At 41.4% G+C, this 72,089-nt stretch overlaps 2 protein-coding genes across 9 annotated transcripts; both read right to left on the bottom strand.

The window, feature by feature from the left end:
- Positions 1 to 16,236: 16,236 nt before the first annotated feature.
- LOC147634958 (uncharacterized) lies at positions 16,237 to 18,044 on the bottom strand. The gene is made up of 2 exons (XM_086803444.1): positions 17,193 to 18,044; positions 16,237 to 17,102 (listed from the first exon to the last, which is right to left on the bottom strand). Exons 1-2 carry the CDS (start codon positions 17,692 to 17,694, stop codon positions 16,822 to 16,824), a joined length of 783 nt encoding a protein of 260 aa, XP_086659570.1. The 5' UTR covers positions 17,695 to 18,044; the 3' UTR covers positions 16,237 to 16,821.
- Positions 18,045 to 59,700: 41,656 nt separating this feature from the next.
- LOC147634957 (uncharacterized) lies at positions 59,701 to 66,462 on the bottom strand. 8 transcript variants are annotated; one of them, XM_086803436.1, is made up of 7 exons: positions 66,273 to 66,462; positions 62,740 to 63,477; positions 62,209 to 62,602; positions 61,220 to 61,476; positions 61,044 to 61,142; positions 60,321 to 60,472; positions 59,701 to 60,195 (listed from the first exon to the last, which is right to left on the bottom strand). In XM_086803436.1, exons 4-7 carry the CDS (start codon positions 61,383 to 61,385, stop codon positions 59,812 to 59,814), a joined length of 801 nt encoding a protein of 266 aa, XP_086659562.1. In that variant the 5' UTR covers positions 61,386 to 61,476; positions 62,209 to 62,602; positions 62,740 to 63,477; positions 66,273 to 66,462; the 3' UTR covers positions 59,701 to 59,811. The 8 variants fall into 8 exon arrangements, with proteins under 8 accessions (XP_086659562.1, XP_086659564.1, XP_086659565.1 ...); XM_086803438.1 differs by having other exon boundaries at positions 62,237 to 62,602; XM_086803439.1 differs by having other exon boundaries at positions 62,277 to 62,602.
- Between the last annotated feature and the right edge of the window lie 5,627 nt (positions 66,463 to 72,089).

Below are 72,089 nucleotides of genomic sequence, written 5' to 3'. Positions count from 1 at the left end.
ATGACACATATGTAAGGAAGGGGAGTTCTTTAAAGGAGGTGCATATTTCACATAAGATGAAGAGTTGAAAATGTACAAGGTTTATTAGTAAAAAAACTATGAGCAATATTAAAATGATTCCATTATGACACATATGTAAGGAAGGGGAGTTCTTTAAAGGAGGTGCATATTTCACATAAGATGAAGAGCTGAAAATGTACAAGGTTTATTAGTAAAAAAAACTATGAGCAATATTAAAATGATTCCATTATGACACATATGTAAGGAAAGGGAGTTCTTTAAAGGAGGTGCATATTTCACATGCTTGAATGAGTTTTAAACTCATAAAAATTGAGATATTTCATCTCTCCTCTCTCCTCATTTAAGTCTAGTTCCAAAAAGTTAGATTAACTGACCTAAAAATGGTCAAATATTGACCAAACTGATTTAGAAAATTCTAGAATCAGTTTGTTTGGTTAGGAGCTCAATTTTTCCTATAAATAGAAGCCTCCCCCTTGTTGAAAAAGATATAGTGTTTATGCATCGTTACTCTACTCCACCTAAGCCAAGAACTGTGAATTCATTAATAATTCACTAGTTTTGGAGCTTCCCTCTTTCTTCAATCCCCATTGGTGGCTCCATCAACATACTTAACCAATTGATTGGTTGGGGGCCTCTACCGTGAACAAAGAATCAAGCTATTTGTAAGGTAATTAGTGAATATTGATCTTTTCTATAATTTCTCAATGTTTCTCTCTTCTCAACCCCTCTCAAGCTTGAGAAGCTTAACTGGTATGGTTTTTTTAAATGCTATTGAAGTTAATTGGTGAATAGTAGTGAAGAGTTACATAATTTAATAAATGCTATTGAAGTTAACTTCCATTTATGTTTAAATTCTAATGGTTTTTATGTAATTTCTCTCTCTCACTCAAGAAATGGTCATATTCATGACCGTTCTCAATCCAAATCAAGCTTTTCATAAAGCTTTTCCTTAACCCAAGATTAAGCTATGCTTGAGGCCAAATTAATGGCTTTTTTCTATGCTTTTAGTTTATATTGATGATTCAATCCATTATGGATTAATAATCCAATTAGAGATCATTTTAATTATTTCCTTAATGATAAGCATTATCCCTTAGAAAAATTGAGATTTATCAGTCATAGCAGCGGAGCTATGGCAAAATTTTTATAAAAATTATACATAAAATAATTTCATTCAAAGCATAAAAAGAGGACTTCCTACCATATTCTAGGAATTATCATCCTAGATTAATTGAAAGAAATTCATTATAATCATGGAGAAATTGAATTTTAATATCATGCATAAAGGATAAGTTTTTATATCAAAAGTGTTATTTTTACCATTTTTATTTCATGCATAGAAGTATACATAATGGATAAATTTTTATATCAAAAGTGTTATTTTTACCATTTTTATTTTCATGCATAGAAGTATGCATAGTGGATAAATTTTTATATCAAAAGTGTTATTTTTATCATTTTTATTTTCATGCATAGAAGTATGCATAAAGGATAAATTTTTATATCAAAAGTGTTATTTTTATCATTTTTAATTTTCATGCATAGAAGTATGCATAAAGGAAAAAATTTTATATCAAAAGTGTTACTTTTATCATTTTTAATTTTCATGCATAGAAGTATGCATAAAGGAAAAAATTTTATATCAAAAGTGTTACTTTTATCATTTTTAATTTTCATGCATAGAAGTATGCATAAAGGAAAATTTTTTATCAAAAGTGTTACTTTTATCATTTTTAATTTTCATGCATAGAAGTATGCATAAAGGAAAATTTTTATATCAAAAGTGTTACTTTTATCATTTTTAATTTTCATGCATAGAAGTATGCATAAAGGAAAAATTTTTATATCAAAAGTGTTACTTTTATCATTTTAATTTTCATGCATAGAAGTATGCATAAAGGAAAAATTTTTATATCAAAAGTGTTACTTTTATCATTTTTAATTTTCATGCATAGAAGTATGCATAAAGGAAAAATTTTTATATCAAAAGTGTTACTTTTATCATATTGGATTTCATACATAGAGGTATGCATAAAAGTTGATTATTTTATTATAAAAGTGTGACTTTTATCATAATTGAATTTCATGCATAGAGGTATGCATAAAAGTTGATTATTTTATTGTAAGAGTGTTACTTTTATCATATTGGATTTCATGCATATAGGTATGCATAAAAGATATTCTTTTTATACTAAAAGTGTGATTTTCCTCATAAATGGATTTTATGCTTAACTTAGATGCATAAGAGAAATTCTTTTATTCTAAAAGTGTAATTTCCTACCAAATTGAATTTATGCATAAGAAGATGCATAAAAGATTGATTTTAATTTCGAAAGTGTTAGTCTCCTTTAAGGGAATTTATGTATAAATAAATGTATAGAGAAATCTTATATCAAATATAAGAATTCTCTTTTTTTTTTTAAAGATATGAAATGTGATAAGATGTGATAAGAGGTGTATGAGATGTGATAAGAATTGATAAGATGCGTATGGAAAGTGATAGGATGTGATAAGAGGTGTATGAGATGTGATAAGAATTGATAAGATGCGTATGGAAAGTGATAGGATGTGATAAGAGGTGTATGAGATGTGATAAGAATTGATAAGATGCGTATGGAAAGTGATAGGATGTGATAAGAGGTGTATGAGATGTAAAAAGATGTGATAAGATGTGTATGAGATGTGATAAGATTTGATAAGATGCGTATGGAAAGTGATAGGATGTGATAAGAGGTGTATGAGATGTAAAAAGATGTGATAAGATGTGTATGAGATGTGATAGAATGTGTTAAGATGAGTTAGGATGTGTTAAGATGTATATGGGATGTGTTAGGACGAGAATGGATGTAATATGGTTGTATGAATGTGATGTGGATGTATACATGTAGATGTATATGTATGAATGTGAATGTTGATGTGGATGTGGATGTATGGATGTAGATACGGATGTGTATGTATGTATGTGGATGTGTATGTATGAATGAGGATGTGAAAATGGATGTATGTATGTAGATGTGGATGTATGAATGTATGTATGTAGATGTGGATGTATGTATGTAGATGTGAATGAAGAGGTGGATGTGGATGTATGGATGTAGATACGGATGTGGATGTATGTATGTGAATGTGGATGTATGAATGAGGATGTGAAAATGGATGTATACATGTGAATGTGGATGTATGAATATGAATGTGGATGTGTGGATGTGGAAATGGAGGTATGGATGTATGAATGTAGATGTGGATGTATGCATGTAGATGCGTATGTATGAATGTGAAATTGGATGTATGATGTGGACGTACAAACATGGATATGTATGTAGAATAATGAATATGAAGATGTATGTGAGATAATGTAGTCTATATGAGTGAATGGATGAGAACGAGTACACACTGAATGGAATGTGGAATAAGTAATGTGGTCCGAGAGTGGATAATATGGAAAGACAAGAGTTCGTTATAGAAACTGTATTTTGTGACTGTTTGTAAATGACTGTTTTATGTCAAGAATGCTGGAGAAGCATTTTGACCGTCTTGAGGATTGTCATGAAGACTGAACTGATAAAGTTGCAACTGCTGACGGAGAGTCAATGGAGGACGTCTCGCGTAGCAAGGTCGATCGAGGTCTTGACCAGCCTCGGCTCGATTTAAATGGTGAGCTTCCGGTACGGTGGATGAGGGACCAAGGAAGCGGCCTATGAGTGAAGCGCTAGGTCACCTGCGAAGGATCCTAGAGGGTGCTGACCATACGGTGCTCGGGCTCTGGGTCACCGAAGATACCCACACGTGCGTCGTGGAAGATATTGGAACAAGGAGTAAGAGTTGTTTTCTGAAACTGGGCATGGATCTGGTTGATTGACCTTGCTGGTCCTCAACAGATGAGTCCATGGCTCTTTTATATGGATCTGTGGGTTGATCTTGCTGATCTTCCACGGAGATTCCATTCTATTATATGAATATATTGCCGGTTACTATGAGCTAGGAACTATGGAAAAGGCCCCTGAGAGAACAGGTGGTGAGCGTTCTGGTTGCCAATGATGCCATAAGTACACCAATGAAAGAATGACTGGAAATAAGGATTCAACCAGAGACTTTGAGGATTGTCATCAGTGACATAATGGTTTTATTAAAGGATTGTTTTAAAGCTAGTTGATGCTAAGAAAAAGATAATTTCATATTGGGTGTGTAAGTGGTATGACTAGTTTTATGTTTGCATGAACTTCCGGCTAGGGGGCCTTGGAACTCTTTTCCTTGGTACCCGGGACAAAACCTAACCAAATTTCAAATTGGATCCCATCACTACAGTGGTTGGGTGGTTGGCTAACCCATGGGATCGGATGGGGTTAGGCTGGACTGATGTATCCTTAAATCGAGATTTTAATTTCTGTTATTACGATAGATAAAGTAAATCCCGGATAGTAATTGTTCTATGGATAAGAATCAACGGCTGTGCCTCTTGATGGGGAAAAAAGCGTTGATCCCAATGATCCAAGTGCAAGTTTCTTCCTTGATCCGACCGAGTATCTTTATAGGTGCAGTCGGATCAGCGTGATCGATAATGATCTTGACTACGTTAGAGTACAAAGTTATCTGGTGGAATCGCCCGTGCTTTCCGGGTAAAGGGAGTTTTTCCGGTTTCGATTTTGGACAAACCGACAAATTAGTCTCTTGTCTGGATATCCGTGGGCGAGGCCCCGAGTGTGAGACCCCTACCCGCGCACGATGTGCTACTTCCGCTGCTAGTATCGCAAATCTGTTGCGTGGTGGAGACTGGGATCTCACAGTTGGTATCAAAGCAGCTTTTGAAAGCTAATAAAGATAATTAAATTCTTATCTGAAATTGGTAATAAGAATTCAGAAACAGCATTTTCATAATGTATTTTCATTCCATAAGCTTCTTTAATGAAGAAATTTTAATCAAAGAAATTATTTTTATAGATGGAAGTTCCACATTTATCTGGTATTCCCGACCTCACCCAGTCTCAAGATATGATTGCATTTGCCCTCGAGCATCTCATCTCTTCCGCTTCAAATCAAACAAGCCGAGCAAGACTCGCATGCCATTTCGCGGATTTATATTTTCCTACCCCAGCGGAGAGAATACAACATAAGTGGTTTGCAGGGCAATATGTCCACGCCCATTGCAACCGCCGTACAGTGCTGTGGCAGAATCTCTCATTGACTATGATCCTGTTAAAGCTGAAAATGGTGCGTGGTGTCATTCTATATCAATCGACACCTCGAAATTTCAGACTTTCATGTCGAATTTATAGACTCCTTAGTCGATTTATCCCTAAGGAGAAAATAATAACTCCCTTCGCAGTTAGAGAACTTATGTAACAGGGCATGACTATGGCCCAGTACCGTCGTCTTATGCGTCTCTCGAGGAGATTTTGAATTTTGGAGCCGAGCCACTCTATGTAATTATTGCAACTTGTACATAAATATACAAATGTTTTTTTTTACGGACGATCGGATAAAGAAAAATCTATTTATCAGACTTAAGTCATAGATCTCCAATAAGATCAACTGAGGAGCCAATTATGTCAAAAGTTTATCAAGACGCACAAAAAGGTTGTAATTGTTTGATATAATTCATACAAATTGTTAATTCAAATTGAAATTCGTAAATTAGTAATTGGGTCTTCAATTGGAAGTACCGCAATTGTATGGAACCCTGACTTGCTTGAGACCTAGACATGATGGTATTTACCTTATAGTTTCGAGTATCATGACTATCCGTATATACCGAGGGTATAACTGCAGCTCTTTACCGACAGTATATACGAGTAAATCTAAGACTTGAAATTATAAGCGTTAATGCTATCCAGATGATGATTTTGAATGTGGTTGATATGATTTTTAATTCTGTTTGGGAACTGATGAATTGATTTGGATTCTGATTGAAAAATGATGATCCCTGAAAATGGGTTGAAATGTAATAAGCTAAGCGAAACCACAATGTGGATGATTGGGACGAGTCCCTGTAATGATAAATGATGAAAATGATTCAGCAAATCACTATGAGATTAGTGGATTGTGCTGTCAAATTGCTACTGTTAATACTTGAGACGGTAGATCAAGTTAAGGGATGACAAATTGAGAACTTGCTTAACTTAAATTCCGTGGAGGAATGTTCAGAAGGAAATTTTTCGGTCTAATGGACCATTATCGTGTTAAAGATATGAATGATATGATCTGAATGAATTGTTATTTAATGATGAGTTCTATATAAGGGATATTTATCCCCATATTCTGTTGGGTTGACCGGAATATAAGGAACCCCAGAATAAATTGGATCTTAAGCAAAAGAGTTGTCCTCTATTTGCGAGATGAGAACATCTTGCACCTTTTAAGTGGGGTAGAATGTAAGATTCCTCCCCCAGCCTTAGAGGTATACAGGAGTAAGAATCTCCCTTCTGATCTTATAATTATTCTCTCTCTAAAATAAAAGAAAGATTCTGTTTAAAAAAGGAAGAACCTTTTTCCTGAATACTTCTCAAGAGTCCCACCTGTTTTAAGGATTCAGAACAATGAGTTCAGAAGTGAGAATCGATGTTTTGGATATCAAGGTTTTGGTCTCGAGTACGGCCCAAAAGAAGTTCTTTATCTCTTGGGAAGTATAAGAAGTTATCTCCCAGATATTGTGGACCAAAGAAAGTAGGTGATTTAGCTTACGAACTTCTTTTATCTCCTCATCTCAAAGTTCTGAATGCCTTCTATAGAAAAATGTGCCAAACCCAAATCATGGAAAGACGGTAAAACTTCAGTGGCAAGTTACCGTTGGCTTCTAAGTTACGCTAGCTCCTTCGTCACAAGAGGAGAAAACCTTGCGTAGAGAGGCAAGAACCCCTTTATTTGAGAGATTTTCATACTCTACATTACGAGAAAACTTGGAGCTATTAAACTTGCAAACAACTTTGGATAGAGTGATACAAGTGTCACGTCTTCTTAGGTAAGATCCAATTAATATATTCTCTTGAATATAAAATGTCTCTTGTTTTATATACTCTCCTTGTAGATATTTTGACATATGATTTCTTATGTTATGTTGTAGGCTTCTCAAGAGGATTCTTCCCCCTCAAAATCTACTGCCTAGACTCACGAGATGGATCTCGTAAATTGCTCTCTATGCTAGGTATGGATTATAAAAAAATACATGCATGTCCCAATGATTACATGCTATTTAGACGGGCTAATAAAGATTCAACAAAATTTCTACAATGTGGAGAGAGTCTTTGTAGAGATAATTTGTAATAAGGAGACAATTCCCTGAACGATGTTGAGACACTTATCATTCCTCACCTCCAACACATGTTTAAATATAAGGGGATTTTATAACTCATAATAGGGCATGCAACTCATTTCTCAATCAATGGCATCATGAGGATCGTAGCTGATTCACCGATGTGGCAACATGTGGAGCATCAATGGCCAGAGTTTAAAGATGAGCTCTATCACTTACGTCTTGGCTTATGCATGGATGGTGTTAACCCATTTGGCTTCAATTCCACATCATGGTATACTTGGCCTATTGTATTGGTAAATTACAACCTCTTCCATGAGTGGCAATCAAGAAAGGTCATATCATGCTTGCTCTCCTTGTATACCAGGTAAGTAAAAGGTAGTGAACCTGGATTTATAACTTAAGCCTTTGATTGAGGATCTTAAGACACTATGGCGAGGAATCAAAGTGCATGATATCTCAAGGCCAATAAATAGGCGTGATATGGAGGTGGGAAGCCCTTGCCGATTTCGTGGGGTCTTGCCTCACTGCACTCGAGAGCACAAAACAGCTTAAACCGAGAGGTTAATCTACCATAACCTAGCTCCCCACACAAGTGCATAAACAAGATGTGTCACTCACCTCATTGATTTCTTGTGCTCGGATTCTCATAGGAAATGGTGTTGCCATACAACCACACTCTAAGCTCCACTTCAACACCGCCACCGCACTCCAATAGAAGCTCAAACCTCCTCTCTCACTCAATCACATACACTCACTCTCTCACACACATGCAAGCAAGCACACAAGAGCTCAAAAAAGCAAGAGGCAAGCAAGAAAACAATAGCATAGGAGAGCAGAGAAGAAGAGCACTCTCTTGAATTAACATAAAACAATAAATGGTGCATATACACAATGACCCTTATCTTGGCCCATAGCCTGCACGCCTTGGGTAGCCATACTTACAAAATAGGTCCATGGCTATCCACGGTCGCCTAGGCTTATGCAAGAACTTAATCTAAGAATACAATATCCATTATTAATCTCATGGCACACCTTTCATAGACAAGCGGGCGATTGCATACGTAAAATATACAATAACGTTAATGAGGGTTAACATGCCCCTTCTTGAAGAAGATTCTATCCTTAGAATATATCAATGAAGATTTATCAAGGCTATTGTTGGATGCATGCAATGTTGGAGGTCTTGGAAGGTTTGCAAGGCAACATGGTACCATGAATAAGGTGCATTTAAGCATAGTGCAAACACCAATCGTGCAGTGAGGAATGATATTTACAACTGCTCAAATTTTCTAGTTAAGACAAGGGGAATAGTTTGGTTGGTCCAAATTCAATCAAAACTAAGAGGGAGCAAACTATCACTTGGTAAAAAGATCTCTAGCTATTATCTAGCCTTCTAAATGGAATTGCTAAGTGATTATTACTATAAGCGTTTGATTTGATTCTAAAAATATAAAAGTAGGGCACCACCTTGCAGAGACCCAAGCAATGGTCTAGAGACCTCATACAAGAGTATCTAAGAATTGCTAAGTACCTTCACAGTGATGATTTTTTTTAAAGGGCCCTTTATTGATATAATTTTAGCCATAAGGTCCCATCCCATGGAAATCAAGGCTACGGTCTCAAGGATCCATCACTAAGATCCAAATTCCTACCTAGATCGCACATGACGATGGTTATCTTCTTATGGGTTTTTTATTTTTTGTTGCTTTTTTTTTCCTTTGTTTTTTTTTTCTAAATAAACTAGTGCCACCTTCATAATTCACCTAGAAGGCTCTATTCTAACTAAAGAGGGCATACTAAGAAAGGTGGAGTACTTGGCATACTCTAAGGTCGATCTCAAAAAAGATTGAACTAGGACCAAAGCCCAAATGTTACCAAGCATTTTTTGTTGTTTTTTTTTTCTAAATAAACTAGTGTCACTTTCATAATTCACCTAGAAGTCTCTATTCTAACTAAAGAGGGCATACTAAGAAAGGTGGAAACTTGCCATACTCTGTTCGATCTAAGGGAAGATTGAACTAGGACCAAAGCCTAAATGTTACCAAGTAATAACTAGAAAATTGATAGACCAGATACCTAGCAATGCATGCAAGAACTCAAACAAATAGTAAATGGAGAATCACAAATAGTAAAAAAAAAGGTGAGGATGGGTTAGAATACACTCAAAAATGAGGAAAATCATGTCTATCGAGGTTGCACATCCACTGCATGTAATTTTGGATCTGGTCTACATGACTGCACCTCAATAATCAATAACTTATAAATCATACTCACCTAGCAAGCTCATCGTTAGATAACCATAGTTCGTAAGCATGCTCTAATTCCTCATCATTAGGTTGATTTTCCCCCTCACTTGGGTGTGCTTCATATATATATATGCATCCTCTGGTCTACTAGGTAATGGTCTGAGTGCATCCTCACTATGATAGGGCATGGGTACTATAGATAAGTTAGCTAAGTAGCTACTTAGAGCTAAGCTATCTAGGAAATCATCACCTATAGCCGAGAAGGAACAAGGAAGTGGAAACATATATGCCATAACTGATGGTGTAAGTCCGTACGTTATTGCCCTCCTCCACTACTCTACAAGTTGTTCCTGTGCAGTTCTATCTTGTTGTGGTCCTCCCACTGGGTAACAGACACTCTCATAATCGTGTCAGTGTGGTGTCTCTCCTTCCATGGACTGCGAGTCATGTCTTGTAGTAGCGCCTAAAATAAGTCCTACACTGCCAAAATAAGTATGATGTTGCGTACAACATCTGATGCCTATAGGTAATGCATGGTGCAAGGGGATGGAACTATAGGTAGAACATGTCCGCAAAGGTGGCTCCACAACATCTCTCCCCTAGTGGTGCATAAAAATAGCATGAGTTTGGAAAGGGGGAACATTTAGCTGCCCTTGGTGATAGTACCACTCTTGGCAATCTGGGTCCTATTTGTGATGATGATGGGTCCTGATTGTGTACTTGTCACCACAATCTTTTTGGGGTAGTCCTTAATCCAATTATGTATGCCACAATGGTTACAACTAGCTGGCATGTTTGAGGGAACTACTTGGATAAGATGGGGAAACGTGAGAGGGCGGCATTCCGAAACTCAATTGGGACCTTGATAGTGGTAGCAGTGAAGAGGTATTCTTCTAGCTGTGGCATTAATGTCCTAGCCCCTGCCCATGGCCCAGCAAGTTGGTGAGTTGGCTTGACGCCCCCTATACTATCCACTACATAATAGTCAGGATGAAGTTTTGTGGGGCCCTCAAAGAGGTGGGGATTGGGTTTGACATCTACCTCGTGCTCTTGGTAATCGATAGGCTCCTTGAAGCTTACTTGATTAAGAAGGTGATTCTTGAGGGAGGAGGTTGAGTTCCCAAAATTGGTGGCAGTAATGACACATTTTGTGCATTATAAGTCCCCCTTGCAATAGGTTGTTGTGTCATTTTTTCAGCATTGGGTTGAGATGTAGGCATGGAGCCGGTAAAGCCAACTGTTGAGGCCTAGAAGCATTAGCAAGGGGTTGCAAATGCGTGTGGCACTATGAAGCCTCATGACCATAACGTTCGCAAAAAGTACAATTACCATTATAGCATGCCCTTAGGTTTGTCAAATGTCCTTGTCAGCAGATTGAGAACCATTGAAGCTCTGTCATTGGTACATATGTACATTTTCAAGGGATCTATTGGTCTTCACTCCCTCTTGAGTGCTTTCATGAAACCCATGAATTCATCTCTGATAAAGTGTTACCTTTAGCAAGGGGTTTAAATGTGGAAGTGCTATGGCCCATGACTCCGGAAGCAATAGATTTAGAATACAATTCTTTAGCTCCTTTGACCATGATGTTATCCTTTATTTGGATGGCATTGGTTGTGACTTCATCCGATGTAGTAATCCCTCTAATGACTAAGTATTATAGATCGCTTCATGCCCGTGGATGAATCTATCCAAACATTGACTATTCAAACAACATTCATGTGGAAGGCAACGAGAGTTCAAATGCTTGAGATAGCTAATAAAATATCTAACCGACTCCTCCTCTTCTCTCTCGACTTTGTGTAGCTGGGAAGCTACACCCCATAAGATTCCTTCACGCACAAATTGCTTCTAAGAGCAGTGAATTTCAAGCGTTCCTTGACCCTGAGAATTCTATACCAATCCCCAGCCTTCTCGTCTAATGTTAAACTAAAGGCATTGGTCTTGGAAACCTCATTTTACTCTCCTAAGGCCTCATACCCTTGATCAAATACTTCTAAATGTATCCTAGGATCACCATCTCTAGTGAACTTATACGTTAGGTTGGTTATTAGACCACCATCTCTCACAACAGGTGCTATACTTTCCACTACCACTCTTCCCAGTGCTGCCTGTGCAAAAGCAATTGGGTCTGTGGGTAGAGCTAGTGTTAGCATAACTAGAGAAATGATAGGAGTAGGTGGAGATGCAACACATGGCACTGCATGAGGATGCATTGGTCTAAACCTTGATGGGGGTAGATGTGTGACATAAGGCATGTGCCCTACTAGCGCCCCAATAGGTTCTCTAATCATGTGGGCATGAGGTGCAGTTGGTCTCACACGCAGGAGTTGGTAGCACACTCACTTTGGGAAGGGGATGTTTCATGGGTGCACTAGAATGAGATGTGACCCCTCTAGGAATGGTAATACTAGATAGGGGGATCCATGTGTGAAGTGGTGGTGGCTACCATGGTAACCATGGGCATATGGCTCAAAGGCAATTCTACATCAGTTCGTAGGTGTCATATTTGGTGTGATGCCATCCGAATGAGGCATTGTACTAGTATTATCTTGGGCGGGGGCAGCTCTAGGATCTAAGAAAGCGAAGCCCATACTAGTTTGCCCTTGAGTCCCTATAGCATAGCCTTGTGGGTTAGAAGATGTGGTTTGGTCCATGGCATAGCCATGTGATACTACTACAAACATAGGATCCACTAGGATCACAAGAGGTGTTACCATTTTGCTCTTTGTGGGCATTCTTGCCTTGGATGTCCCAACTTGTGCCATGGGTCCTTAGATCCTCTCATGTTCAATGACCCTATATATACAATCACAGATATCTTGCAATTGTTCCTCCTCTGTTGTGGGCCCGAATATGGATTGGACAATCCCTTCTCAACTAACACCATACTCTTAGCTAGTGGCGAAATCCATAAGAGTCTCTGTGGATGTGTCATACTCCCAATCATTTGTGAGAAGATGTTAATCCATGATTTACATGCCTAGATCCTTGCACAGGCATCTGCAAAATTTGATCGAAAAAAGACAAAAAGGCAAAGCTCATTCACAGTTGGAAGAGAAAGACACAGAGAAGAAAACCTCCCCTAAAACAAGGTTTGGAAGACTGACACAACAACATAACAATAGGAAACCATCACCACCAAAAAGTTATGATAGTTGCGCAGTCTAAAAAAAGAAAAAAACTCCAAGCTGACCTCCTAGCTACAAAAGACTCAACAGGAGCTAAAAGCCATTAAGGAAGAAGCCAACAAGCAATAGGAAAAGCCGGAGTAGCTGACAAAGGCAGTAAAGAAAAAACTGATAGATTTGCACAAAGAAATCCAAATAAGGGAACAAGGTTGTCCAAAGAAAACCACGTGGACAGGAGCTGCAAAATGGCTCCGAACATAGCTCATGCAAGAGAAAAGCATACAAAGAAAGCTTCACGAAGAGCTACTGGCAATCAAGCAGCAATTGAGATCATAAACTTGGCCATAGCTGCCACAAAAAAACAAGTGAACATTCTCTATTAGGAGAGGTGGTAAATCTTTAGGAGGCACATAAGCGGCAGGCATAGGAAACAGAACAACTAAAGGCCCCAGAGCACAGAATCTGGAATATGCTCCCTACTCGCTCGCCAAATTCAAATAGTAGTATGAAGAAGAAGAATGGGACCTACCTGTAAACCCATACAAGCTTGATGGATTTCTCTGCAAATGCAAACTAGAGGATAGGTCAACATCCCATGCCCTAAGATCTTCATCAACACATCCCAAATGATGGTGCGTAGCTTCTATTACAGGGCTAGATGAAGAAGAACCAGATAGCAGCAACTCGACTCCAACCCATAGATACAAATATCTACTAAATTATTCTTTCATTCTTTAAACTACCAAGCAATGCACAATGATGCAAACAAAGTTTTTGATATGATTCATACCCAGGATAATAGGGGGGGCTTAGGATGTGATCCATAGGAAGTAGACAGGTATTGGCATCAAAATAAAGGGTTGACAAATCAACATCAACCACCCCCACCCATCCATCAAACATCATGATCAACCTCTAAGCAGCTGGCACAAAACCATCGGGCATGCTAGGTGTTGAGCATCTGATAGGAGCTAAATGGTGGGGACCTGAGAAACTCTTCGGAGAACACAGGCTGACAATGAAAAGCCAGTACACCGACAATCATTCATAGATGGTAGCACACACACGCACCTATTCTAATCATATGTACTTTATTGTAACAATTTGACAACAGAATGAGTCTTGTAATAGTAAGGACAACGGTTGGATGGGACAAGAAGAAGGTCCTTCCAAGATAGCAAAGAAGGAAGTAGTTTAGCAGTTAGGAGATAGATATATAGAGGGATAGAGAGAACAATAGAGATAGAGTTAGTCTGAAGTAGAATAGCATTGTACAAGCTTAACATTAATATAGAGCACTTGAGCTTTATTCATTATGTACTGTCTGAGTGAGTGAGTGAGCTTTTATGGTTTTGTGTGCATTCTCTAATTAGGCTGATAGCTTGTAAGTTTTGAACCCATTCGGCTTAGGCATTGACAGATTTGCTTCTAACCAGGTAACTATCTTGCCTGTCAGATTGACCACTGACATCCACTAGAGATAAAATCCATTTGGCATCTTAGGGCTTGTTTTTTAAACATTTTTGGTATCATGTAGCCATGCATTAATCCATAACCACTAATGCCATCTTCTTCGCCACCTTTAACATGCCTTTTTAGTGCCATCCACAAGAACCAACAGCTGCCTTCATTCTCTTCACCGCCTATTGAACGTGGAGGAAACCATTAGCATTTAAAGAATGTAGCAACATTAATCATTGAGCCATGCACTTCCCATTTTTAGCCTGAAAACTGAGTATGATTAAATATCAGTATTTCCAAAGTGTTGGTGGCTAAAATCCATCGCCATCAATAGAGATGAAAGAGGGAGAGAGATGACGATGATGAGAGAGAAGGAGAGAGACTCAAATAGTTATGTTTTCATTAATTGGGGTTGTTGATACATCTTGCAAAGGGTCACTTTAATAGGTGTTCATACCTCCTCATTTCTCCCTTTTCACCCATTCGCATCACTTTGGGATCACCCCCATGCCCACATATGCACCCATGCCATTCACCCACCACCATGTTGCATCCCTTGGCATCCCCCCATTTGGCTCCTAAGGTTAATACAAAGACTATAAGGAAATGCCCATCAACAAAAAGGGTGGGTTTATTTCATGAAGAAGAAAAGTGAGGTGACTTTCAGAGACTTAAAACCCTTACCTAATGAGAAGGAAAGTGTGGGTTTAATTCATGAAGGAGAAAAGTGAGGTGATTGCTCACTTTTAGAGATTCAAAACCCTTGTCCAATGAGAACAAAAGTGTGGGTTTATTTCATGAAGGAGAAAAGTGTGAGGTGTTTACTCACTTTTAGAGATTTAAAACCCTTGTCTGATGAGAAGAAAAAAAAGCATGCAAATAAAATTCATGAGATTAAGATTGTGGGGGGGAGAGTATTTCTCCAATGAGTTTAGTGATTTTTTGAGAAAGCAGGGGATCAAGAGACAGTTCACATGCAGGTTCACTTCGTAACACTTGAAAGTTTTTAGATGTATTGTATATATACATGTCCCTGACAAAGTGAGAAAAAAACTAGATCCAAAGGCACAGAAATGCATCTTACACATGCAACATGCAAAGGGAAGGAAAATGTGGATCAACATTTTATGCCTGATCTTGCAGCACAACATGTCACTCATATGTGGATGGTGACTCTAGTGGCTTTGAACAGAGCCTTGATGAAGAGCTTGGCATTTCATTAGTGGTTACTCCTGGTGCAAGGAGAAATCGGGCTATTTTGAGTACACCTGGTAGTGATCGAGCTGCTAAGAGGGTTCACTTAAAAATATGTAAGTTACTACGTGCGATCATTTAGGAGGGATTTTTTAAACCAAGATTTTGAGAAAATATTACAGAAAGCTACTTACATAAGGGGGTTTTAAATGGCATTCTTAAAAAAAACCCGTAAGTTTATAAAGAAAAATGTTTTTTTAATACCCTTTAAATGCACGTTGTATGTAGGTCTTCCTAAAAGTACACCCCCTGAGTCCAGGTGTACACAGGTCTATAGGGGTTAGACACCTTGTTGATAGATTGAAATAAGATGGATATACAAGCCATCATTATGCTTATAGAAAATGGGAAGATGCCATGAATGAGTAGGAGATGGCAGCATTAGAGGGCTTGTCTTTTGTGCACATATTCCTTGCTTAGCATATCTCCTTTCCCATCCAAGTAAGTGCAAAAGATTGAGGCATGGATGTGCTTAAGGATTCATTCACATCTTGGTATATTTAGGCTAGGATTACATTAGGAGACTGGTTGGGTGTTAAGCTGAACGTTTAGGTTTGTGGCTTTTATCCTTACCCCCCAACCATTAGGATGGTGAGAGCTCCTACTGGATGTCACCCCCTCACTTGCACTTCATGGCAGGTGCACAGTACTGAAACCTTTGCATTTGTGATTCTGAGAGCGAGGGGCTTCACACACGTAGCCACACACACGGCTTCACACACGTAGAGAGAGAGAGAGAGAGAGAGAGAGAGAGAGAGAGAGGGGGAGAGGTCATTTCTGAAGGCTTGTTAATGTTAGGAAGTATCACTATGTATAGGCAATATGACCTTAGGCTTATAGAAAATTTGGTTAGCTATAATATGATATATATATATTCAACTTTTCAAAAGTTGCGTAGGGAGGAATACATGGTTGAGTGTGCGAAAAGTGGTGCGGATTCAGGGGTGTGAAAAGAGATGCAGAGTCAGGTATAAGTTTGGAAAAGCCCCAATTTTGGATCAGTCGCTAGAGTAGATGATGATGTATGCGGGAAGGATGGCCCGGTCGTCATAGACCACGAGCTCGTCGTAGTTGAGGACCTCGCCGGGGTCCCCCTGAACGGAGTGGAATCCAGGAGGAGGGCTAGTGAGGTGTTGGAGGTTGTGGAAAGATCGATGCACACGCCCGGCCAGCACCTTACATACCATCACGACCTTGCAGATGGTGCTGCTGCTACTAGTACCAGCAGCACGTCCGCCTTGCTGCTGCTGCTGCTGCAAGCACCTCACATAGTCGTTAGCTTTACTGCTGGTGGCCGAGCAGTAGATGCCCCTGCCAAATCTCTGGAAATTTTCAACTTTGCACTTGCTGGTCTTGAAGCCCGACTGAAAGATCCTGCACAGGCAGCACCCTGGGTCGGCGCACAATGAGCAGGAGTTCCCCTTAGTTACTCCTGATTGGGCCTGCCCCAGCCTGCACCTCACCGTGGTCCCGTGGTAGCGCTGCACCTCGTTTCCGTCGCGCAGTAGCGTACATCGATGTCTTCCTCCGCCCGCAGCTTCACCAGCTTATTGTTGGCTAACTCCTTCTTCAACTGCTTCCTGTACTCTTCGAAGCCCTGCCTCCTCGGGCCAGGGTTGTAGACCTCGAAGATTCTGTGGATGCCATGGAGGGCCACGGTAGGGTTCTTCCACGCCAAGTGGAAGCGCTCAGCCACATGCCTCCACGTACACTGCTCGTCGGACTCCGGCACCTCGCTCACTGCTCACATTAACAATCAATTCCAGCAGCTTAGGTAAGGCATAATTATATTAATGGCCAGATACACAAAGTAGCAGTAATGCCTCTCACATGGGTGGAGATCCATGAAGTGTTGCTCCAGATCGTTGGCCGTGCTGAATTTTGCAGGGCACTGCGAGCATTCCCTCACCTCGGAGCCGTAATTAGCCATACGTCTCCTTGATACACGCGTGTGCTCAGCCAAGTCCCACTGGTGCTGATGTAAACGGTCACTGCTTTTGAAGTTCCTCCCGCAGTCGTTGCAAGCCACCTCCACCTGCTCCCACAATATGGGCGGTGCGATGGCGTCGTCGTCATGATGATCGGCAGCAGCAGAACCCGTGCCCAGCTTTGTGTTGCTAAGTAGCTGCTCACTCAGATGAACGTCCACGAAGTGCTGGTCGAGAGCGGCAGCGGTGTTGAAGGATCGGTTGCAATGCTTGCAAGGCGATCTCGTCTTAGACATGGCCGAAGCTTGCTGAGGACAGTGGGAGTCCGTGTAATGCTGCAGCATGAATGCCTTGCTCTCGTAGGAGCGATAGCAGCCAGGGTGCTTGCAGACAACTCGAGACATAATCGCACTTGGAAGAAGAATTAGAGCAGAGAAAGACTGGTATATTCTATGCTAAGGGACAATACTCCAATCGACCAAACAAACACACACTCTGCGGACTGGGCTGTCGCGCCCTCGCTTATGTAGCCGGCTGGAGCCATTATGCGAGTCGTAGTCTAGCCATGTGAAGCAGCGTCCTAACAGCGGTCTGCCTACGGCAATGCACTCGCCCCTTCACGGCATATTTACAATTTCAAAGGAGCTTCCTAACAAGCCAGAATCCATGAATATCACTTTCGAGCTTCCCTTTCACCTAAACTATGATTAGCGATTACGAATGGTAAAGTACTCCTCCTCCTCCCCTTCTACTTTTTTTTTTTTTCTTCTTTCCCTGGGGTTTAAATGTCTCTTTCTTGGATACTTGTTGGTTTTTTTTATTCCCTATGTTGCACCACCTTTCCTTCGTCCACACCACTTCCATGTTCTACTTTTTAGCTCCCCGAAACTCGACTTCTTGTTCAAGAAAAGTATAGACTACGAAGAAGCAAGGAAATTGGGAGCAAGCATATCTTTCACATCACAATTGACCACTATTGACTTGCATGCCCCACAAAAGAATAGAGAAAGAGTGCACTCCACAAGAAGAAGCTTATGGGCTAAAGTTCCAAAAGGGGTTGGAGAATGATCTAGAAAGAGTTGCAAGTGATGTTAAAAGAGGACAGAGGCGAGACACTTTAGCAACAAGGACTACTAGGCATCTATCTAGTCTCCTTGACTTTTCTCTCCAAGTGCTACCTTGCACCATACTTCAAGCAACTACAAAAGAAATAACCAAGTCTATGTCTCATAATAATATATGGTGGTGTGTGTGCATTTTTGCGCTTCGCATTTTCCTTTGTTAAAAATTCCAAAAAGGATAAGAGAATATATATTATACGTTTCGAAGTCTGATGTAGACCATCCAATGTAAAGAATTGAGTTTATGGTATACTTTTAACCAACTCACCCTTGAGTTAAAGTGCGAAATTATTAACTAGATGATGAAAATGGTCTTTAGGCATCTTATATCCTCTTTCAACAGAGTTCATGTGCTACATGAGCGATGAATTGATGAGTGTTTTTGTACATGCAAGAAGCATGTGAATGGCACCTTACAAAACACCCTTGTGTATACAAATCATGGTGAGATCCTTGCAGCCCCTTCTTATACAGCCCATTTCTTAATACTATTGCCTTGTGTTGAACACACATGAATGTTTTTGTTTAAACAAACATTATAAGAGATCAGCATATATACCAACGATTTAAACTTAGTTCTTTTTGCCTAAAACTGGCTGCGGCGTTGGTATCACCACTAGTATGATCGTCGGTACAAGACCATTGGTATAGTCATACGTATATTCATCGATCACATCATCGATGGCTTTATCGACCATTATACCGATGTTTCCAGTAAAGCAAACATTGGTATATACATCAGGTATCAATGGTTTTATCGACATATATGCCAACCATCATACCCACACTGGGAAAATTTGAATAGATTGGGGCACTTTGCCCCAACCTGTCCCATTCTGCCAACAGTACCTAGCCATGCACTTTAAATATAAATACATTAAAGACAAAGGTGTAGAAAAGTTAATCAAAATTATGCATAAAATTTGGAAAGTGAAAAGTGCACACATAATCATATTCAAGATGCGATATGACCCATTGACGTTAAAAAATATCACAAGTAGTGCAAACACCGTAGTAGGAAATTTGAGAAAATCTTAATACTTGGGAAATTTTGAAAGTTGTCTTACAAAGAAAATAATGAGCAAAACTAGTGCTCTAAGTACAAAAATAACGAACATAACTCTTACAAAAAGTATGAGCATGTATACACAAACGGCCTATGTAAGAGCTACTCGATGTGATCATCAACGCCTCCTCCTACTTCCCATGGCTCCTCTAGAGGTCTCTGAATGAATAAAACCATAAGTTTTTTCAAGATAATTTAACATAAAAAAAAGATAAAGATATAGAAAACATAAATAAATTTATATATAATTTATGTGTAAAATCTAGAAAATTGAAAAGTTTAATGTTTGACGACATTATATACTTACATAGTTGAGATGTGGCCCAATTGAGCTCGTGTCCTTCCCACTCCACCTTGTCGAGGCGGTAGTTCCATGAGACCATGCGAAGTCATAATCTTCTTGCGTATCACCACACCCCACTACGTCTCGCTACACACATTTAAGGAAGAACATTTAGCATATTTAGCAATTCATACATACATTATTAAGTGTATTGCAAAAAATAAGAGATAAAAACTTACGAAGTATTTATGAAAGTGCTCAGTGCCACTAGTGCCAAGGTGCAAAGTCCCTAATACTTTGAGGCATGCTTTAGCACGCCTCCTATTGTTGCTTGTACTTGTTGGGGTGTCATTGACCTTGACCTTAGCTTTTCTCAAGTCCTCAATGTCGAGAACACACAAACTTAGTCTTTCCTTCCTTTTTTGGATCTTGCACCTCAAACCTGCATCAATGGCTCATGAGATCTCTCATTCTCTTGAGAATCCACTTGTTGTTGAACTTCTCGGAGAGGGTTGGCACTTGAAGCTCTCTATGAAGTTGCTCATGAATGTAATTCTTTTTTCCTTGTGGTGGTTGGCTGTGCCACTCCACGAGGATGTCGTGGATGAAGTGTACACTATAGAGCTGATGCATATGCGTTAGTACACTACCACACCTAGCTCATCCTTGTTGGTGATGGACCCATCATCACATTATCTATAGGAGTATAGGGGCCCTCGTATTGGAGAGCAAGGAGTAAAGGGAGTACGAACAAAAGTAGTTCTTGCTTTGCCAAAGTGAAATACGGAGTGGATGTAGGAGTGAAACCCAAAGTGGGTGTAGGACTGGCACGTGGAGTAGTCTCAAGAGAATGTGTAGAAGGACAACGTGTTGGGAGTAATAGCATCACTACCTCTGATTTTATATTCACGTGATCACAAAATTTTTTTTGTTAATAACATGTGTGAACATGTTATTAACATGTTCACATGTTAACATGTTCTCAAAAAAGCCGGTGGCAAGTGACCTGGTAACCGGGAAAAATCCCGGCGGGTCCCTGCGGGGTCGTCACATAGCCCGGCGGGGTACATTTTTCTATATATATGGGCCCGGGGGGCCCTTTGGGATTTCATTGCTGACAGCATACACAGGTAATGAAAACTTGTGTGTGTGTGTGTGTATGTGGGTGTGTTCGTGCGGGCAGCCGCCCACTGTCGCAATGCGCGGCAGGATGTGGGTGGTCCGCCACACGAGGGATGTGTGTGTGGGTGAGTTCGTGCGGGCAGCCGCCCATTGTCGCAATGCGCGGCAGGATTTGGGTGGCCTGCCACCACACGACTGGTGTGTGTGTAAGGCCATTCTTCGGAATGGTGCTTACCCTGGGGCACTTAGTCGGTAACGCGGCTAGTTTGTGTCCTATGGTAAGTATGGCACGCCGTAGCGGTACTAGTCGGTAACGCGGCAAGCATAGTATCGTTATGGCGATGTCACCTTCCCTTCCCTTCCCTTTGTCAAATGCGGACATATGGTCGGTAACGCGGCTAGTGTATGTTCGTATCCTATTGGTATTCCCATAGAATCGGGCGGCATTTTGTCGTTAACACGGCAAGTTGGTGTCGTCCGCTAGTGCATAAAATGTTTTTTGCATATTGCGGCATTTGATCGTTAACGCGGCCGAAAAAGTGTCGTAAATTTGCTTGCGTATTTCGGCATATGATCGTTAACGCGGTCGAATAAATGTCGTAAATTTGTTTGATTTAACTTGTATTGTTTTTATTGTGTTTGATCCATGCGATACTTGGTTGCTAACGCGGCATTAGTATTTCATGGATCAAAGTTTACATCATATTGTCTAAACGTTTTATTTTATAATATCGTGATTCGTAACTCGAAAAATATGAATCTCTCTTCTTACCCCCCTCTCTCTCTCATGATACACTTCACAACTCTTTCTCTATCTCTCTCATGATTCACTTCACAACACGATAGATGTGTAGATAATGATTTTTTTTTTATTTCTCTTAAAATATACATAATTCTTAATAATTTCTTTTTTCTCCCTCTATTTACTTAAAAATTAAAACAATACATTATTTTTCTCTTTAGGAACTCACAAAAACATTAAAAAATATGTCATTTAATGTTTCTTCTCTCTATCTGTCACAACTCTCTCTTCCTCTCCTCTCTCTCTCTCTCTCTCTCATGATACACTTCACAATTCTCTCTCTCTCTCTCGCAATGATACACTTCACAACTCTTTCTCTCTCTCTCTCATGATACACTTCACATCTCTCTCTATCACGATAGGTATGTAGATGAGGAGTGCTTTAGGATTACAAAACATTATTTTTCTCTCTTTAGGAACTCACAAAACTATAAAAAATGTTATTTAATTTTTCCTCTCTCTATCTGTCAAACCTCTCTCTCTTCCTCCCCCTCTCTCTCTCTCTCTCATTCGATAATGTATACACTTCGTAAGTAATAATGCGCTTGTTGCGGTTGTCTCACGTTCGATAATGTATTGCATGATGTTGAGTTCAGTAATGTTGTTTGATATATTCTGTTTTTGTTTGATCATTGATAAGTAATGATACACTTATTGCTGTTTTCTCACGTTTGATGATGTATTGGATGATGTTGAGTTCATTAAAATTATTTGATATTCCTTTTTTGTATGAACATTGACGATATTGATATACTTGTTGCTGTTCTCTCACGTTTGCTTGATGTTTATTTCAGTAATGTTTGATATTCTGTTTTTTTGTGTTTAGTGATATTTGCTAGATTTACGAAGACGATCAACATGCTTTCTCCCGAAGAGTGCAAAATTGTTCTGCGAGCAATTCGCGTTGAAGCGGTCATCACAGTATCACAATGTATTGATGATGTCGTCAAAAAGATCAACGAGTCTGAGATACTCATGCGAGATCTCATAGACCAAATATGGGAAAATGCACAGCGTCGGCTTCGAAGCGGAGGCAACGCTGAGCTGCTAGATAGACAGAAGATAGCAGATTTCAACCATCAACACATAACACGAACCATTTTGGGGAGCATGCGTGTAGCATGCAGTGATCTTAGAGATGCTGCCCCGCCTGAAGCCAATATGCAACGTCTACAGTTATGGGACGTTGTATGGAGCGAGCAAAGAGCCAAGAGCAAGCGCATGAAGGCGTTGGATGCAGAGTCCCTCCCCAAAAGAGTGCGAATTGCCCAGGACGTCGCTGCAACGTCCAGTCAGGCAGATGCAAGTGGTACAGGTGTCATTAATCGTACCATCTACAATTCTATGTGCACACATCTTATTGGATTCCCGCACGAAGCTCTTCACGAAGGACGAACAATAGGCTCTGGTGTGTTTGGAACAGTAAAAGAGTATGCAATTAAAGGTATATCATTTTTACCGGAGCACATCACTTTTTGCGGAAAGCACTACAAAGGAGAAGGCAGCGCGAAGTTCGAGAGCTTCCAGGCAGAGCAGGGTATGCAAGTGCTACATCCATCGATTGTCCGATGCATTGCCTTTACAAAAGAGGCTCCTTGGATCACAATTTTCCCGTACTATAATGGCGGCGCTCTTGGTGATACTCTTCTGAAGGTTCCCTTCAGATTCAGTGAGTTCACCAGAGCAATTTTTCGTTTGGATCGAGGATGGAGACAACCCCCGCCTGATAATATCCCTTTAAGTCATCTAGAACTCTCAAAAATAAAAGAGGTAGTAATAAACATGCCACATATTATGCATGCCCTAGTGGAAGGTCTAGCGGCAGCACATATGGCAGGTATTGTACATACCGACCTACATCCTTTTAATGTAGTGTTGGATTATACAAAAGAGCTAAAGCCACGCATAGGTATTATCGATTGGGGGTTGCTGCTGAGAGCGCCCAAAAAACGGGTGTCTCTCAATTTTGTTTTTGAAGCAGACAAGAACCCCGAGAAGGTGGCACAGGCAGTCTCCTACGCAGACAGAGAGCGAAATAAACGGCCGTGGATAGCCCCAGAGCTTTATGATCCATTTTTGGCAGATGCATACACTCCTGCATCTGATGTTTTTGCCTTGGGATATTTATTACAAACTTTATATGACTTTTGGCAGAAAGTGCAAGAGTTGTGGATGGATAATAGTTCCCATGACAAAGTTACCATGGATACTATTATTCATAGAGTCAAAAATTGGATGTTTCTGCCTAATCGCGATGAGCGAAAATCAATTTTGCAAGTAGTTGAATTTTTTAGATCACTAAATACTGACCCTACGAGGGCACAACGTCCTCTTGTAGAGCTATCGGTGGCATTCACCCCAACTTTGTAATGATACAGTATCAAGAGATTAAGTTTCAGGAATGGCATTTTGTTTCTCTCTTCAAAATTTGATGTGTCCAATGTTTCAAAATTTTGTTTCTCTCTTCAAAATTTGATGTGTCCAATGTTTCAAAATTTTGTTTCTCTCTTCATTGAGTCTTTGCAATATCTCTCTCCTCTTGTGGTGTTTAAGTTTATGTTTTCTCTTCAAAATTTGATGTGCGAGCATTGTTTGAAGTGTTTTTGGAGTCAAGTGGATATTTCTCATCGAGTCTTTGCAATACATATCTCCTCTCGTTGTGTTTGACTTCAAGATTTTGAGAGTAATGGTCAATTTATCTTACGTTGATCTTTACAGTTCATTAAAATCCTAAAGTCATTTACGTTCATGCAGATATGGAGCAGGCGCAAGCGAACGAGCATCAGGAGTTAGCCAAGAAGGCATACGAGCGAATGAAGGCCCTTGCACATGGCCTGACAGCCCGCGAAGCTACAAGAACAGCGTGCAGGTTATCGAAATGGACAAATCCAACTTATGCCCAATGGAAAGACATAAACAAACGCGTAACCACAGAGATGATAAAGGAAATATGGCCATGTCCAGATGGCGAGATTAAGAAGGGAAGATGGAAGATTTCTCGTTGCACTCACAATGATATCAAAACTAATGCCGAGCGCATTTTCTTGGAGGTGTACGGTCGTCCTCTCCATAACGCCGACGCTCCACTCTATTTTGCTAAAATGCTATATGCTCACTTTATCCTGGAAACTCCAGTGGACTTCGCCTCCAGAGAGGCCACTGTCAACACCCATGACATACGTGAAGAGACAGTGACATTCACAAGAGAAGAACTTGCTCTCATGGTGGAGGGCGTCGGACTGGAGTTAAATCAGGTCAAAGAAAGCTTAGGAGCACAGCTAGCAGAGAAGAAGAAAGAAGCTGACCGATTAACTCAAGCGTCAACTCCTCCCCCGGCCAATAGAGGGATTCAAGAGCAGCTAACAAAGATCAGCCAAGATCTGCAGAGCATCTCTTCACGTATTGCTCCTGTGCGCCAAGGAAACCACATCTCTCATTTTTTGATACATCCTGATCTTGTGGGAGTTTCTGCTGAGGCTACAAGTTCCTCCACCTCCCAATGTCCTGTATGTTACAAAGTATTCGATGGGTGGAGCGGCCAGTATATACTACCATGTGGACACTACTACCACTTAATATGTTTAGTGAGACAAATGCAAAATACTTCCACATGTGCATTGTGCAATGTCCCAATAAATCAAGGTATTTATACAGTGTTCGGCATGGCTAGCGAATATAAACCACCAGGACCTTTAGATGCAACTCCTAGTGCAATTCGCAATTTATTTCAAGATGAGAGCTAAGAAAAACAAATTCTACTTTTGTATTGATAATTTCTCCAAATATGATCATTTGTACAAGTACTTTTTATTAAATTAATGAAGTGACTTCTTCCTCTATGTCAGTATCTTGCTCCAAAATTCTTTCACCGTTTACTCTCTCGTCTGCTAAATTAAGCTCATCTAAGTCAATGTCTAAATTGTCTTCTATCTCAAGGGTGGTGCACAACGTACGTCCAACATCAAAGTTCTCGTCTACTACATCTTCACAATTGTACATCCATCTGGGCATATCTTCTTCATACTCTTCGCTTTCGATGTCTCGCAAGATCTTTTCATTGCAGTACATGTAAACAAGTTTATCTGCTCGATCTGCAAGAAGTCGATTGCGAATAGTACTATGAATATATTTATACATGCTCCAGTTTCTTTCTGAGCCTGAGTTTGAAGAGCACTGACTTAGAACCTTCATCGCAAGGTTGCGCAATAAAGCATAATGCTCACCACCATTCATCATCCACCACTTCCATGCAGGTTGCTCTTTAGCCATTTGTTGAACAAGGGAGTTGGAAAATAAACCCTCTTTCAACCGAAATGAGGTCATCTCCTTTATGCACTGTACACGATCATCATCATTATTATAGAAAGTGTTTACCACTTTATAAAAATCTTGCACCACCTCAACGTTGGACATCAAATCCATATTCCAATATTCAGGATCTAACATGTAAGCAGCACTGTGCAGTGGTAAATGCGCTCCAATCCATCTAGCATGAAAGTACTTCAACAGAACTTTTCTTTGTCTACTGGAGAATGGTACACGCCATTGCTTTTCCACCACTGAATGCTCTAATTTCTCAGGACACTCCAAACTCCGCTGGACAGTCCACCATTGCATCCATGCTTTTCCGAGATTAGGCGCTCTTTGATCAAAGCTTCGTACAGCATACATAACAGGCATCATTACATGGTATGCATCCATCACACTGTTCCACCAACTTCTTCTCGTAAGCGCTCCCTTCAAGACTTTGATTTTCTCTTTCACTTTTTCAAGTTGAGTGTTCTCCCAGTCATGAAATGCCATGCATGTAAATGTTTCACAAACTGCATCTTTATTTCTAAGAAGAGACTCAAAAGTGTAAAAGTGAGTGCAAAACCTAGTCTCCACTGGAAGCTTTAACATAACTGACATGCGAGGTCGAAACATATCCAAAACTCTCTGTCTCTTGAGTATGAATTTCACAAGCTGGCGAGCAGTGTCGACGATTGAGGCAAACCATTTGGTATCATCAGATTTATACCAATCTTTTAATACAAGATTCAAACTATGAGTATTACAGCCTACCGGAAAAATATGTGGATATTGTCGCTGTAGGATTCTGGATGCATTTTTACAATTTTTTGCATTGTCCATGACGACTTGGACTACATTTTTGGCACCCACTTCCTCTATCACAGAGCTAATGACTTGAGCAATGTAAGCCCCAGTTTTGATTGAACCAGCTGAATCCACGGCACGGATGAAAGTCTCACCTCTAGGTGAAATAACCATTACATTAATTAATGGTTTTCTTTACACATTAGACCATCCATCACTTACTATACTACATCCAGAAAGCTCTATATTGCTAAGAATTATTCTTTGTACACGTTCTTTTACCTGCGCATAACATTTCTCTAATAGATCATTTCGCATAGCATGGTACGTAGGCGGTGAAAACCCTGGTCCAAACTCACCAATTTTCTTCCATGCTCTCTTCCAATGCTCACTGTCCACCATCATCATAGCACTCCCAGAAAAGTAAATCCTTTCAGCAAGGACGAGTTGTGCATCATCGAGTCGACCTTGACGTAGGCTTTCTTGCAATGAAGTTTGACGCATGGGTATATTTCCTACGTCAAAGTTTCGCTTGCAAGAAGATGCACTGGGTAGATTACTTTCTGGTTGCATATTGCCGTTCGGGGTACAAGTAGGCGATGTAGCGGGAGTTTGATGATTAGAACAACAGTGTTCTTGCTGCCTTGATACATTAACGGTAGGAGTGTCATGTTTTCTTGAATCTTTCTTTTGAATTTCTTCTCTTATGCGTTTGGCCACTATAGATGCAGAGGGGTGGGTACATGACTTTTTCTTCGGTCTGCCTAAAAAGTGTTCTCTTAGTCGAGGCGCCCCACCTGATTTTACTGCATGGCATAGCTTACACTCCCAATCTATGAATCGATCACCAACATTAATTGCATATTGCCACTCTATCCCAGGTGCCTTTTTTTTCCTGCTATTTGAAATTTGGACTCTATTGGAGGTATCACTGGATCCAACATTGTCCTCCATCTCAACAAATAACCTATTCAACCACGCATATAACAATGAATACACAAATGAAAAAACAACAAATCACTCACGTATAACAAAACATACATCTGCAGACAAAGTACTTCGAAACTATCTTGACAAATACAAAAGATCGTCACATAACACAAAACTATTTCAAACTATCTTGCAAGGTCTTACTACAAAACTACTTCGAAACTATCATGCACATTGCACCCCCAATGAAGGATGCCTTTTGTACCCAATTAAGGATACTTTACACAATCAAAGATCTATGCTTGCCCAATACTCTAGTATAGGACAATAGACCTTCTCTAACATTCACAAAAAAAATCAAAGATCTATGCTTGCCCAATACTCTAGTATAGGACAATAGACCCTTGTCTACTCTAAACTATATAAAGTATCAAGAACCAATACAAGCCCCTAAGCAGGACTCTTGGCTCCATCAAACCATTCATAAAGTAGAATGAGGTAGATTACGTACGTGGCTCAAATGCAAAGCTGAATGACTCCAAATTTGTCCCTAAATCTCCGCAAGTATTAGCTACGAACCACACCCTGCCCCCAGTTCAAAGAACTAAGGACGAGTGGCCCAATAGCCTTAGGAGTGCCTACAAGGAAAGACGACAGCCCCTAAAATAAGGACGTTCTTCCCAAGAGGACACTTCTAGCAACTCGAGAGCTCTACAAGTACTTTGAGGAGAGATATCACGCCCCCAAAACAAGGACTATCTTCCCAAAAGTTGTACGATGGGTGTCGGACAGTGTTTATATACAGAATAATACCCCGCCGGTGTTTTTTGTTTTCCCCGCCGGGCCCGCCGGGCTTCTATCATTCCCGGCGGGCCCGCCGGGAATGATAGAAGCCCGGAGGTGTTACTGGAATAGTGGGTTCCGGCAGGTCATTTCTCAGGTCATGTGAATATACAATGTGATCACAAGTTTTAATATGTTAACACTAGGTTTTGTTAACGTGATCACGAAATTGTGAAGACGTTAATGAAATCCCTGATCACTACCAGCACCGCAACCACCAACACTGCCAGTTCCCCCATCACTGCTACATCACCTACTACCACTATGGTTGCGAGACTTGCGTCATGAGCTCTATATGTCACTAGTATCAATCCGAGCACTAAGAGTGGCAAGACTCTATGAATTGACAACAGGTGGACGTAAGCTCCAACCTATCTATCTCACGTTGTTTAGGGGAGATCATCTAGAAGAAATTACATACCTCATCTTGCATGTAGTGTTGTGGATCACCAGACATGGTTGCTTTCAAACAAAACATGGATTAAGGCTCAAAACAAAACATACCATGCATAAAACAAGCGTAAATAGCAAGAGAGTGTGTGTGTAAGGGATTACCTTGATGAGTGGTTGAGAAGAGCTAACAACTCAAAAAAGGTGAGAGACCTACAGTACAAGAAAATGAGATAATCATAAGGGAAATGCTAAGAAAAATATGAATAGACTATCCATAGACCATGCATACTCTCTATGCAGCCATAGAGCAAGCATGCATACATAGAGCATACATAAAGTATGCAAGCTCTATGCATACACAGAGTATGACTGCATAGAGAATAGAGCATAGAGAGTTTTCTCTATGCATACTCTATGTATGCATGCATAGACGATGCATACTCTCTATGCAGCCATAGAGTAAGCATACCATGCATAGAAAAGCATAAATAGCAAAAGAGAATTTGTATAAGAGCTTACCATAGCATAGAGAGTTTTCTCTATGCATACTCTATGGATGCATGCATAGACAATGCATACTCTCTATGCAGCCATAGAGTAAGCATACCATGTATAGAAAAGCATAAATAGCAAAAGAGAATTTGTATAAGAGCTTACCATACTTTTCTACCATGCATTATAGAAAAGCATAAATAGTGAAAGATCTTGTGTGTAAGAGTGTACCTCGAGTGGTCGAGAAGAGCTAACACCTCAAAAAAAAAAGGCGAGAGACCTAAAATACAAGAAAATGGGGTAATCAAGAGAGATGCTAAGAAGAGTTAATGGCTGAAAAAATGCAAGAGCGAAATGCTAAGAAAATCATGCTCAATTAATACTCTATACATACTCTATGCATGCATAACTCTTTATGTATGCATGCTCTATCCTCTTTATATATGCATAGAGTGTAGAGTATGCAAGCTCTATTCATGCATACTCTATGATCTATGCTTTAGGCATGCATAAAGAGAGCATTGTGGTTTATGCATGCATAGAGTATCCATAAACCATACATGCTCTCCATGTAGCCATAGAGAAACCATGCATACATAGAGCACATATGTATAAAGTATGCAAGCTCTATGCATACATAGAGAATTTATAAAGTAATAATGTATAGAGATTCTTATCCATGCTCTCTATTCTCTAATCCTAAACCCTAGCACCCAAGGGTGCAAACATAGAGCAAGCATGCATACATAGAGCATGTATAAAGTATGCATAGAGTATCCATAGACCATGCATACTCTCTATGCATGGTTTAATCCTAAACCCCATCACCCAAGGGTGTAGCCATAGAGCAAGCATGCATACATAGAGTGTGTATGCATAGAGTGTAGCCATAGAGAAAGCTTCATGCATACATAGAGCGTGTATAAAGTATGCAAGGTCTATACATACATAGAGTATGCATGCATAGACCCCATAGAGCATAGAGAGTATGCTCTATGCATACTCTATGTATACATGCATGCATACTCTTTATGCAACCATAGAGAAAGCACACATACTCTTTATGCATCTATAAAGAAAGCGTGCATACTCTTTATGCAACTATACAGCAAGCAAGCAACCATAGAGAAGGCATGCTTAAAGAGTATGCATGCTCTATACATACTATATTTTCTCTATACATGCATAGAGCATGCTGAAAAGAGTATGTATACTCTCTTTTCTCTATGCATACATAGAGCGTGGTCTTTGTTCTCTAATCCTAAACCCTAGCACCTAAGGGTGCAAATAAGAAAAGCATAAATAGCAAAAACATACGGCATAGAGCATAGAACATAGAGCATAAAGAGTATGCAAGCTCTAAGGCTTCATAGAGCATGCATATCTCTTTATGCATACTCTATGTATGCATACTCTATGTATGCATCCATAGACCATGCATGCTCTTGGAGTGAGGGAAGGGCAAGAGTATCACATAAAGGAAATGATCACTATGATGATGACTTGGCATTTAGAAGCATTGTTGGATTTTTTTAAAGGCCATTTGAGAAGGCTAATTTAAGATACCCTCTAGACCATAAATAATATTTAATTAAGACTTTTATTTTTATGATCAAAGATCCTAGAATGATTTATAATAGATGGGGTTATACCCTTACAAATGTACCACATCATAAATCTTTAAATAATAAAACCCTTAGAGATCTTAGCCTAAGAATCTATGATTAGATAAACGATTAAATAAGTGCACTATAAATCTTAAGGCTCAATCAACCTGTGAATTTGAGAAGACCTCACCATGCTTATGAGACTAGATGATTTTTCATTATGTGTTTTGGCTAGGAAATAGAGTTATCTTATCAACGATGGTTTGCACAATCTTGATTGCATGTGTGATGCATTGTTTGCCTAAATTATATTTTTTTATTCATTGGACTTGTATTCATTTGGAAGCCTACTAAGGTATCATAGAGTTTAAAGATATTCCATGTGGAAGTCATCTAAGACTTGTGTCACACAAAGATAGTTGCCTATCTTGATTAGACATGGGTGCACTCCTCGCATGATTGGTTAAAGCGGCTCCAGTGTGTATCGGGCACTCCTAGCACAATTGGTGCGTCAATCATGCTAGGATTGTACTTCTATTTGTGCACTCCTGGCATGACTGGTGTGAGGGGCATGAAGTGGCTCTAGTGTGTATCAGACACTTCTATAGTGCACAATTGTTGTGAGGGACCTGAAGTGGCTCTAGTGTGTATCAGGTAGGGTAGTGACGCCAATGGTGTGCACGTGATCGGTCAATAATGTGGCTCTTGATGTCAATTCCTAGAGTGTTTGTGCTTCTAGAAGTGGTGATGTGACTAGTAGAAAAGTGGCTCCTTTGAATGGGTATATAGGTACTTAAGTTAGATATGATACTTGTGAGGGCTCCTCCAGTCACCATAGTGGTCCATGAGTGTTTGAGCCTAATGGTGCTTACATGTCCCTATCTAAGGATCAAGATTATGGTGCAAGGATATTCCTTGGTGATTTCACACTAATCATCGACATTTTGTCATGATATATCTGGGATGATTATTGGAATCATAATATAGATTTGGATTTTATATTGGAAATTTAAAATTATTGTCTCTATATTTATTGTTTCAGTGCAGTGAATATGTGAATATTTATTGCTTCAGTGCAGTGAATATGTGAACTTTATATTCAGTGGTATGTGTACTGAAAAAAGAAATTTCATATCATTTTTCCTCTTTGAACATCACTTAATATCATTCTCAAACTCATTTTGAAGTTATATTTTTCACTTCTTGTGTAGCTTCTTACAAGTATGCTATGTCTCTAATCCTTTGTCGGTTAATAGTTACAATCATGGTCACTTTTGGTTTGAAAATATTGAAGATACTATGGCTCCCAATTTCCTTTCTTCTTCAGAGTCTATTCTTTGCATAAAGGATTCCAACTTTAGGAGTTCTAAGAGTTATATGGAAGGGAGGTGAAACACGGAGAACAAAAGTAATAAGGAAAGATATATAAACTAAGAAATAAATAGCGAGAGAAGGTACATTTTAATTATTACCTTCCTAATTTTATAATTTATAGTTTGTATTAGGGAAATTTAGACTCAAATTGGATGCTTTAATGATTGCTATACATTCTCTCTCTACAAAAATGGGTGCATGGTAAAATTTTTACAAATCAACTCAAAAGTAAGTGGAGTTTGGACATTTGGAATCCAATTGCCATGTCATCACCAAATTTGGGGACTTCTTAAATATGAGAATTTTCCATCATGCTATATATCATTGGAAAGGTCTCAAAAGGTAGATTCCAAATGTCCGAACTCCTCACTTCTGAGCTGATTTTGGCATGCGCCCAATTTTTTTAGAGAGAGAATGTGTAGCAAACCTTGGAGGGCCCAAGTTGAGTCTAAATTTTTCCTAATGCATATAGGAAGTGTAAAAGTAGAAAAGCATATTCACCTATTGGTCTTCCATGTTAAATAATACCATTAAGCTTTATAATTTTGGCAAAACCTCTTATTTATAAATGCCCTAGATCTCTCTTGAAATTGTGTGAAGGAGGAGGGAATACATGTTTTGAATGTAAGCAATTTGGAAGATTATCTAGGTATTTTTTTATTATTTACATAGATATTCTATTAAAGTTTCATTTCGGAATTACCAATAGTATGTTAATAATATATATACCAATGGACCTCGTGAGGCTTGTTGGAGTGGAGATCAATGTAACAACACACACATAGATGCAGTAAGCAAGAAGAGATAAATGAAAGTATAACACTCAAAGTAGGTTCATGAGAGTGAGTGAAGTACAAGGGAAGTGACATGATAAAGTCACTTACACACTCATAATAGTGCTTACTTATGCTCAGGGAAAAAACCTCCTAAAGAGGGATAAAGTGCCATGGCCCATATTATCCTACATCCACACATCACTACCATATATAAGCTACAAATCCCCCCTATAGTGATTATATGAACATGTACAAGGAGTATGTGGTTGATTAATCCCTAAATGGTAATAAGCCCAAAGCTTTGCAAAAAGATTTGAAATTCTCTCCTATAAGAGAGCCTTTGTGAACAATGTGTAGAGACATAAGCCGAGCTAATGTTTTCTGTAATGAGCCTTTCCATAACATGATGATAATACACATTAATGGTTCTTATGGGAGCATAAAACATTGGGTTCCTTGCAAATGTCTAATGCACTCTGGCTTTCATTGAAGGTGGGGGTGGAAGCTTATATTACATAGATAGATGAGACACCAAAGTGATGCATCAAATGGTCCACTTACATCCTAGAGACTAAGTGTAGCACTTTCTTTACATAGAGAGTACTCTCAGTTGGACTATTGCAAAAACATTTACAACCCAGTATGTGTTTATCTTCTCTTACCATGCTATGGGAGCCGACTTAAGACCATATAAAGCTTTTATTAACTTACATACTTTAGATTCTTTTCTCCTCTCAATTAAACAATGAGGCTGAGGCACATAAACCTCCTCATGTAAGTCACTATTTAAGAAGGTAGTCTTAATATGCATTCCGACCATGATGCACTGCCAATGCAAGAATACACCTAGTCATAATCATATGAAATGTGGGTACAAAGGTCTCATCATAATTGATGCCCTTATCTTGAGCATTACCCTTCGTAATAATCCTTGCCTCTCGTAGAGCAATCAACACTACTGTCAATTTTATGCTTTCGTTTATAAACCCACTTCGTACCTAATGGTCGTTTAACCATAAGGCAAACCTGCTAAATACCAAGTATCATTTTTTAAGATTGAGTCATACTCATCCTGCATGCACTACAACAGAATGAGGGTGTAACACCAAAAATAGCAACATTTTTTATATAACTACTAGAAGGGTACGGAGATGTCATGCCCATTACACTCCTAGAAACACTGCTATTTTTTATGCAAACGGGATTGCTACTCAACATCAAAAATAGCAGTGAAATTTTGTTGGTCAACAACAAAATAGCGATAGAAAACGTGGAAAAAAAAGCTAGGGTAGACTGGGGAGTTTGCACAGGAATCTCGAGTCTGCCCCAACTCTTTTTTTTAATTGATACAAAGAGTTTTTTTATACAGATATAAACTTGAAAAAAAAATTAAAACTGGGAAGAATGTAAGTGAGCCAAATATATATTATATTTCTTGAATTATTGGGCCTTTGGTCATAAACAAAGAGAAATCAAGGAAGAGGAGTTTACTCGAAATCCTCATCAGATTCCTTCGGCGCTCATCATCATCTTCATGTCCTTCACCCACTTCATGCTCATGGTCTGGATCTTTCTTTTCCTCTTTCTCTTCATCCAGCTACATACATGCAAACAAGAGTAAGCCCACAATTGCGGATGGGAGCTCTATATCCATAATCGTACTCCTCTTTTGTTGGGTCATGTCCAACAACCTCCCTTTACAAAAGAAATTTAAAAAAAATATACAATTAGTTAACGGAAACAATATAGTATAAAACAAAATGAAAGAGGAGAAGGAAAATAGTAAAACAGATACTTATGAAGCAAGCAATGGAGGACTTTCCTCTTAAGCCAAAGTGTGAAGCCCCTCACTTCTGTAGTCAGAAACACTTGCCACCGCCACTTGTTGTTGAAAATTATGTGGATGCTTTCTGTTGACAATGCTCTATGCATGCCTCCACTCCTCTTGTGAGCAAACGCTTGGCTTTTCTAAATTGTTCTTCGCCACTCTCTTGATATTTGCTCTCCTATTAGAGAGAAAAAGCTTCATCCTTGTCTTCATCCAGTCCTCCAAGAAGCAAAGACCTACATATGGAACAACAAACTCAATCCTGAGCACATCAATAACATAATTCTTTGAGAGCTCATCCTGGGCTTTCCACTTCTTAAAGGAGTTTGTGAACTCTAGATTTGCAAGTACATGCGTGCGGTTAATGACTTACTTTCTTCATGCATCCATCACAAGGGCACATCGATATTCACATTATATGGTAGGGTGCATTGATCAAATGGTGGGATGGTATGAGCGCATGAAGAACCCCCCCATTGGGGAGATGACTCGAGAGACCTAGTGCTACTTTTCCCAAAGCAAAAGCAGCTTGATCCCCTCGCTACTATGTCTACTAGTCCCCCTAGGCTCCCTACTATGTCATCGTTGTGGTGAAGATGGATGTGAGGGAGCATGGGTCAGTCTAGTCAACATTGGTGGTGTAGGCTCATCATAGCCATAGCGTGATGGGCTTGCACCACTCGGACTTGCGCCTATCAGAGTGGACTATCCCCATGGAGACAACTGGTCATATGGGGTAGATTACCTATGTGGAGTTGACTAGCCCGATAGTATGTTGGCCTGCATATAAGATTAAACCAATTGACTTACAAAATGCATAAAGAATAAACTATGTGTATGTGAAAAGTTTTTGTTAAACCATACTTGTGTCTGTGAGAACTGAGTCAATGCTTGCTGCCCATATCATTGGTTGATGATATTCAGCAAATTTGCGACATATGGGTCCTACACAATGGGTCAATCGACATTGCCCATACATATAACCCAACCCAAATAAATGCATAACAGTCAATTGCTCGAAGCATAAAAAATTCATAAATAGCTATTCATATAGGCTTTATGCAAGAAGCTTATGCATAAAGCCTATCCATAGAGCTTTATGCAAGAATCTTATGTATAAATCCTATTCATAGAGCCTTATGCATAGAGCCTACGCATAGATCCTATGCACAGAGCCTTATACATAAAGCTCTATGCATAGAGCCTTATGCATAAAGCTCTATGCATAGAGCCTACACATAGAGCCATATGCATAGGCCCTATGCATATAGCCTACGCATAGATTAAACATAAGATTAAATATCTATGCATGCTCTATGCGCTCATAGAGCATGCTCTATGCGCTCATAGAGAGCTCTATGTATGCATTAGGAGCTCTATACTAACCCTAAGGACATCCCTAAAAAATACAAAACCCTAAAAGCTCTATATATGCATTGAGAGCTCTATGCTAATCCTAAGCTCTATATATGCATTGAGAGCTCTATGCTAATCCTAAGGTCATAAAACCACCCAAAAAACTACAAAACCCTAAATACTCTGTATGCATTGGGAGCTCTATGCATCATAGAGAGCTCACAAAATGCATAGAGACCCCAAAAATTCACAAAATCCTTAATGCATAAAACCCTAAAAATCCCTAAAAATTCCTAAAAACCTAATAGAAAAGTGGGAGATCTTACCTCAAGAAGTTAGAGTTGTGGGTTATTGACTTGAATAAGCCTACAAAATAGCAACAAAATAAAACCAAAAGTTAGAAAGTATACTTCATTTTAACATAGTGCTCGAAAGCAAGAGGAGAAGTGAAAAAGGAGAAAAATAAGGTGAGTTTCTTTAACCTAACCCTAATGCATAAATGATTGAATTATTGTGGTTTAAGTTGCCCTAACCTAGCTTCTACATAGAAAGCATAATAGAGAGCTTTGATGGAGAGCCCTCAATCAAAACTCTCTATTAGCACTTCTATGTAAAAGCTATGTTTAGGGCAAGGCAAAAAGAAGGGAGAAAGAGAAAGGAAAGAGAGAGGAAGGAAAAGAAAAGATCACATAGAGAGCATGGTTGAAGCTTTCTATGAAAGCTTGGAAAACAAGAAAGGAATAAAGCTTTCCATGATAGAACCAATGATCAACATACGATAACATTTACCATGGAATGGGGCACTTACACGTACAAAGTTATGAAATTTAGCCCATCCAATGCCCCAAGCAATTTCCAAAGGCCCACCACAACATACAAGGAATACCTTCTTAGGACGTTCCTTTAGGTTTTCGTGGATGAACTTGTGTGAATTCCAAATGGAAAGCACATCTTTGGTGAGAGAAAAGAAGAAATGAATAAAGAATAGAAGAGGGAGAGAAGCACATACCTTAGAGAGGGAGAGAGCTTTGATGGAGGGAGAGGTGGAAGGACTTGGGTAGGAGGGAGAGCTACTCTATCCATTGTTCTAGCATGTGCAACAAAGGGGGTAGGTAGAAAGGAATCATGGGCTAGTGCATATTTAGGCAGGAATACTAGTTTTCAAGTCACTGCTCAGTAGTAAAATTTTGTTGCTAATTTTTCTCTACTGTGCAGCGATAGTTTATTGAACGCTACCTAGTAACGAAACCTTGGGCAACTTTCCACTTGGCAGTTCTGAATAGCTCATGTCTTTTTATGCTAATACATATTCATTTTTGGCCTGATTTTAGATGTCTAACAATGATCAAGGGCTGGATGTTGGTTCCGAAGCATGATTGAGAGAAACAATGTGTTGTATGTGTGATTGATGCAAGGGACAATATATACGACAATGTCGTATAACAATTGATCATGTCCATACATATGGGCTTCATGAGGCATTGACACGACCAAGTGCGGATTACAACATGGAGGAGAACCATAGGAGAGTGTAACACAATATTCCACACCATTCAATGACATATCGGGTAGATTGTGAAAGGTAGCAAGTCTTCAAAGAGAAAGCATGGCTAAGAATCATCTTCACCAACAAATGAATGAGGTGCCTCCACCATTGGCATATGAGGAGGAAGAGGATCTCATCATGGAAGACATGGTTAATGACTTCTTTGAGCGGGAGGTCATGGGATGATAGAGAGAAAGATCCAATGTCACAAGAGGAGAAAACCTTGCGTAGAGAGGCAAGAACCCCTTTATTTGAGAGATTTTCATACTCTACATTACGAGAAAACTTGGAGCTATTAAACTTGCAAACAACTTTGGATAGAGTGATACAAGTGTCACGTCTTCTTAGGTAAGATCCAATTAATATATTCTCTTAAATATAAAATGTCTCTTGTTTTATATACTCTCCTTGTAGATATTTTGACATATGATTTCTTATGTTATGTTGTAGGCTTCTCAAGAGGATTCTTCCCCCTCAAAATCTACTGCCTAGACTCACGAGATGGATCTCGTAAATTGCTCTCTATGCTAGGTATGGATTATAAAAAAATACATGCATGTCCCAATGATTACATGCTATTTAGACGGGCTAATAAAGATTCAACAAAATTTCTACAATGTGGAGAGAGTCTTTGTAGAGATAATTTGTAATAAGGAGACAATTCCCTGAACGATGTTGAGACACTTATCATTCCTCACCTCCAACACATGTTTAAATATAAGGGGATTTTATAACTCATAATAGGGCATGCAACTCATTTCTCAATCAATGGCATCATGAGGATCGTAGCTGATTCACCGATGTGGCAACATGTGGAGCATCAATGGCCAGAGTTTAAAGATGAGCTCTATCACTTACGTCTTGGCTTATGCATGGATGGTGTTAACCCATTTGGCTTCAATTCCACATCATGGTATACTTGGCCTATTGTATTGGCAAATTTCAACCTCTTCCATGAGTGGCAATCAAGAAAGGTCATATCATGCTTGCTCTCCTTGTATACCAGGTAAGTAAAAGGTAGCGAACCTGGATTTATACCTTAAGTCTTTGATTGAGGATCTTAAGACACTATGGCGAGGAATCAAAGTGCATGATATCTCAAGGCCAATAAATAGGTGTGATATGGAGGTGGGAAGCCCTTGCCAATTTCGTGGGGTCTTGCCTCACTGCACTCGGGAGCATAAAACAGCTTAAACCGAGAGGTTAATCTACCATAACCTAGCTCCCCACACAAGTGCATAAACAAGATGTGTCACTCACCTCATTGATTTCTTATGCTCGGATTCTCATAGGAAATGGTGTTGCCATACAACCACACTCTAAGCGCCACTTCAACACCGCCACCGCACTCCAATAGAAGCTCAAACCTCCTCTCTCACTCAATCACATACACTCACTCTCTCACACACATGCAAGCAAGCACACAAGAGCTCAAACAAGGAAGAGGCAAGCAAGAAAACAATAGCATAGGAGAGTAGAGAAGAAGAGCACTCTCTTGAATTAACATAAAACAATAAATGGTGCATATACACAATGACCCTTATCTTGGCCCATAGCCTGCACGCCTTGGGTAGCCATACTTAAAAAATAGGTCCATGGCTATCCACGGTCGCCTAGGCTTATGCAACAAGAACTTAATCTAAGAATACAATATCCATTATTAATCTCGTGGCACACCTTTCATAGACAAGCGGGCGATTGCATACGTAAAATATACAATAACATTGGAGAGGTTTCCAATGAGGGTTAACATGCCCCTCTTCTTGAAGAAGATTCTATCCTTAGAATATGTCAATGAAGATTTATCAAGGCTATTGTTGGATGCATGAAATGTCGGAGGTCTTGGAAGGTTTGCAAGGCAACATGGTACCACGAATAATGTGCATTTAAGCATAATGCAAACACCAATCATGCAGTGAGGAATGATATTTACAACTGCTCAAATTTTCTAGTTAAGACAAGGGGAATAGTTTGGTTGGTCCAAATTCAATCAAAACTAAGAGGGAGCAAACTATCACTTGTTGGTAAAAAGATCTCTAGCTATTATCTAGCCTTCTAAATGGAATTGCTAAGTGATTATTACTATAAGCGTTTGATTTGATTCTAAAAATATAAAAGTAGGGCACCACCTTGCAGAGACCCAAGCAATGGTCTAGAGGAGTATCTAAGAATTGCTAAGTACCTTCACAGTGATGATTTTTTTTAAAGGGCCCTTTATTGATATAATTTTAGCCATAAGGTCCCATCCCATGGAAATCAAGGCTACGGTCTCAAGGATCCATCACTAAGATCCAAATTCCTACCTAGATCGCACATGACGATGGTTATCTTCTTATGGGTTTTTTATTTTTTGTTGCTTTTTTTTTCTTTGTTTTTTTTTCTAAATAAACTAGTGCCACCTACAAAATTCACCTAGAAGGCTCTATTCTAACTAAAGAGGGCATACTAAGAAAGGTGGAGTACTTGGCATACTCTAAGGTCGATCTCAGAAAAGATTGAACTAGGACCAAAGCCTAAATGTTACCAAGCGTTTTTTGTTGTTTTTTTTTCTAAATAAACTAGTGTCACTTTCATAATTCACCTAGAAGTCTCTATTCTAACTAAAGAGGGCATACTAAGAAAGGTGGAGTACTTGGCATACTCTAAGGTCGATCTAAGGGAAGATTGAACTAGGACCAAAGCCTAAATGTTACCAAGTAATAACTAGAAAATTGATAGACCAGATACCTAGCAATGCATGCAAGAACTCAAACAAATAGTAAATGGAGAATCACAAATAGTAAAAAAAAAGGTGAGGATGGTTTAGAATACACTCAAAAATGAGGAAAATCATGTCTATCGAGGTTGCACATCCACTGCATGTAATTTTGGATCTGTTCTACATGACTGCACCTCAATAATCAATAACCTATAAATCATACTCACCTAGCAAGCTCATCGTTAGATAACCATAGTTCGTAAGCATGCTATAATTCCTCATCATTAGGTTGATTTTCCCCCTCACTTGGGTGTGCTTCATATATATATACATCCTCTAGTCTACTAGGTAATGGTCTGAGTGCATCCTCACTATGATAGGGCATGGCTACTATAGATAAGTTAGCTAAGTAGCTACTCAGAGCTAAGCTATCTAGGAAATCATCACCTATAGCCGAGAAGGAACAAGGAAGTGGAAACATATATGCCATAACTGATGGTGTAAGTCCGTAAGTTATTGCCCTCCTCCACTACTCTACAAGTTGTTCCTGTGCAGTTCTATCTTGTTGTGGTCCTCCCACTGGGTAACAGACACTCTCATAATCGTGTCAGTGTGGTGTCTCTCCTTCTACATGGACTGCGAGTCACGTCTTGTAGTAGCGCCTAAAATGAGTCCTACACTACCAAAATAAGTATCTGATGCCTATAGGTAATGCATGGTGCAAGGGGATGGAACTATAGGTAGAACATGTCCACAAAGGTGGCTCCACAACATCTCTCCCCTAGTGGTGCATAAAAATAGCATGAGTTTGGAAAGGGGGAACATTTAGCTGCCCTTGGTGATAGTACCACTCTTGGCAATCTGGGTCCTATTTGTGATGATGATGGGTCCTGATTGTGTACTTGTCACCACAATCTTGTTGGGGTAGTCCTTAATCCAATTATGTATGCCACAATGGTTACAACTAGCTGGTGGAATGTTTGAGGGAACTACTTGGTTAAGATGGGGAAACGTGAGAGGGCGGCATTCTGAAACTCAATGGGGACCTTGACAGTGGTAGCATTGAAGAGGTATTCTTCTAGCTGTGGCATTAATGTCCCAGCCCCTGCCCATGGCCCAGCAAGTTGGTGAATTGGCTTGACTCCCCCTATACTATCTACATAATAGTCAGGATGAAGTTTTGTGGGGCCCTCGAAGAGGTGGGGATTGGGTTTGACATCTACCTTGTGCTCTTGGTAATCGATAGGCTCCTTGAAGCTTACTTGATTAAGAAGGTGATTCTTGAGGGAGGAGGTTGAGTTCCCAAAATTGGTGGCAGTAATGACACATTTTGTGCATTATAAATCCCCCTTGCAATACGTTGTTGTGTCATTTTTTCAGCATTGGGTTGAGATGTAGGCATGGAGCCGGTAAAGCCAACTGTTGAGGCCTAGAAGCATTAGCAAGGGGTTGCAAATGCGCGTGGCACTATGAAGCCTCATGACCATAACGTTCGCAAAAAGTACAATTACCATTATAGCATGCCCTTAGGTTTGTCAAATGTCCTTGTCAGCAGATTGAGAACCATTGAAGCTCTGTCCTTGGTACATATGTACATTTTCAAGGGATCTATTGGTCTTCACTCCCTCTTGAGTGCTTTCATGAAACCCATGAATTCATCTCTGATAAAGTGTTACCTTTAGCAAGGGGTTTAAATGTGGAAGTGCTATGGCCCATGACTCCGGAAGCAATAGATTTAGCAAGGGATTTAAATGTGGAAGTGCTATGGCCCATGACTCCGGAAGCAATAGATTTAGAATACAATTCTTTAGCTCCTTTGACCATGTTCCTCTCCAAAGTGAATTGGTGGCCACTATTGCTTCAAACAATAGTAGAACCCTCAATCCCTTAAGCCAAAGGAGAGCTTACAAGCTCCATGTAAGCTAATTTTCTTACTTTTTTACGAATTTTAATGAAAAAATCTATGATTTTCTTGATTTTTATGTTTTGCAAATGATTGAATTAAATTCAATCATTTACAAATGATTGAATTAAATTCCAATGCTATGCCTTTGATGAAAAGGCCACCCCCTTCTCTTCTCTACATTCCAACCTTTCTTAATCAAAGAAAGATTAAAAAAGTGATTAATTAAACTCTTCTTATTATTTACTCTCTTAAATTTAAAAAATTATGTAAATTAGAGTTCTATAATTCTAAATTGGATTAATTAAGTTATGTGAAGAATGATAAAAATGAGAAATGATCAACCATACAAAGGAGGTTTGGTAAAATTTTCTAGAATTTTGTGAAAAAAAAAGTTTATTTTTATGTTATTCTAAAAGAGTAATTTTCACTATTTTTACATCTAAAAGAAATATTTTAATTACTCCATGTACATATTCATTTATGAATATGCATAGATATCACTGATATTATTTATTAAAATTAATTTCTATGCATAGAATGATGCATAAAGAAAAAATTTTTTATTTATAAAAGTGTTATTCTTATTAAATTTAATTTTTATGCATAGAAAGATGCATAAAAAATTTTATTATAAAAATAATATTCTTATTAAATTTGATTTCTATGCATAAGAAGATGTATAAAGAAAATTTTTTTATTATAAAAGTGTTATTCTTATTAAATTTGATTTCTATGCATAAAAATATACATAAAAGAATTTTTTTAATTATAAAAATGTTATTCTTATTAAATTTGATTTTTATGCATAGAAAGATACATAAATAAATTTTTTAATTATAAAAGCGTTATTCTTATAAAAATTTATTTTTATGCATAAATAGATGCATAAAGAATTTTTTTTATTTTAAAAGTATTATTCTTATTAAATTTGATTTTATGCATAAATAAATACATAAAATGATTTTTTATATAAGAGTGTTATTCCCATTGAGGTTGATTTTTATGCATAAAGTATTTTTATATCAAAATTAGAATTCTTTTAAATTCTATGTTTAAATTCTATGAGTATTTAATAAATGAAGAGAGAAATTTCTATCGTTTTATATTCACACGGATTGTAAAAAGAAAATTCAAGAAATCTATCGAGATCGAAATATTCAGATAAATGATTAATTTATTTCTCATTGAAATTCATAACCAATTTAGAAATCAGTTAAGTTAATATTTAAAGAAAGAAATTCAGTAAAATAGGCCAATCTTCTTCGAGGAGAGCAATCGCTCTTGGTTTTTAGTGCAGCTTCGGGAGCATTGATCAATTGGCGCAAGACAGTGGCCTTTTGGATCAGTAGTGCTCCCACTCCGGCATGGAGCCCGGACCCCGGTTTTAGATGGATTCCTCCTGGCACAGCAGTGCGGTATTTGTTGGGATGCCAGATTGAACTAGATTTGTCACCTGAGCAGTAGATTGCCCCGCTTCTTCTGAGCATTCGGAAGAAGCTTTTGTATTGGAGTACAGCTCGACTATCCTTGGCTGGGAGGGTGGTGGTGGCAAATCAGGTGCTGTTAGCGACCATGTGGTACATTACGTCTTGCTGGATCTTCTCGAGCTCTTGCATCAGCTAGGTACAGAGGCTGATCAAGAACTTTCTTTGGTCTGGGTGGGACGGTCAGCCAGCCCGGACAAAGGTTTCATGGGTAGTTATTACACTTCCGCTGGCTCAGGGAGGATTGGGCATTATCGATCCAATCGATCAGAGTAGAGCCTTATTGGGGAAGCTTGTTGTTCGGGGGCTGCTTCCAAGCGCTGAGCCTTGGAAAGAGCTTCTCTTGCAGCGGCTTGCAGGCTCGGGCTCCCCCAACAGGGGGTACTTGGGCACCAGAGAATCGCCGGATCTTCATAGACATGAGGAGGACAGGCCTCAGTAGAGGATGGGAGGACAGATTTGCTTTGAGCATCCTGAGAGCTTGGGAGCTGCTGAGACCGGGGCTCTCTCAGCGACCTCCTTCTTGTGTTGAGGAGCGGGCCAGACAGCCGCTCATCTGGAGCCCAGCGGTTCGCACAGAGCACGGTCATATGCTGGGTTCTCGGCCTCGTCTAGCCTGGGGACCTTTAGCGACGGCAGGCCCAGCACGTAGTTTTGGAGACTGGCAGGCCTTCTGCAGTCTCCCAGAGGAGATCCAGGTGGAGAGGCTGAGTCACTTCAGAGGGGGGTTGATTATGAGGGATGATATTCAGGAGGAACTCACGGAGGAGTGGTTCACGCCTTTTGAGCCAGTGACCCCACGGTGGATGGGAGCCTTTACACAGTTGGAGATCCTAATTGCTGTCAGAGCTTGCACTGAGGATGGCAGATGCCTCTACTATGAGATTCAGGATGAGGACAGACTTCAAAGAGCGGAGATGGAGTCGCCTTTGGTTGCCGAGTGCACCTTTCAGAGGATACGAGTAGTGGCTGCAGCTTCTCGGAAGTGGCATATTGACCCCAACCCTGCTGATGTGCTCCCGGATTAGTGCATATGGACATATGCAGCGCGCCCCTTGGCCCGGCTACAGTGGGACCCTGGGGAGTACGAGTGGCATGATCCTTATACATCCCTTGAGGCCACAGAGATCACCTTTTTCCAGTATACTATTCGGCTGGGGCGGCATATTTTGACGGCGAGGAGGCTGGTCTCTCCAGCTGCAGCGGGGCATTGGTGGCTACAGGGACTCTCACACGAGTTCCTGGAGGATTTTTGGGCTCGGCTCTGGGCTAGTCGACAGGCCCGCAGGATCTCGACTTTTCAGTGGGGGCTGGTCGCCCACAGGGGCTCAACAGTTGGCACCTGGCTTGTTTACAGCGGTCTTCCGGCGGCCTGCGTCCGATGCGGCCACCCTATGGAGACACAGAGACATTGCCTTTGGGATTGCCCTCAGGCGCAGCAGATTTGGCTGCGGATGCTGCGTATTCTGGCCCCCCTCTCTCCAGAGGGTATGTTTACGTGGGGTGCCGCTGCTTGGTCGACTTCGTCAGGGCCTGCTATGGGCTATGAGATGGAGCAGGACAGTCAGGCCATCAGATTCATTAGGGGCCAGCCTCGCCTGGTTCCGGCACCGGATTTCTTGTCCGCCAGCTAGACACAGGAGAGGTATTTACGATGGGAGCTCCTCAGCAGCCTCACCATCTGGTTCACCTGGAGGGCCCGGTGTTTCACGGCCTTTGAGGGGAGACTGGAGCCACCTGCAGAGACTGTACGGGGGATTTGGCAGGAGTTGATCCACACCCTGCGAGGACAGTATGACCGCATCCGCCGGGGCGACTTGGATGAGGCTATCTTGCGGCGCCAGGCTTTTCACACCACCTGGCGCAGAGGCCCCTTCTACACCTTACACACGGGATTCCCCCGTTGACATTACAGGCCACCTGTTTGGCTTTCCCCCCCCTATTGTATGATTTAGCCTTCAGTCCTCTGTACTGATACGTGTATTTTGCAGCACCTAGGGAGAGTCTCCCGGGCTACCTTGTTGTTTTCACTGCTCTGTTTCTCTCATGAGCAGGAGAGATCTTTTGTAGCCCTACGGGCGTTTTTATTTAACTAATGAAAGGATCATTTCTCGGGAAAAAAAAAATTCAGTAAAATAGTAACTGAATTATCAAACCTTTTCGAGAAAGATAGTTTAGGAAAAATCTTATCCGACTCGAATCTTGAATCAGACTATGACCAACACCAACACCAAACTCTTTCGTCAGTTTTGAGAAAAGAAGGTGTGACCAATTTAGAAAAATACACTCAAAACTCCTGCCAAATCTAAAACTAAGTTTGAGACCCTTTGAATTGATCTGTGGATCAAGGTTATAGAATTCAAAGAATTCTGGTATGAAATTCAGAATGCCGATCAAGAAGTTTTGGGGATACTGATTCAATAAATACTCCTTGTATTCAAAAGAAAATCAAACTGAAAACTTACATAGAAACCCTATTTTCTTAAAGGACTGTCTTACGCTTGAATAATGAATGCTAGAGGAAGCATTTGTTATATGTTTTTCTAAGGGAAGTTCGGTTACAACAGCTGGCGGGGAGTGTTCAATGGACAGCTCACCCGGCAAAGCCTGCCTAGGTCTTGACCAGCCTCGGTATGGTTAAAAAATGGTACGCTTCCGATACGATGGGCGAGGGCCGACGAAGCGGTCCCTGAGTGAAGTGCCAGGACACCTAAGGAGGATCCGTTCTGATCAGGCGATGCACGAGCTCGCGGTGCCTAGGACATCCATGCATATGTCGTGAAAGATATGTATGATGGACGAAATGATTATTGTAATCTGTCACTGGATCTCGTTGCTGACCAGTTGCTCTCAACGGAGAGTCCAGAGTGATACTATTTTTTTGAGAAACAAGGGACTGGATGGAATTTTTGAGCTATGACATCTATAACCAATAACGATTTATCAATGGATTATTTTATATGTTAAAGTTTTAAAGAGAAGTGTGTGCATATCTGTATTCGAAAGCAAAAGTTAAGGCATTCAATTATGGGTGGGTGAGTAATTGTTTGGTTCTACCAATTCCAATGGTTGGGTGGTGGCTAACCCATGGGCCGAATGGGGTTAGGCTGGAATTAGTGGAGTTTTAATAATTAAATTGAAATAATAGGAATACTCTTAGAATTCGAGTAGTTAAATATAAACCTGAAGAATTTCTCAAATGAGTAGATCAGTGGCTGTGCCTGACTTCGGCTAGAAAAAAAGCGTTGATTTCCTCAAATGATTAGATCAACGGCTGTGCCTGATTTCGGTTAGGAAAAAAGCGTTGATTTCTTCAATCTAGGTCAGTGATAGTTTTCCTTATCTGGTTTAATCAGGTGAAGGATAGTTTAGTATCTTGATCTTGTTAGAAAATTCGTAAGAAAATCAAAAAGGTGGAATCGTCCCCGTTTTTCAGGTAAGGAAACTTTTTCCAGTTTCGGTTTCAGAATGACCACCAGATTAGTCCTGTGTCCGGACATTCAAGGACGAGGCCCCGAGTGGGAAACCCTGCCCCATGCAAGAGGAACCTACTTCCGCTGCTAGCAATCGGGAATCCGGTGCACAGAGGGGGCAAAGGGATCTCACAGCTGGTATCAGAGCAAGATTGTAAACTTACGAAATAGCAGTAGAAATTGTCTAAAATTTTAAAGTAAATTTGGGAAATAATATTTTCACTTGTTAAGATTATGTTTGAAATGAGCTTCATAAATTGAAAATTCATAAATTGAACTAGATTTTTAGATGGATACCCCAAATCTGTCTAGCCTTCCTGGACTCTCCTAGAGTCATGATATGATTGTCTTTGCCTTCGAAAATCTCATCAACTCCGCTACAACCCGAAAAAGCAGAGTGAGACTCGCTTGTCACTTTGAGAATCTATACTTTCCTGATCCAATAGAGCGATGTCAGCATATGTGGTTCTCTGGAGGGCGAAGTATTCGCGTCAATACCAATCAACGACAAAGACTCAGACAGAATATCTCGCTAGCCATGATCTTGATAAGGCTAGGAGTTGTTCATTATGTACAACTCTATAATCACACCCCGAAATTTTAGAATTTCTTGCCGTATTTTTAGACTTCTTAGTCGCTTTATTCCTAGGAGAAGAATTACAGCACCATTATCAGTGTGATGAATCGTGTATATCATAACATGTCTCCATCGCAGTATCGCCTTTTTATGCGTTGAGAAGCCTCCATGAAGTTTGCTGATGTCGTTCCTTCTCCAGTGGGTTTGCTGTAGCAGTCTCCACAGTTGTGGAAAATGAAGGTCCTTCCTCCTACTTTGCCTCTTCCTCGTCCCGTCCTCGAGAGAATCCTCCTCGGGTGAAGAATGTTTTTTCCTCTTGAGCTGTTGAGTCCAGCCATTTCTTCTCTTTGACTCTGGTCTCTTGCTCTAGTAGAGCTCCTTCTATCTCGTGCAGCTTCAATGCAGGTACATTCTTTAATGTTGCGGCTTTATTAGCGAGATCTTGCTCCAGCTTGTCCATTTTTGTGAGGAGGTCATCATGGGTGGCGGAGGTGAAAGCTTGCAGGGGCGAAGGTTGATTTGGAGCGAGTAGGGCATTGGGAGCGGTGGAGGGAAGCGGGGCAGCTGTTTGACTTGGTACACCGAACTGGGCATCAGCTTCATCATCCGATTCATCATTCTTTGGATTGGTCGGCTGGTTGCTTGCGTTGGTGGCCAGTGAGAATTAGGTGGAGCTCATGCATAAGATACGGCTCAGCTCATCTTGTAGGGCTTCAAAGAGATCACTCTAGATGCCTGTGTCGATTTGGATTGTATCGGGGGAGTGGTTGGTGTGGGAATGGATCTGGGCGACAGGGAAGGCGATGCGGGTTTTGTTTTGGAGGGTTTGGGTCTTGAAGGAGTCAAGGAACCCAACAAACTTGGTGGCGGAGAGGGCTCCAGTTTCCTTGGCCAGGGTGAGTTCCCACTGGCCATCCACCATCTGATCGCGCGAAGGGCGTTATTCTCCTACTCGAGGCGATTGTTGATAGTTTCTTGGAGGTAGAGCTACATGTCGGCGCGGTATCGATGTGACGATGCTAGAGAAGGGCTCAAAGGTCACCATGGCTGGGAGCAGAGTAGGTGGTGCATGAGAGAGAAGGGAGAAAGGAGTTGCAAGCAAAAGGTTGTGGCTTTGAGTGAGAAGATGGGCTACATATGCAAACAAATAGATACACAAGAGTTTGCGGTAATTTAAAAAGAGATACCATGCATGATTGCCGTGCAGCCATCAAATAATCATGATATGGTTGCATCACATCGCTCGGCACCCAAGATGAATGTTTGATAATTGTTCGAAGAGGGGTGCTGTCGTTAAAGTGATGGATGCCCAAGTAGTTGGTTAGTGGTGCTGCCTCATTAATGAATGGATTAGGTGGCATCGGCACATGGTATGGTCGTAGGTGATATTGGCACTCAAGCAAAAAATTCAAAGATAAATCTGTTAATGCAATTCTACAAATTGGATATGAAGGAAAGTGAACCTTTAATCACACACTTGAACAAATATAAAAGCGCATTAAGCAACAACTGGCAGCCCATTGGCAAGAAGATAGAAGATGATGAGGCACTAGCAGTGCTTCTGAAGAGTGTGGACAAAGGTGAATATAAAAACATAGACCTAGCCGAGCCAAACCTGGAGACAACTATCAACATGGGAAACCTACAACTGGCCATGGTGCCTTACTCTGAGGGTTCCTCATCTAAAGAAGAATCGACCATGGCTTTGCTAAAGGATCATGCTGCAGCTCTCTAGAAGAGCTATGATGAGCCGCACGACCGAATGGTCGCCATGAAGATGTCCTACAAAGAGCAGCAATAGCACGACAAGACATACAAGGATGAGATGCTCGCTCACATCGAGGAACTCAAAATCAAGGGCACCCAGAAGAAGCCTGTCACTCGAGCGAAAGAACCAGGACACAAAAGCAAATATCCAAATGACCATCAATACCATCGAAGAGGCAAACAATGTGACCTTCCACACCAATCTTGCCTCCGCCCGCACCCAGATCAAGGACCTCCTACATGAGATGATCCGACTACAAGGCATCATAACCTAAATCATCCACCGAACCTGTCACTCCATAGATATCCTCACCGCCGACATAGTAGCCGCCAACCTACCCGAACCCCGAGCCTAGAGGAGGATGGACCACTTTTCGTTGCGATCGCAGAAGCATGCCCTAGATCCTCAAACACGCCCCAACCCGAGCATCCGTGTTCTGCAGGCCCATACTTGCGGAAGCCATCTCGTGAAAGTCATCCTTCATCTTCCATCTTCTGGATCTGTTATTCCACATCAAAGGTATGGATGTGCTCGCCACTAGGTTCAAAAGTCTGGGCACTAAGGTTGTTCAGGTGGAGTCACCAGCCAAGCCTCTACATGGCATGATCGCATCTCCCCCAGCCAAGCTAAATGCTAAGGAGCATCTAACATTCCGAAATGCTGCAGGTTTCCAGGTTTAAGTCGTTGGATTGGGGAATTCGACCACACATGCCAGGTGTGACCGTGGACCAGCTAGACTGTCGTAGTTGGACCACCGCCCTGCCCCCCCAGGCTAAATGTTAGTGGCGCTGAATGTCAGAGCTTGCTAGGTGTCAGTCAGTGCACTTTATCGAGTCGGCGCTCCCTTAACACCTAGTCAATGCACTTTATCACTGAGGAATCACAGTAACAAATGGATGCTGCAAGCAAGCAGTATAAAAGAATGTAACTTGAACTTTACAAGGCCGACTGCCAATTGTATCATATGTTCTCTTGGAATAAAGCAAGAGTGTTTTTTTGTTCTCCCTGTATATGCATCCTTACGTTGTGTCTCTGTATATTCATTTCTGTTCACGTATTATGTCTAGTGGAGTTACCTGTTAAGTCACCAGTGTCTTCTTCTTCTTGTTTTAGCAGTCGAGTTTGATTACAAGAGTGGATTAGTCTTACGCAGTCAAATCCTTCAAGTAGTTATCCGTAGCCTGTGGGCTATGTCTGTGTTGCATCTAATCCGTATCCACCTGGTGTATGTTTCGCGCATAACCAGAGACTCTCATCGGGTTGCTTGGGCGGTCAATCCCCCGACAACAAGAACATTCAGGAAGGAATGATAGAAGAGATAAAATATTTCATGGCAAAGCTTGGGTTAGGCTCCCTAGAACATGCAAAGAAGAAGAGAGTCAAGACCATTCCCAAATGCCCACTTTCTATTTCCCCACCACCATCAACCTTGATTCATGCAAAGGGGTAGGAAAGTAGCATAGGTGAAGTCCCCAGTACTCCACCATCACCTTCTCCATCTCCGCAAGAACAAGCAACCTTGGAAGTTTATGAAGAGGCCAATCTTCCCAGCATGCCAATCCAAGAGCCTAAGATATTGAGAATAGTATATGGCCAATAAGAAAGCCTACCTATGCCGTAAGGGCCCAAATGGTAACTCCTTGGAATTCTCATGACCCATTTGATTTGGAAGACCTGATTTCCCATGTCTAAACTTGAGCCACCTCAGCTGAACCATCTTCTTCTAAAAAGCATGCAAGGATAGAGAGAATTCAAGTAAATTCTATGGTGAAGAAGTGGACATGGTAGGCAAAGAGGAAAAAGTGGGAGGATGAGCAAAAAGAAGAAGATTCCTTCAAGCTATGTCTACTCCAAATAAAAGATATAGACACCATAGCTAGGTGAGTGGCTGTCCATGAGCTAGAAAAGGGCTTTCTACACTATGCATGCAAAACCAAAATATGTTGCTTGCAACAAATACAACAAAGTGGAGGAATCCTTGAGAATCCTTGAAGCAAGGTGAACAAGAGGATTATGCAATGGAGGCATATATCCTATATTTAAGCACACTCTCAGCCCAAATGACGGAGCACAACTTCCATATGCAGCCTCAACCAACCGCATGCTCAAGCAACATGCTAGCACCTTGATAATGCTTAATGCACAAGTGATGTTGGGGCAAAGATGGATCACGTCACCAAGGAGACTGAATTTAAGCACAAAGAGATATAAGATGCCAACCATGCCCTCTCCACAAAAATCCAAGTGCTCCTCGAGCGCAGCTTGAGTCCCAGAAGTAGGAAGTGCTAGATGAAATATTCCTCAGTACACAGCTGTCTCCAGATCCAAGTGGAAAGCCTCATAGCACATCACAAGCCCACGAGGTCACTGAGTTGTAGGGAAAGGAACACACTCAGATGATGGACATATAGGCAAATCTCACAAATGAGGAGGATACTCACCATGCCTTGGAAAAAAGACTGGAAGAGGAGGAGAAGGAACTAAAGGCCACTGAAACAAGCTTAAAATCCCAAATAGCAGAGCCTTGGAAGGATAGCGAGCACAAGCCAAAGAAATATTTGAGATAAGTTGCGAGAATTATGAAATCCAAGAAAAGGACCTCAAGGAATCCCTACAAGGCTTGCAAAAAGAAAAGGTGATAATACTACAAAGTCACTAGCAAGTCATCTCACACTTGAACAAACAAATTTTGGATGTGCATATAGTAACATCAGGACTACAAGGTTGAAGTGGTTATGCTCATAAAGGGAAGGGATAACCTTATCCTTCAAAATCTGTAGCTCCATGGAGCCTACCAAAAAAACAAAGAGAAATAGAAGTGGCCAAGGCCTTAGGTGACCACGAGGCTCAGGTCACTTTGCTCTTCAACAACAACTTTGCCAGCATAGGGAACTTGCCACCACCATGGTAAAAGATGAGGATCCTTATAGTAAGTTAGTAAAAAGGGTAATCCCTCTAGTGATTGACCTTCTAGTGGTTCCTTGGGCCCCTAAACAAACCTTTACCATGTTTTTTTGCTTCACTAACACTCTCTCTCTATCAGTATAACATTAATCTCAGTGAGGGACTAACACCACAAGGGAATATGGCACTAATAGATCAAAATACTACACGCTATGTCAACTCCACAATCATCATGGCTATATTTATGGTCTCTCAAACTAAGCAAGGGTTAAGCTATGTATAATTATCCCCTACACCCAATTGTACTTAACTTTAGATCTTGGTGTAGATTGCTAATCCATTCAACTAACTTGAGCAAGAGCTCCACAAGCTAATGAAACACACTAACATTAATTCACTTATAGCTCTCCTCCCTAAAATACAATAAAGCGTTGAATACTCGCTAGAAACTTCTCCTCATTAATAGTAAAACTTATCATCCTTATGGAATACTAAAACTTTTTGATATCATTTGTGTACATCTCTGTACCTTATTAACATCATTACTATATGATTTTGAACAAGTGCACATAGAATACCCCTCATTCCCTGAGGAAGACCTGCATGCACTTCATAATTTCTTTATAATTAAAAAAACCACAGGAATAAAAAGAGAAAGAAGAGGATAGAGGCTTAAAGCTTGCCAACCCATGGCTTGCTGATTTGCTCAAAATTTGTATCATCACATTTATGATCGCCCATGCTTACAAACGATTGAAGAAGCAGAAATATTAAGTAGAGTCACAAGCAAATCTAAACAGATGCTGATGGTGGGCCACATTATAGTAAACAACTTTGGTATCCATCTAGCCTAGAGAATTCCATTCCTCCTTGCCATAAAGGAATATGCTAACATATATAGAGCATCTCCATGGCACCTTCGCATTGACCCCTTGTACATGCCAATCAAACGAAGGTTCATTGCCAAAGAGTTCTACGAAAGGTAGGCTCATGATTCACATTTCTTCTACAACTTTCCTTACTTTGAGCATAGCCAATTTGACATTCAACAAACAACGACAACAGTTCATGCTCACCACCACAGTGCATGCATGGAAGGCCATCCAAGATCTTGCTATAGTTACCAACAACTATGTAGATCTTCAAGCTCACCACCACAATGCATGCATGAAAGGCCATCCCAGATCTTGCTATAGTTGCAACAACTTTACAGATCTTCAAGCTGATTATTCTTCTCATTGATATCCAAGACGACTATGTCCAACCGTGAGGCCATCCTGGATCTTGCTGTAGTTGCCAAAAACTATGCAGATCTTTAAGCTGATTATTATTCTCATTGATATCCAAGACGACTATGTCCAACCGTGAGGGGATGCACTTTGACTTCAACAAAGGGCCTTCTAATAGTGGTATCATGTACTACTACCACTGGCTCCACTATCTGCCCTCATACATGCATTCTTCGTCGAACTCTTTGCATCCTCAAGACCAAAAAGAGCTGCTACAAAGAATATCTAGGGTAACCTGCCCTATGGAATATAAATCTCTGATAGCAACAGTAGGGGGATGTTAATCCCATTTTGAGGTTAACCTAGCGTCTCTCCACCATTGCTATCACATAAGAGATATAGCACAATAAGTGTCATGAAGAAACATCACTATAAATGTTATAATTATGAGAATGGATGGTAATGCCACAAATCTATGTATTGTGTATCATTTAGCTCATCTTTCTTTAAGTTTTGGGTGTTCCCAAGTGAGAATAAGGGCTTGTTGTATAAATAACAATATTCTCATAATGCAAGACACAATCCCCCTTTGTGCTAGTTGAGTTTGGTCAGATCTCCTTGCTATCTTATTTCTATGGGTGTAAGGGAGAGAGTTGAGAGGAGAGAGAGAGAGAGAGATTCATTCTTAGTGCATGTTCCTCTTATGCTTATGTTTATGAGAAAGGAAGAAATATTGTATTAATGTCTACTAGAGGCCAAATTGGCCTATGAGACAAAACAAATGTACAAAATGTACCCATGTCCTCTGAATGTCATGGATAAGAAAAAAAAAGTTACATTGAATATAAAAGGAAAACTCGAAATAGATATGTCAAGTGGGAGGATGGAGCTATATCTAGATCTACATCTAGGTTCAATGCAACGCTATCTCTAGTATGCTATAATGTGTACAATCATGCCATTAAAAACTATCCCCATCTTGTGGAAGTGGGTGGGTGTAAGAGGTCATACATCAGGGTTGGAGCAAGGAAATCTCCCAAATATGCTACATCCAGTTGGGGACGCCCCATAGCCTCCTATCAAGCTTTGTAATGACAGGCCAAGATCTCATCAAACTGTCCCTAGAGCTAGTGTGAGGACGTGGCCCAGGTAGTTATGGCCTCCGTATTAGCATGGGCCTCCATGACTCTCAAGATAGTAATCCCACCTCTAGTGTTCAAGTGAGGAGGGCGACAGGCAGTACAGAGGGTGTCTCTATAAAGGGTTAGAAGAAGCTGGTGATTCGGATCTGGGAGATGAGCTAGATTGTTGTAACTGTAGTTGTAGGGTATGCTCTCTATGCCGACGTATCTCCAAAGGAACAATCCCAAGCATCGCTAATCTAGGTATTCCATCACTCGACACAGTGGTCTAAAACCCTCCCAAAATAAGCAGTGGTATCTCCCTCTAATCTCATAGTAGGCCGAGCATCTACATATAAAGTGCTCCTTTGACTCAATCTCCTGAGATGACATAGTCTGCATGTGCGTGCCTCTCGTGGTACTTCTGTAGCGCGTCCCACCTTGATCTCGAGGGTGTGTGACATGTATGTATCGATGTAGTTGGGCCTCTAGACAAGACCATCCTCCATGAGCTATAGGAAATGATCATGATAGTACTGTATCTTTGTCCACAGGGGGTGGACTGGGCCAATCCATGTCGACAGGTGTGCAGCTGCACAGTAGATCATATCTCAAAATCTAGTTCCTCTCAGCATGTGTTAGTCTGAAGTATGGGGGAGCCTCATCATATTGAAAAGAAGGGAGTTTGTTGTTAATGTCCAATCTATTGGGTGACGGGGAAGTCGGTCTGGGTCCATGGTTCTGACTCTTTGAATGAAAGCTATTGTCTAGGAGATGCAGTAAACTTGACTCGTACAATATCGTGTGAAACCAAAGGTTTACTATGGATCATCCGTGATAGCATCAGTATCTAGGGCCTCTTGATCCGTCTTCAGTAGTCGGCTGAAAATAAAACTTGGGGCCCATATTGGGGTAGCATACATCATAGACAAGGTGATCACGGTATCAAAGAGCCACCCCTTAGTACGGGGTTCCTAGAAGTGTGCCTGGTGAAACTCTCTCTCTAGCGAAGCTAGAATTGTGTATGAGGCCTCGAGTCAAGCGATCCTACGAAGCCTGTCGAATGGAAAATTGTCCCCCTGTGCTAGTAAAAGTCACCCCCAAGTAGACATATGGACTCACCACCTCAACCTGGCTACCTCCATAGAAGATCTACATGTCGGTCCTCACCCTTCGGTGATGTGTGGAAGATCATGACCTCGGTCTTCCCAAGGTTCATTGCTGTTGATTCCCTCTCCCTCTGTAGAGCTCCTCCAAGGCTATTATATGTCGATAATCCCTCCTGTGAGTCAAAGATCAAAACAATATCATCAACGAAAAGCATCAAAGAAATAAGGATCCCTGAAAATGAGAAACCTCCTCCACCTCCTCTGTCATCAATAAAGTCATATATCTCATCTATGTACATCCCAAATACGGTCAGAGTGAGTAAGTGTCCTCATATGAGGCCGGGCCTTGTTTCAGGTGCCCGTTGTTGCGGCTATGTTTACTATGTAAACCCCCATGCAAGTTTACTTTAGTCTAAACTACCCACGATGACCCTCATATACATTATCTAACATGGTTAGGTATGGTATAGAAATCACTTTCAAACGACAGCACAAAACACGTATAAAAACTCCAAAATTGACCAAAATCGTCATCTCTAAAATCACTAAATTTATGACCAAAATTAATCTTTTATGCCCTCCAAGTATTTCCCACTTATAAACATTAAATACAGAAGCTAAAAATCAGCAAGTCAACTAGACCCAAAAATACATACATATGAGTTTGTTACACTCTGGGTGAGGGCGGAGATTCACTTGCTCATCCATATGACAAAAGCTTGAATGCCACCATACTGCTATCGGCTTGGCTAGTGTGCTTGTCTAAACTTTGGCCTTCCGTCTTGGCGAGTTGATGATGTGAAAGAGGCACACAAGGGTGTCATGGGATTATGCGGATCCCTATGGGAATCATGCACAACTATGGGGTATAGTGGAACACTTAGCTCTCTATGTGGCTCATCAAGAATCTGAATTATCTCGGATACAACCACAATGTGTAGGAGCTTGGTGGCATGACCAAGGGTTCTTCCACATTAGTGGATCTGGCATGCGCATTGGTGGGTCTAGCACACAACATTAGGGGTGCTTCCCCCACTGATCTCCATTCCTACTGAGACTTTGGCAATGGTGCCAGAGATAGGATCACTGGTCCCACAACCATTTGGATTTGACATTTGAGGCTGCATTTGTGAGGCCCAAGGCATAAGTTTCTTTGATTTCAACACCCAGATGTGGAGGTTTCTTTCATAGAATTCTTGTGCATGAAGTAATTTTGTCAGAATCCAATAAAGTGTAAACTTTTAGGGTGATACAAGGTATTGAGGCCGTCACCTAGATCTATTTGGCTTCCATGGTTTTGTGAATAAGAATGCTTTAGGTACCCAGATGGATGAGCTCCCTAGGCCTCTAGATGGAGATGGGGCTCGGGATTTAAATAGAACTCTCTTGTTGCTTGGGGAACCCGCTTGGCGAATTTTCCCTCAAGGTTGGGCTTCACGTCAAATGGTGGCCTGCCCAGTCTTGGCATGGGTATTGTACCTTGTTGTGGTTAGCCAAAGTATTCTTGGTGTGCACCCGTGACTTCTTGATCATCTCCCTGAATTGTTGCTGAGATTAAGATTTGGGGAGTTATTTGCGTCTCCCCTAGTGAGGTTATGGTTCTCCCATAGGGTTGGAGAGGGAGGTGAGGTGTAGATAATTAGAAGTTTACCTGAAGTCGTGGTTTGTAAGCGGAGGATAAAGCTTGGGGGTTTGGGGAGGGTCCTCTCATCAAGGGTATGGTAACCATTATTTTTAAGGGGAGCTCGTGCATCATGGTTCTTCTTCTCGCCAAAATGATGATGCAATTTGTGGCCACTGTCCATCCCCTCCTAAGGATGATGCTCTCTTTTAATGTACCTACTGGGTACTTGAACGTTGTAAGTTTAGATCCAATAAGAAACTCTTTCAAAACAACCAATCATATATTAGGGATTATTTACCACGGTAATGGTTAGCATAATGCTACAGAGCAGGTGGCCTAATGAGATCCATGACTTCGAAGTTTATGCCGTGTGGCTAGCCTAAGTCACAACCAAGGTAGGCCATGCAACTAAGTGGTCTTTTTAGGGGAATTCTAAGTTGAGGCAAGCTAGTTCCACTACTAGTTCCATCTTAAATGCATCGATCACAAATAGGGATGTGATTTTGGCATCGTACAATCATGCAAACCTTATCCCAAGCTTTTCTGGAAGAGTGTCCATGGTTGCAAGAATGTGAATCCAATCCTTAAAGTTGGCATGCTTTGAGAGGCTCATATTCTTGGTCCTCATCTTCACCAAGCAATATCTTGTTTATAAGATTTATATATGTTAACAAATGTGGTTGCATGCCTCTGCAAATATCCGACTAAAGCAATTTAAGCGATTATGTCTATCTCATTGGTGAGAATGCCTAGCTCCATGGGATGAGTCTTTCCTATTTTTCAAGTTTATTTTCAAGGACTGGTTACCCTTGCATATATATGTTAATCCATATTATGACGCATATAATATGAGAGTTACAAGACACCGAGCAAGCCCCAAACTCAAGCGACTACAAAACCCTATTGTTCTCTAGGTGATGGATCCATCCGTACATCCAAACCACTAGGTCTTGTAATAGCTTTTGAATATATTAGCACGTATTATCATTTAAGTCTATCAACATGCAATCATAAAAGGCGAATCACGCAACATACTTAAAGCACAAAAATAGACAAAGAAACCAATGCTTCCTCACCCTACAAGCATGTGGTTTTCAAGCATTGATTCATATTGATAATCTATCAATGCGAGAGCCATGAACTAAATAAAAACCAAATGGAATTCAAAATGTACATGTCTTGACATCAAAGATAGCAATAGTATTCATTCGGGAGGATGGTTTTTAGCACATTATCTAACCCTCCTCACACTCATCATCCACATAAAAGCACGATGCTTGATGACGTGCTCGTGATATCCTTTCACACTTCTTGTCAACATCTGTGAGTTGTAGCCGTCACATAAGAAGGCAATATAATACAATGACAATAAAAGTTAGCACATTATCTAATCCTCCTCACACTCATCATCCACATAAAAGCACGATGCTTGATGACATGCTCGTGATATCCTTTCACACTTCTTGTCAACAACCATTCTTTGAGTTATAGCCTTCGCGTAAGAGGGCAATACAATACAATGACAACAAAAGCACACATGTGGCAACAATACAAAGACTACATTGAATCCTAATGGGTTAAGCCCGTATATTTGTTAATTCCATTTCAATTGAAAAACCAAAAACAAAATGGAATTAACAAATAAAGTGATAGAAAGGACATCACTAATTTCGATATAAAAATTAAGTGTCGGTGTCTAAACTACTTGTGCCAAGGATAAGTCAAATACCCAAAACACAGCACAAAAAAAGTCATCCATTGTCACATACAGTGAACAAGAAACACTTCAAAAATGATAGAGATAAAGACACAAAAAGGAACAATGGGAATGTTAGTGTAGTAGAAAAGCTCCATCCCAAATCTAGCAAAAAAGGACCAAAATAAGTCAAAGAGAGACTCTCAAAGCTTACTAGTCATCATAGGTCCTAGGGGTTCATCCCTACATGAAGATCGATATCATCCTCCAAGTGCTCATCATCCACTCTTATCCTCCTAAGAGCATGCACTTGTGTAGCTACGCAAGTACAGATCTACATAGCTAGACATGATGGCATCATCTATATCCAATGAAACACATGATCTCCCTGAATAGAGGCATGCCTTTAGAGAGGGCATTGTGCTACACCCCAACTCCAAGACAATACCCCGTGGATGACAAAGCAACTCCAAGAAACATGACAGAAATGTATGGCTCATCTCTAGCCCACCTCGAAGCTCCAGTCCTCTACTACTGATAGTGCACTTACTCACCAATAGGTAATGCATAACACATGAGTCCATGGGTCCCATTCTCAATGCCTCAAACAATGGTCTTCTTGCATGAGTAAAAGTGGGCGCAAACATCCCTCTTTTGCAAAGAAGGTACATCATAGAAGTCTGAAACTACATTTTCATAAGAGGCACACGTATAAACTCAACCACACAATAGAATCCAGTTACATAACACCATAGAAATAGTGATGCAAACTACCATAGGGCATTAAAAGACCAAGTCACATCACCTCTACCATGTTGCCCTCTTGTCCAATGTAACCATATGCCAAGTGATGAAATATAACAATCTGTCGCCAAACCTCCATGTCATATACTCTAGAGTAGCTCTCAATCCACCCCATAAAATCTCCTGCACAAACCTCTTTGACCAAGTTGGAACCTACAAAACAAGTAATAAGTGAATAGAAAATTTAGTTCAAGGAAAGCCCTAACCTGTCATGTAGGACACCACCATCAACCAACCACTATCGAAAAGAGAAGCAGCTCCAAAGACAGACCATAACGGACATGGTCCTCCTCTGTGACCATATCCCATGGAGACCTCTGTGCACTCCCGTGGTGGAGACTCCCTCCAAATGGGAGGTCCAACATAACAAAGTCTACCGCCCATAGGACCTACTTTCCTTTCCTAGTGTGCACACCATTCATGGGGTTATTCTTTGTGAAGAACTCGTAGATGCGTGTGTACACTAGGTCTCTCTTACTACTAGCAAAATCCTTGCCGATCACAATGTAGTCCCCACCATGAACCGCCACATGCATGGAGAGACACCACAAAGGGTATAGTATGCTCTTCAAAAAAATGAATGTTTGCGGTGAAAGTTTTAAAGTAGATGTAGATAAAGAAAGAGTCTCTGTAGTAGAAGAGCACAAAATAACAAAAAACCATCACACAAACACCACAATGCAATGTTCACGACAATTACAACCGGAGAAAACGACCCACTCACCAATACGAGCCAAATCATCCTCATTGGCAGGAAAGTCATCATCAATGTGGTCCACATGCGGCTCAACAACACTAGCTGCCCGCTTTCTTTTTGTTTTACCTGTAAGCCTCCAAACAAACTTAGGAAGAACAAATAACATACGTCACATTAAGTTTTCACAAATTTCTCCAACGAACCGTGTGCTAACAATGGGGGATCATCCAATGTATCCTTTTTCATTATAGAATGCATCTTGAATGCCTCTTTCTCTCGTTCCAGGATGTGGCCTTTCTCTATGTCTAACCACCATGGACAATTATCCAACTCCCAACGGCTCAGAGAATGGAAATTTTGGGGGTACATGGTGGTTTCCACATTAGCCGCAGAGATCCACTACCTTGCCCAGATAGGCAAACCACCCAAAAGCTGGCTCTCCTTCAAACATAGTAAATATCTGTTGAAAAAACAATGCACAGTCAGGTTGCATGCAAAACTTGACCAAAACACAACCAATATAGAAAGCCATACAAAGCGGGCTCTAAAGGGAGAGGCTATGTTGTATGTACCTAAACACTAGACGTTATGCAACCATCTACACCATATCCACTTTTTTCAGAGCTTGCACCTCTTTGTATCTTGAAAGGACCTCAATCTTTCTCACCAATGGAAACATGTATCTCCGTACTTCTATCTTTACTTCCTCATAGTAATCCTAGAGTATATAACCAGATGGCAACACAATGCCCTCTGGGATGGACACATAGTCCACTAAAATCCCTAGAGAACGTTTTTGGCATTTGTCTAGAAAACAAGTTCTCTTGGGAGCCACATGAGGACAGCACACCAAAACACATCAAACCAATATGCAACAATAAATCATGAAAAGAAACCGCCCATAAAGCCAATGAAGTTGGAAGATCACATTCTATACTCGTGGTCACTCTTGAGAAGAGCAAACATAGATTTTGCAATCTTGTTTGCTTCAAAAGCTGAAAGCCATCGCAACCTCACATCCGTTCTCACATCACACAACGCTAGTAAATAAAGCTTCTCCAATGAAACAAAACTATCCTTACTCCATTTCAAAGAGAGTAATGCCTTCTTCCATTCATCACCCAACTTTGGATCCAAAATATTCAAGATTTGTGTATTCAACTCCAGAGTGATAATGACTTTCAAGACATACATTGCAAGATAGAAGCCAAAGAATGCACCAAAAATATATGTTGCCTATTCTGTCTGAGTAATCTTGACCTTTGAAAGGACCAAGCCTCTTCTCCAATGCATTTTGATATTGCACCTACATACACCACACATGCACACTAAGAAAAAAGCACAACACAACATTAGCTAGTCAACATGTACATGGAAACCTACATTATACACAAGCTATCCAAGATATCCCCATGTCAAGGGGAACCATGGCTCTACTCCCTTGGTGTTTCTCCGACGGATGGCATTTATTGTCTTTTGAATGCGGAAGCTCTCTCAAATAATCCTAAGAGTTAGCTGTGCAAATATTTGCAGTGTTGAAAATCTCGTCTCTGAGAGAGGGCACCACAAGGGCATGCGCCAAAAGACTACACAATAAAAACAAGAAAGGAAGGTAAAATTTTGACGCAACCCGAAAATAGACCTCACTCTCAAAATATTACGAAACACAGAACACTTACATATTCATTCTTTGAAGTCCCATCAATAAAGAAATCTCACTAACCTTCCTACGATCAATTATTGTGCAAAACACTCTCGCATGATGACTCTTTGTGTCAGAGAACTTCTCTATTATGATTGATGACCATGCCACTGTCCTATGATTTCCCTCCCAGACATAAAACATGTGTCCAGATAAGATTTTCAGCTCATCACTCTACACGATGTCATTTTCTAACTCTGTATTGATAGCCCTCTAGTGCTCGTCCCAGCTTTGCTCAATGTCATCAATGACCACGCTCTCCTCCCTAAGGGATGTACACAAGGACACTATAAAAACCACCTTCTCCTCCATGTAACCCTCATGTAGAAAGGCTGCCTTAAGAGAAGAAACATCATCTCGTAGTCCATGGACTTTGGTATGTGGCATCAAGTAACATAAAGGGATAGGTGGGCAGACTGTAGAGCTCATAATCTTTGTCCTCCTTATGATGTCCTCACCACGAATCATGGTGATATCCCCTTCCCCATTGGCACCTAGCTCATTCACAGAGGTGGATACATATGGAATGATTTGCAGGGAAACCTCCATTGTCTCATTAACTTTCTCTTCCCCCCCCCCCCCCCCCCCCCCCCCCCCCCCCCCTTCATCCATCCCACTCCCATCTCCATAAGCCTCTTTCAACTCAACAATCATAGGAGGAATAACTTTCTCCACAATTTCTTTATTTCCTTGAGTAAAACTCAATTGCTCTTTCTTCTTGCCATTTGTTTTTGTTTCCCACCAGTTTTGCTCTCCATCCTATGAACACAAAACAAAAATACCACACAATCACGCATGGAGAACATGTATCCCACCAGCTGCATCAAAACAACTATAAAATAACATCGAGCTGTTACATAAGAACTTAAAAGAGACTTCATACATAACAAGAAATCATGACAAAACATGGTTGTCAACATCAAATAAAATAATTCATCATCAATATTATCAGTATTATGATTGATGAATTATCATCAATAATTCACATATATTATTATGAACAACCATTTTACATACCCATGCCTACACAACCATGCTTTTAACGATGAACAATACGACTATAGATACACAAACCAAGAGGGTGCTTGGTCAAGACAAGTATCTCCAAAGCCATGTTTTGTCTAGGCATAATGATCTCCTCCCAGTCTCGTGATTGTTGGCCAATGAGTAATACCAGCCATGACAAGCAATACCCACCATAGCCTGAGCTTTGATGCCTCACATGCAACAGGCAACACCAACTATAGCCACAGACAAACTTTGCAAGCAGCACATGCAATAAGCAACACTGACCATTGCCATGTTCAGAATTTGGATGCTACCCATTGGGCAAGTGACTCCAACCATGGCCATGCATAGGCTTTTGAAATCACTCAAGGAGCAAGAAAATCTCTGCCATGGCAATGCGATGCCTTGGCCTTGGCCATAGTTGCCAGGCGTTTCAGAAACGGCAGGTATGAAACGGGTTTCATACGTTTTGAAACGTTTCATAAAAGGTAAGAAACGGGTACAAAAAGGTTTCATACAAAATAGAAAAAACATGTATATTTTTTACTTAAAATATGGAAAAGAAAAAACTGTTGACATAACTTATAAGAGACCACATTGAATTCATTTCAATAAAAACAAAATACATGTAAGATATGATGATATCACAAATCACGTGGGTGATCACTGATGACTAAACAGAAATCAAAAGGATCACTACGTGGGTGATGAGTCATGACTCAAAATCCAAGATCAAAATAAATAGCATGTCCAAAGTTCAAACTAAATAACATGTCCAAATAAAATGATACTGGCAGCAGCTGCTAGCTACTATCTGCATCCTCATCTGCATCTTCTGCCTTTGCAGCCTCACTCTCAAGGTCACTGCCGGTAGCCGAGTCCTCAAATGCCTCATCCTCTAGAGGTGCAGGTGCACCACTAGTACTAGCCTCTCGAGAAGATCGTGTAGTGCGAGCCGGAGCCATGATCTCCTCATAGAGCATAGAATAGATGTCTCTCTCCTCCTAAGGAATGTCGGGAATCTCCTTGCACTTCATGATATCAATCTTATCTGGATTCACTTGGCGAGGCTCAATGGGATGACCCTTTTGTTCTAGCAATCAGAGATTGCAATGACAAAAGACAAGCCTCTCCAATTGTGCTGAGGAGAGTCTATTTCTCTTTTTCGTGTGAAAAAGAGCCCATGTACTCCAGTTTCTCTCACAAGGCCTTGAACTGCAATCCTGGGAGAGAACTCTCAATGCAATCCGTCTCTACAAAAAAAAAATAAAAAAATAAAAATAAAAATTGGGATGATGAAAAAAACGCGTTTCATACAGGACGAAACGTTTCGTACGTTTCGAACCTGTATGAAACGCGTTTCTATGCAACTGTGGCCTTGGCAATGGCCAAAACCTATGGGAAGCAGCCCGCATCGACGCACGCTTCTTCCCAACATTATTGGCCATGGCCATGTAGGCAAAGGTAGAAATCATGATGCTCGGGGCAGATGTCACATAGTTCATAGATGGAGGCTTCAAAATCACACCATAGGTGTCTTCTCTGTCATCTTTAATATTCAAGTTTGCAAACAAAAAATCAAACTGTCCTCTATGGCTTCCATGGTCTTTGTTTGAAGGGTCAAAATTGTGCTTCAAATGGGCCATAGCAAGCCACTCCATCACCACTCTCTAAATCCTTGAAGCCATCAAATGACCTCTCTTGTGGCTACTCGTCTTTGTTTGAAGGGTCATAATTGCTGGGAAGCAGCCCACGTCGACGCGGGTTGCTTCCCAACACTATTGGCCATGGCCACGGCAGCCATGGCAAGCCACTCCATAACCAATCTCCTATCGTTGTGAAGCCATCAAATGACCTGTCTTGTGTCTACTCATCTTCAATATCCACCACAAGCCTTATGGTCACCCATTTAGCGTTGCAGAAGTGCTTGGGAAATGGCCAAACATTGGGGCTTTAATGTATGCATTGATTTGATCTCCCATGGCATGTGCTTTTATTTGATCCCCCATTGCCTGTGCTTAATTCGTCGCTATTGGCCATGGACAATAGTTTGATGACCACCTATGCAAGGCAAGGAAAGCCACCGTTTGGCCATGGCCGAGCCATGGTGTGGGAGAAGGTCACATCATTTCATTAAAATATCACGGGAACCATATGTAAGCTATACATTGTTTTGTTTTGGCCAGCCAAGGCTACACACAGCTTGGTTTTAACTTTCAGCCACATGCAGGCTAACCATAGTTTGGTTCTAGCTACATGCATAGGACACATGACTTGATTCTAACTATATGCATGACACACATCGTTTGGTTTCGGCCACGCAGTAGTCTGGTTTCTGCCACATGCAGGCCACACAGAGTTTGAGTAGCCCGTGTCGACGGAGACTACTTCCCAACACTATTGGCCATGCCCACACACTAGGACTCAATCTTCAACCATATCCAATGGTCAAATTTGAACTCAAAATCGTGAGGAGAGCACCTATGCAAGCCAGGTAGCACATAAAAATAAAAAATAAAATAGCAATTTTGTAAATTAACGCAAACCTGGTTTGCGATGGCGATGGCGATGGCGATGGCGATGGCGATGTGCGGTGGTGTTGACCTGTACGCTGTGAGTGAACCACATTGTCCTCTTCTTCCAGCAGGCAACGATGCGACCAAGCGATGATAATGATGCAAGTTAGGGAAAGCACAAAGTGAACGGTTGTGAAGTATGAGCACTCTTAGTGCTGTTAAATTTCCTGGTATAATAGGCTTATACTCCTAAGATACAAAACATTTATACATACAAAACACCTTGTTCAACTTGTGATTTAGTACAACAAAGCCCCTGTAATGTTACACATACATACTTAACATGCATGCATCTTGGTACCTACAAATCCTAACATTGCAAACGAAGCCATGAAGTGAATGTAGTATTCAACACCTTTCTAAATTTTAATGGTTGTAATCAGGGTATTTAGGCCAAATCAGTACTCACAATATAATAATGCTTTAGTAAATACTCATAGAATAATTCACGCAGTAAGTAGGGTAATTACGTCTAATTAACATGCTTATGATAATGAGAGTCAGCAAGTTGTTCAGTACTCATGTACAGTGGCCACTTAAAAGTTAAAATTACAATTTAGCAAGCTGATCTCAACTTAATTTAGCAGGCTGATCACCTTCGAGGCACCGTCCGAAATCCACAGCTCGCTGAAGCTCTCGCCCCTCCCTGCTCGCGCTACCTGCACACCTGCGCCCCCCTGCCTACCTGCCTGCTCGCCCCCTCGCGCCCCCCTCATTCCTCGCACCCCCCTTGCCCCCCCGCCTGCCCTCGCTTACTGCGCCCCCCTCTCTCGTTGTACTGCCCGCCGCCCCACCTCTCCTTCGCGCCCCCCCTTCTTTTCGCGCCCACCTTCCCTCTGCAGTGCCCCGACCCCCCCCCTCCACCAGCTCTTTCTCCCCCCCACCCCTCTTGCGCTCAGCTCCCGCCCCCCCTAGGGCTACTCCTTCGCCGCCTCGCCCCCCCTCCCTTTTCTTGCTGATTTCCGCCCCCATGGGGGTTTTTCCTTTTTCTTTGGCCTTCGTCTTCCGCCTCTCTGTGTGCAGCTCGATTCTTGCAAGATCTCCGCTTTCGCCTCGCCTTCGCCATAGCTTCAGACTCTGATGGAGGCTCCTCCTGCCCCGCCTCAGAGGGACTCCCCCGTAGCCCCCTCGCCGCCCCTGAGGACACCCCATCAGGCTTTCTCTTTCGCCAGAAGAGGAAGCGAGCCTCACCGCAGAGGTGGAACGCCTCCAGGCTCATTCCACCATCTGCCATATAGTCGGCAGTCGCCCCAGCAGAGGGGAGATCCGGGATCTTCTCCAGGCCCGCCTTCTTGCAAATGTCGGCAAGATCCTGGACGTACAGCTACTGGGCCGTGGACATTACCAGATTGAGTTCGAGACCGCCCAAAGCATGGCCAAGGTCCTAGCCATGAGTCCCCTTGACATCAGGGGAGCTCGGGCTTTCTTCAGACCTTGGCAACATGGCTTTGACGACCCAGCAGCGGGCCGAGCATGGAGAGCGTCTTTTCCATGTTACAGTTCGCTTCCCTGGACTCCGCCGGGAGTATCTTCCACTCCTCTCTAGGCTAGGAGCATTGGTGGGCTCGATACTAGAGACTGGCCCCACAACAGCTTCAGTGGTGGCCAGAGCAGCTGGGCTACCTTCGGTCAAAGTTTTGGTGTCTGACATCTCTTCCCTTCCTAAGGTCATTCAGCTACCTAGGATAGGGGGGGATGGATTGATCAGAGAGTGGAGCTCTCGGGGCTCCCGAACCAGTGCTTCATTTGCAGGCAGGTCGGTCATCTGGCCAAGGCCTGCCCTCACAGGAGACCCCGACCCTCACCACAACAGCAGGCCCCTGATGGCCCGCCCACAGATGCGGCTTGGCGGCAGGCAGCCTCCGGGACACCTACTCAGGCCACAGAGACCTCGGAGTGGCAGCCTGGACAGGGGCGCCGTCGAGGGAGACAGCCACAGCAGCACGCCCAGAGACCGCTGCAGCAGCAGCAACCACAGTCTCAGAATCACTAGGTTCCCGTGAGGAACAGCTTTGCTCCCCTCTAGGAGGAGACCCCTGTGACGACGACTGAGGACCAGGAGATGCCAGCACCCCCTCCTTCACCCCCCCACCGCCTCGTTTCCACCTTCGCCTCCTCCCGTCCCCGCTCCGGTTTCGGCAGCGGCTCCCTCTCCACCCCCCTCGCCCCCCCTCCTCCCCCCCCGCCCGCCTCACCTCCCCGAGAGGCCCTGGCAGTCCCCTGGCGTTCACCTGCAGTCCGGAGGGTGCTGAGCACCGACCTCGCTCGAGCACCATGAAAAGATGCAGGGGGGAAGAGAGCTTGAGCTCTTGCAAGCACACACACACACTCACAAAACTCTAATAGAGAACACACAAGGTGAGAGGCTGAAAATCTTCTTCTTCTCTACTCAACACTCAACACACCATATACAAGAATAAGAGTACACACAATATGAAAGGTACTCAACCAATACATACACGGGTTCTCTATAGTGTGAACCCGACTAAATGAGCTGGCGCTATAACTATGCCAGTCTCTAGAATGGCTGTCACACAGCCTGTCATCCCACTGGCCGCATATCACCCAAGATCTCACCAACCATGCTAGTGGTGTAAGTGTGGGGCCTATCCCCCAGGCGGGTCATCAGTGGCCACCACCTCACTAGACGAGCTCGATATCTCAACACTCCCCCTCGAGCTCAACTCCATCTCATGTACACCAAGCGAAGCCCTGAATCTGCGGAGCTTCTCTGTACCCAATGCTTTGGTGAAGATGTCAGCTACCTGATCCTCTGTGCTGACATAAACAAGGTCAAGGTCTCCTGCCAAGACCTTCTCTCTGACGAAGTGGTAGTGGACCTCTATGTGCTTCGTACGAGCATGAAAGACTGGGTTCCTGGCCAACTGTATACTACTAATGTTGTCACAGAAAATGACAACTTGTCTATCCACTGATAGACCCAAATCTGCAAGTAGCTTTCTCAACCAAGCTACCTCACATGCTGCCATAGCAGCTCCTCTGTACTCGGCCTCTGTACTCGATAGAGCAACCGTAGGCTGCTTCTTGCTGCTCCAAGTCACAGCAGCACTCCCTAGAGAAAACATGAATCCACTGGTAGATCTTCTGTCTGAGATACTACCAGCCCAATCAGCATCTGTGTACCCATGTACACATATCTCTGTCCCAGTCTCATAGAATAGTCCACAATGCAAAGTAGACCTCACATACCTCAGTATGCGTCTCACTGCATCTAAATGCGGTTTCCGTGGAACCTGCATAAACTGACTCACCAACCCAACAGCATAGCTCAAATCTGGTCTGGTGATCGTCATGTAGATCAAACTTCCTACTATGCTCCTGTACATAGTCGGATCCTCTAAGATCTCTCCTGAATCTGCACTCAACTTGCCATTCTGATCCAATGGCACAGAAATAGGCTTACAGCCTGTCATACCATACTTGGACAACATGTCCAAGCCATACTGTCTCTGCAGTAATCCAATACCATGTGGTGACCTAATCACCTCAATGCCCAAGAAATATCTGAGCTCCCCCAGATCCTTCATCTCGAACTTCTGTCTAAGCAAGATCTTTACATCAAAGATCTCTGCATCATGGTCCCCCGTAATGATCAAGTCATCTACATAGATGACAACAAGCACAACCCCTCTATCACCATGTCTCACATACAATGAGAAATCTTCATTGGCTACATGAAAGCCAATAGTGACAAGATATTCAGAAATCTTGTCAGACCATGCTCTTGGTGCTTGCTTTAAGCCATACAAGGCTTTCTTCAACCTGCAAACATGCTCGGGGTGACCACATCCTCATAACCAGGTGGCTGCAACATATACACCTCTTCTTGCAAATGCCCATGCAAGAATGCATTCTTTACATCCATCTGATGTAAAGACCATTGCTTTGACGCAGCCACTGCTATCACAACTCTCACCGTTGCCATCTTGGCAACTAGGCTGAAAGTTTCCTCATAATCAATCCCATATGTCTGCGCATATCCTTTGGCTACCAATCTAGCCTTGTACCTGTTTATGCTTCCATCACTGTTATGTTTAACTTTGTACAGCCACTTGCATCCAATGGCTTTCTTGCCTTCAGGCAATTGCACTAAATCCCAAGTCTCATTTCCATATAGTGCATCCATCTCCTCGTCCATAGCTTTCTCCCAACACATATTTCCAACAGCCTCATCAATGCATGTGGGCTCAACAACCTGCACAACCTTTGCCATATATGCATAGTGATGTGCCACATAACCATCATAGGTAAATCTCTGCACAGGATTTTTCACTCTCCCAGATCTTCGCAGCTTCTCATTCATGGCTTCCATAGCCTTCTTTACACCAGGTGTTCTCATAGCTGGGATCCCAAGCTCCTCATCAAGGCTCATATCTGAGCCACTAGACTCTCCATCAACATGAGAATGCCCTGCAGAAATGTCAGGCATACAAAGGGGCTCAACCACTTTCTCTTTTCCTTTATGTGATGTAGTAATCACATTTGCAGGGCTGGTATTATGACGCAGCCTGCCACTCCATGGTCTATCAACAGACCCACTAGATGAGGACTCTCCTAGTCCACTCAAAGACTGTGATTGCCGACCTGCATTCTGTGCAACCACACTTCCACTCAAATCAGCCCCAACAGCTTCTTTTTCAGCAGCATACCAGCTGCTCATCTCATCAAATACAACATCCCTGCTTACCCTCAACTCACGTGTAGCAGGGTTATAACACCTGTATCCCTTTTGCTCAAGGGAGTATCCAATAAACACACATTTTTCAGCTTTCGGATCCAGCTTAGTTCTCAGCTCATCTGGCACATGCACATATGCAATGCATCCAAAGACTTTCAGATGAGACAAATCTGGTTTTTTTGCCAGTAAACCTCTCCTCTGGAGTTACATCATGTATGGCTGCAGTTGGAGCTCTGTTCATGATGTATACTGCTGTAGAAACAGCCTCAGCCCAATAGCAATGCGGCATATTCTTCTCTTCCATCAATGCTCGCGCAATCTCAGCAATGTGCCTCTTTTTCCGCTCAGCAACTCCATTTTGCTGCGGAGTATATCTGCATGTGAACTGTCTCCGAATACCATTCTTCTTCAAGAATTCAGAGAACTCATTGGAGAAGTACTCTCCCCCTCCATCTGACCTTAGGCACTTTACATATTTCCCTGCTTGCTTTTCAACCAAAACTCTGAAATTCTGAAAGTGAGTGAACACCTCACTCTTCTCCTTCATGAAATATACCCACACTTTTCTTGTGTGGTCATCAATGAAAGTGACATAGTACTTGCAGCCTCCCATAGACACGGTCTTCGTAGGACCCCATACATCTGAATGCACAACATCTAGTGCATTTCTGCTCACATATCTGTTACGTGGAAACACATGCTTTGTTTGCTTCCCAAATTGGCATGCTTCACAGATTTTATGCATACCTTCCACTTTAAATTTTGGCAGCCCTGTCACAATTCCTTTTGTCTGCATAGATTTCAATCTCTGCACATTCACATGTCCAATTCTTTTATGCCATATGTCTGTGTCTACAACAATTCCTGAACCATTTGCAAACATCGCAGCACTCATTTCAGGCATGTCTACATCCAACGTAAACATTCTGCCCACTCTGTTGCCTTTTGCAACCAACCTGCACTTGTCTTTAAAGTCTTCGACATAACACCCATCAGGGTTAAACCTAACCTGCAAACCCTGCTCAATCATCTGGCCAACTGAAACCAGATTCTTTGTTATGTTCGGTACATGAAGTACATCTGCAAGG

This window comes from Cibotium barometz, chromosome 10 (genome assembly GCF_041138505.1).
Source record: "Cibotium barometz isolate CiBa-2024 chromosome 10, ASM4113850v1, whole genome shotgun sequence".
In the NCBI taxonomy this organism is placed as follows: Eukaryota; Viridiplantae; Streptophyta; class Polypodiopsida; order Cyatheales; family Cibotiaceae; genus Cibotium; species Cibotium barometz.
The sequence above is the reverse complement of the archived record's forward strand: the minus strand, read 5'-3'. Positions and strand labels throughout refer to the sequence as shown.

Excerpts from the sequence above, each read along its gene's own strand:
- LOC147634957 (XM_086803436.1), bottom strand. The coding sequence starts at position 61,385 with ATGTACCCCCAAAATTTCCATTCTCTGAGCCGTTGGGAGTTGGATAAT. Across the intron at positions 61,143-61,219 it reads TCCCCCATTGTTAGCACACG|GTAAAACAAAAAGAAAGCGG; the intron begins GTTCGTTGGAGA and ends GGAGGCTTACAG. Across the intron at positions 60,196-60,320 it reads AAGAGGGCAACATGGTAGAG|ACTTCTATGATGTACCTTCT; the intron begins GTGATGTGACTT and ends ATGTAGTTTCAG.
- LOC147634958 (XM_086803444.1), bottom strand. The coding sequence starts at position 17,694 with ATGTCTCGAGTTGTCTGCAAGCACCCTGGCTGCTATCGCTCCTACGAG. Across the intron at positions 17,103-17,192 it reads CTTCATGGATCTCCACCCAT|TGAGCGAGGTGCCGGAGTCC; the intron begins GTGAGAGGCATT and ends TAATGTGAGCAG.